This window comes from Rosa chinensis, chromosome 2 (genome assembly GCF_002994745.2).
Source record: "Rosa chinensis cultivar Old Blush chromosome 2, RchiOBHm-V2, whole genome shotgun sequence".
NCBI lineage: Eukaryota > Viridiplantae > Streptophyta > Magnoliopsida > Rosales > Rosaceae > Rosa > Rosa chinensis.
In genome coordinates, this window is record NC_037089.1 from 48,321,485 (window position 1) to 48,393,573 (window position 72,089).

The 72,089-nt window shown below is 36.2% G+C and overlaps 2 protein-coding genes and 1 pseudogene across 2 annotated transcripts; 2 read left to right on the top strand and 1 right to left on the bottom strand.

The window, feature by feature from the left end:
• The first annotated feature begins 1,740 nt into the window (after positions 1–1,740).
• On the top strand, positions 1,741–4,950 carry LOC112190472. Its single transcript, XM_024329901.2, has 2 exons — positions 1,741–1,964; positions 4,438–4,950. The coding sequence occupies exon 2, from the start codon at positions 4,467–4,469 to the stop codon at positions 4,749–4,751; it is 285 nt and encodes a 94-aa protein (XP_024185669.1). The 5' UTR covers positions 1,741–1,964; positions 4,438–4,466; the 3' UTR covers positions 4,752–4,950.
• Positions 4,951–13,051: 8,101 nt separating this feature from the next.
• Positions 13,052–45,843, bottom strand: LOC112184423 (annotated as a pseudogene).
• A 2,010-nt stretch (positions 45,844–47,853) lies between these two features.
• Positions 47,854–48,297, top strand: LOC112184424 (auxin-responsive protein SAUR68). Its single transcript, XM_024322682.1, has one exon. It carries the CDS (start codon positions 47,854–47,856, stop codon positions 48,295–48,297), a length of 444 nt encoding a protein of 147 aa, XP_024178450.1.
• The last annotated feature ends 23,792 nt before the right edge of the window (positions 48,298–72,089 follow it).

The window sequence follows — 72,089 nt, forward strand, 5'->3', positions numbered from 1 at the left end:
ACTTGACACGCCTGTCTTTTCTCTGATTCATGAGCTGAATATAATTAATGAATTTATTAAGAGTTAAATTTAATTTTACTTTAACAACTTCATTAGAGTCGAATTTTGTTTCGAAAACTTTTACAGTTAAAAGTTAAATTTAGTTGCTTTATTAGAGATGCTCAACGGACAAAAATATAATATTTTTTTTTTATGAAGAAAAAAAACATTCCAAATAAGATCCACGTGGAATCTTTAATAGCATCTCATCGAAAAGAAGAACGTGAGAAATAAAAGCTAGAAAATTATTGAACTAAAGACCAATGGAAGATAGTTTATCAGTTACCATATTTGTTTCTTGATAAAAATGAGCAAAAGTTACGCTGTTGAAACTAGAATTGAGAAGTTTTATGCCATTGATAATAATAGAAATTCTCAATAGAATTGATACTTGCCATTCACCATCTTGATGAGAAGATTTGAGTCATCCTCAATTTGAAGCCTTTACAATATGAGTGTCTTTGCTCATCTTCCATTACACATTTCTAATTCATTGGAGCCTCCCCTACACAATTGAAAGATCTTCATCTACACAAAATCAATTCAAAGATGTTGCAAACAGCTTCCACCAAGAATTTGAAAGAGCTTCCACTACATATCTGAAATCAAGAGGGTATCACTACGGCTTGCACTACACATTCTCATTTGGAATAGGTTTCCCCCAAACAATTGAAAAAGCTTCCACTGCAAAATGTCAATTCAAAGAAGCTGCAAATAGCTTCCACTACAAAACTGAAAAAGCTTCCACTACATATCTCAATTCAAAGAGACAACCACTACATATCTCAATTTGTTCCATGTCTTTGACCTTGGAGCACTAGCCAACTGATTGTCTAGTTTCAGCGAGTTTAGCTTGTTTTAGATGGCAACAACGTTTGACAGTACGTGTTTAATATCGACTGGGATTTCGTCTTTATCTAGACAATAAGCCTAGCAGGTTAGGATTGTGGATGACGATGGCTAGGGTTTCTACTTTGCCACCACAACCCTTTTCTTCTTGTCCAGCGTCGTCATTTGATGTTGCTTAGTTTAGGGTTGAGGTCCTGCGAACAATTTTGGGTTAACTCTCCCAAGCTAATCGGTATTTGGAATTCAGATTCTAAACATATTATGTACAATTTGTTCAGGAACCTTAGGTTATCATTTATCAATGGCAAATTTTTCAGTTATTTGGAGAGGTATAGCCTGCACTTGTCTATGGTGTGCACCGTGCGCCACCAACCTCATTCTAACCCTAAGTACGAAGCAAATTGGCCAAGTGAGACGTAGATTGGGGTCAGGCCCAAAAAAGTTAATCTGTTTCTACGAGCACTTTGAACACTTTCCTTTCAGTTAAATCTAAATGTTGATTATGGTTTCAAGTTACTCTCTCCAGGACAAAGTCATGGAAGGTCCCCTAGAGTAAAAAGAACAATCGCAAAATGGAAAAGGGATAGAATACATTTATTGTCCTTGCGATTAGCTCAAGTGATGAGGGAGTCAGAAATTGGGTTAGGACTAAATTACGCCACTGATTCCTCTCCCGTCTAGTGTAACAAAAACAAATCACTTAAATTATGCCTCTTTTTGTCAAGCTCAAAATAATGACTCACAAATTGACATTTCCTCCCAAAAAAACAAAGAGAAAAGCCAAAACGCAGCGTTGCAAGGCCTACGCCCCAACATAACGCATCCTGAGAGCATCAACGGCCTTTGAGCGCGTAGAAAAGTCACCGACGAGAAACTCCCTCTTAATCAAATCCGTCTATGCGTGTTTATTTTATTAGTGGTCAAAACACCGTGGACGGCCACTCCCGCAATTCCTCAGCTCCAAAGTCCAACCCAACCCAACCCAGCCCAAACACACAACACAACACGTAAAAAAGAAACGCAATAGATCGGCGTCAAATTCCATTCTCTCTTTCAATCCCGATCTTGCCTCATCCGTAAGTCTCCCCTACTTCTTTTCCTTTTCAATTTCCTTCAGATCTGAGCTAACCACGCCTTCTTCTTTTCCTTTTCATTTCATTTTTACACATTTATCGTTTTTTATTTTTATTTTTATTTTTTATGAGAATGACCTGATTTGGATTTGTGGAGATTGTTTATTGTGTCTGTGAGATTGGGATGAGTTTTCTTGAAGAAATTATTATTAGTGCATTGTTAGGAAAATGAAAGAAGAGAGATCTGGATTAGTTCGTATCGGAAAACCTTAGCTAGAAGTTGAATTGAAGCTGTGTGAGAAAGACAGCTAAATTGTTAATGATCTACAGAAAACTGAGGTAGAAAGAGAGATTTTGCTGTTTGATTTTTTTTTTCTAATGCCTTCAGAGTACTGATGATGCTGCCATTTCGTTTGTTTTCGGAATGATCTGTCTGAGGATCTCACGGTATAATAAATTGCTAGATATTTACCTGCATTAATGCAAGCGAAGACTTTTGCGTGTTGTTTTGATTGTGCCCTTGCATTGAAGCGTGTTTCATTTTCAGTTTGATTGAGATGATGTGCTTTTAGTGGATGGTAATGCTCTACAAATGTTGATCTTTTTTCTTTCTTTCTTCGTTTCTCTCGTGCCTCTGTGTGTGTCTGTAGGTCATTTATGTGTGACGAAGTTGAGCTCCAAGTAATTGAAAGCTTTGACATTTTTACTGGTGTCACTTTGGTATTTCTCATTGTAGTGCGTTTTTTTTTCCTTCGGAACAAAAATATTAGAAGATTGTAATATGTAATAACTGCTACATGCGGTAAAACTATGACATTACAATTGATAGGATTCAAAATTGAATCTAATTCGCATAAATTGTTATTATGAATGAAGATAATAGATTTTTGGTTGAACATCCTAAATTGGATTAACCCCTTCCTCCTTTTCAAATATCAAATTAGAGATTGTACGTTTTTATCCTGGTTATTTCCTGGGGAGGCTGTTTTAGTCCAGTAGACAGGTGAATGTCTCATTGTGAATATGGGCTTCGGATGAAAGTTAAGGGAGCACTTTTAAAACTCCGGTTCCTATTTTATAGAAAATAAGGACTGATTGAGGACAAACTTTCCAAGAACAAACTCACACATGAAGTGTTGAACTTGAAAGGCCTCTATTAATGCTTCAAGCCTTTCATGAGGTGGTTCAATTATTCAAGGGCAAATTGAGGTTATCTTGGTTCTATTTTAGTATTGCAAGTCTCTTTTCAGTCTTTGGGTTCTGTAAGACTGTTAACTGTGTTTACCCTAAACTCTATTGGGAAGTAGCAATAGTTTCTGAATTATTTTATTCAAGATGAGATATTTACAGTAAGAGTAGCGTCTTTGAAGTTATGCACTTGGGTAGTGCAGGTTGTAATTATTTCATGGTATGCACCTAAAGAAATATATGCTGGCAACGGGAATGTAACTCGTTTCAATTTGATTTTTACATTTCCTATAATGGCAATTTCTCAAGTATTGTACTGATGCTATCCTCAGTATCTCTTTCATAAATATGATTTTCTGTTGGCCGTCACCCAAAAGTTCTTATTGTACCAGGACTGGCTTATTGAGCTTGTTTAGCCAGAACACCAATGTGTTTGACCCAAAGTTTCTGGTTCAACCTTTATTTGTGTACAGACTAAGCTGATTTTGGTTGGATTGTTTAGCACAAATTGCAGTTCCAAATAATCTCGGGACAAATAATCTCGGGTTATGTCTGGATCAACCCAATATTAGTTTTATCTAGTAGTGTTGGATATGTGTTCACATAAAGATACCTAGATATATTTCTTTTTCCCAAATATTCTAAGAAAGATTTGTCTTTGGACTGATGATTGAACTTATTTGCTCTTGCTTAGAGGTTGTAAATCTAAGTTAGAGGATGTGCATATTTTGTAATTAAAAATTGTCGAACCTTCAAAACTGACTTCACCGCCACTTGGCCGGAAGCCTGATGATCTAAGCGCTACTGTCATTTTCAATTTGAGCTGAGCATCTTTACACCCTTGGTTATATATGTTACTTGTTGGTAGTCAGGTACTATGCCATCTGCTTGATTCTCTATCCTTTTGTCGAGTAGGTCTTTGTTTTAACAAATTCAGTTAGTTTGTCTTTAGAATTTGTTTGATATTTTTTGTTGGTGTGTCTGACGACCTTTGAATGGATGATAGTTTTACTTACAATGACAGTTTATTCGCCACACCCTTTTCCAGCCTGAACATGACTGTGTTGTTGATCATGACTGAAGCAAAGTTGGTATAATCATTATACCAGCAGTCATGTTTTTCTTAATTCTCTACTTTCTATCTCTGTGTTTATCTGTATACACAATCTCTGTGCATTATCTTTGTATTCCATTATCAATAGCAATTAATCTAGCAACATTTTCTCCTTGTGATAAAAAATAGCTTTGTCACCTGCCATTTTGACCAAAAGTTTGTGCTTTACTTCAGGTTGTCTGAGGAAGGTCAGTACATACACCATGGTTATTGACAGCATTTTGTCTTCTCCTGTCCGAAGGACAGCATCATTCAGAAAACAATTTTCACAGAATGAGTTAGGTAGCTGGTCAACGCTCCTTCAAAGGCACCGATTCCTATTAACAGCCCTTGTTCTCCTGACATTCCTCTGCACTGTGTATCTTTACTTTGCTGTCACTTTAGGAGCCAATGGGTCATGTTCTGGGATGAGTGGAACTGAAAAGGCATTGTGTCATTTGGAGCATGCTAAGACTTCAGTTTCCCATGGAAAATTGAAATTTTTTTAGTATGTAGATGATAAAAACTTTCGGGAGTTTAATTTTTTCTTGATTCCTCCTATCAATTAGTGGGAATCAAATATTCAAACCATACTTCTAAATTTGTAGTGGCATTTGTGATGTTGCTTAATTGATTGATCGAGTTAAATATACGTAATATTTGTGTCATGGAAACTCTGGCTAACGTTGGTGATCATTTTGATCCAAAGATGTTAAGCATATTGTCAGTGTACCCATAATTCCAGTATTTAGTCAAAAAACTGGTAACATAACATTCTGGATCCCTGATCCTTCTACAGACTCGGCAAACTTACTGCCTGAAAGATCATTGATAACTGATAAATAATAAGTCGAACTCAAATCTCTCAATTATAAAAAATAACCTATATCACTGATCGTGTTGTAAATATTATTATCTATGTGGCTGTCTATGTAAATATTCATTAGTTATGTATTTTGATATAAACCCGACCTCTATATAAAGAAGGCTAATGAGACTGAATGAGAACATTTCTATTTCCTCCCAACTATTCTCTCTTTATCTTCTTCCTACTTTATAACATGTTATCAGCACACTATGATGATTTAATGTAAATACTGCCCTAACATCTACACATGTGAGGAAATTATAAATTAGGCATGTGTCGCCTATGGTACACAATATGGTGGATGATTATCAAGCCACTTTCAAAAGGGCACTGGTCAAATTTAATTGCATTGACTAATATGAACATCGAGATTCATCTCACATGCCTGACGTCTTTTGCTTCTAATAAGCAAAGTTGAAAACATTGTTGTGTTATTCCTCAGATTTATTGTAACCTCTTGAGTTCCCATTGAAACTAAATGTTTCTTATTCTAATTATGTAGGAATCTGATGTTCCTTAAGAGGTTGTTATAAATTGAAAAAAATTGAAACCTCAAGTTTCTTGGATCTCCAATTATATGAGGGCCTAAAGTCCCTCATCTTTATGACTACACATTTATATGTGACATAGAACTTGAGGTTCTCCACGTGATAAAGTTACTCTATTATTATAGATTATAGTTTTCAACTTGAAAATTTTCGAGTATATCATTTTGGCCAGCAGTTCAAAATGAATTTGGTCCAATCCAATTATCAGTATTTCACAATTAATGTTTACTGAAGCTAAGGTAACACCCATATCAAGAGTTGTAGATCTTGATCTATGGCTCTGAATGAGCTACTATCATGTTACCAAATTTGAAATATTGACGCACTAAGTACCTTCAATATGGTTGGAGAAGATTTTTTTGCTATCTGATATATACTGAGTCGATCAACTTTTTACAGTAAATTGAGGCATATATATAATGTCATGAACCAGAAGTTCATTGAACCAAATACACTATTTGGCATGATCGATTATGTCATCTTTTGTCTACCACGTTGCGTGGAATCACTTACAAGTTTGATGAATGCTAATCTTACTCACAAGCAAATTGTTTGTTTACGTACAATATATTTGCTAGTTGTCACTTTAATGAGATAATCCTCCTGCCATGAGGGGGAGAAAGATTGTTCCTGAATAATGATATGAATTGGTGTGAGATATTTATCCACCGTCTCAGTTTGACTTCGAGAAATATCTAAACTAGGGATTTGATAAAAGATAGTGACAAAATCATATGCTAAATGCAAAGGCATATGCGTCGGTTAAAGTCAATAAATCCAACCATACTATCAAAAACAATCTAGACCCCATTTGATTTGTGGTATACATGTATCCAAATGACATGGTTCTCCTGAAGAGAGTGTCATAAAACCATGTAAGAGCACCGACGGCTACACATACAAAGGTTGTAAGTACGCCATTAGGGAATGATGTATTGGTGATACAATAATACATCAATATGGTTAATGCTCATGAATTAAATGTTTTTGACCTAAAAGTTGGTTTAGGTCCGCCACCAACCAATGAAGATCTTCACTCCAAAGAAAGTGATAGATATTTGAGTGCATCTTTTGCGCATGATCATAATAAGATAGTCTTCCCGCCGTTAGGTGGAGGAAAGACTACTGTCATTTGAATAACAGCGTGAATTTGTGTGGAATGTATACACCAAGTCTAAAGTTATAAGCTTCCAAAGAGGGAAGTTCATACAAGCCCTATAACGCTCTACAGGAGATTATAAGTAAAAACATCCACATTCTCTACATAATTCATCTATGACAGATGATTATCCTAGAAGTAACAATATATGCCCAAGAAGTGGCACGGGTACCCAATATCAATAATCTTATTACAGCTAATACATGCATATAAGAATGTGTGGGATCTATGATCATCGATGATAATTTACATATGGTAGCTACCAAAATCATTAAGGGTTGTATTGATGTTATACCACATTTCATTATGAATGTCGACAAAGTATATTATTGGCCAAATTGGAAAGAGGCAATTCCAATGAAATTGAATATTTGAAACATGATGAAATAATTGGACCTTTAACCTTACATGGTACAAAAGGGTATTTATCAAAAATGAAGATAAATCACTATGACGCAATGTCTATTTATAGACACATGAGATTATGAAAATCTTTCCTTATACGAATGACAAATTTTATATAAATATAGTGTTACATGTAGCTGTTATATTGACGAGAGATTTATGACATGTTGTCATTGTATATTATGAAGATCTTAAAGACACATTGCTAAAAGCAAAATCTCAAAAGCAAAGTGTCATAATAAGCGTATTGCTTATCAAATCCTCAAGGGATTCAAATACATGAATGATTCAAGTCCATGAAAGGTTGAAAGAGCCTGAAGCTCACTCATGGAATCAAAGAGTCTAAATCTAGCTCAAATGTACTCATTTTGTTCTAGTCAATGAGATCTAAATTGCCTTAATGAGTATTATGACGAGACTACTATCGAATTCAAATTATGATTATAATGTTGCAACATATTCTAACTTTCACAAAGTTATGAATTACTTAGAGCTCTTGAAGAGCTTATATGAGACATATCAATACACAAACATATTGATGTGTATAGCTAGATAGTTATGCCATGATGATTTTTCAATGTTTTAAAGTAGCTTTAAAGTATACAAAGTTAAATGTATCAATTTCTTTATATTGTTTAGCTATTACTTTGTGTATGAATTTGAGCATATGAGATTGTTTCTAACCTTATCATATGAGGTAAGACTTATTGAAAATCGTCTAGCTTTGTTGGTATTGCTTTAACTTTGCAGGTATGAACATTTGTGATGAGCCCCTTTATGCAAAGCACACATGGACTCACTTCAGTGATAGACACATCAAACTACTATACAAGGTACAAGTAACTTATTACATACATAAATGAGGCTTGCAACTATCAGGGGGAGATTCTCATCAGGGGGAGCATCCAGAAACATGCTATTTAGGACATATGAGCGTTGTGCTCTTTTTGTCCTTCGACCAGGGTTATTTTTGTCCCACTGGGTTTTTGTTACCTGGCAAGGTTTTTAACGAGGCAACAATAAGCGCGTCCAATACCATCATTCATCACTATGCCAAAAAGGCCTTTAGACGACATAACTGTTCTGTCGTCTGAACGAACCAAAATATGTCATCTAGTACGGTGTCTTGTCTTGGGGGTATCAGACGACAGAACACTTGTGTCATCTAAAAAATTAGACGACAGAAACAAATAAAAATCTTGTGTTGTCTGATGAGTTTTGCATTTCGGGACCAATGTGATATGTATCTTTAAAAGCGGTAACACAACAGTTTTGTGTTGTCTGAGAAACAAAACAACTACATTGTAATGTAAATTCTATTGTGTGAAGCATATATGCAAGACAGATATCTATTGTTTGAGGTTATTAACACGACAAATATTTGTGGTCTAAATATAAAAGAGACCACAAATTGTAGGTCATTTATATTTTCTTTGGTTAAGTCCAACCACACTTATTTGTTGTTGTTATACGCTTTAGCCAACATTTTCATCTAACTTCTGTTGTTCTTTTGCCATTTAGACTACAATTTTCTGTTGTACCAATGCCAAAAGGACAATACACTAATAATTGGTTTTTGTGTTGTTTTTGTGCAGCTGCAACCACACATTTTGGTGTGGTTTTGTTGTAGCTTGCAATTTGAGATAACACATATTAATAGTCCCCTGTTACAATTGGTATGCATTGCATTCTGGAAATTAAAGTTGCCTATTCATGAAAGTATGAAATCCACATCCAAAATCATTCATTGCAATTTCTATTAATCCACCATTGTCTTATGTACACAACCTAATCATGAGCATCAGTTCAAAATGGCCCATATCTACTAATTTGAATCTATAGACAAGTCCAAATGCTTAATGAAGGAAGAATTTCTACTAGACACAAGTTAATAAAGGAACAAGCTAGCTGCACTGCTGTACCAGTTTTACAATATGACCATGAATGGAATCACCCGAATCATAGAAGTGGTCATAGAAAACGGAAGGTATTATATATGCATAACCCTGCAGATAATATGCACATAGAATGAAGTTATATTTGCTAGTGCTTTTAGTACATTTATGTCTAGATAACTATCACATTCTCTGAGCTATTGATGTTATTGAAGAGCTTCTTTACCTCCATCTTCGATAGATTCTAGGGCATCAAACTATGAGTTAGTATAGCCAAACTAAATATAATTAGATAAACTTTCACACGTGTAGTTTCAGTAAAAGGAAATAACTGAGGTGATGCTATAGACAAAACACTACCCAAGCAAAACAAAAAAAAACCCAGCAGGTTCTGACAAAAAGGACTCTTTAACCTCAAGAGTCAGTACTAACCAAAACCAAAACTAAATAGCAGACTCCAACGAACATAACCAAAACCAAAAATAGTTTCAGCAAACTACACCTAACAACCAAAACCAAGGACAAAAATCTACTAATTGCAGCAAACTTCAACAAACATAACCAAAACCAAAAACAAAAACAATTTCAAACAAGTATAGCCAAATGGTACGTAAAAAGAAATTCAGACAAGTTACAGACATATAAAAGGCTTAAAGTTGGGGAAGAATTAGTATTTTCAGAAGACAAAACCACATCTCTATAAGCTCCACTAACACCTCATGAGAGACTAAAATCTAAGATACCTGTATTCAAAATCATGTGCCTCTAGGGTAGAACCATAGGTATGTAGTGAAAATTAAGGCCAGCATGGTATAACTAAGGTAGAAATGTATAGTTTTACTGATCAGTTAATAAAGTGGGTGGAAAATAAATTACCATTTGAATGGAAAAGAAGTTGGAGATCATCCTGCTCATTCTAGGATGTTCCTCAAATGCCGTCAGTTAACCATGAGATGGCTGAACCCTCACAGTTGCTAGAACTCGGTCCTGATCTGTAAAGAGAACAATACAAGTAAAAGAAAAGCTTAATTACCTAAATTGTCTTTGATTTCTGAAGACAATTCCATTTTCCTTAAAGCCTAAATAAGCTGCAGTTGCTACACAAGTCAAAACTAACATAGCCTAACATGCCTTTTGCAATTACAAGTGCTTATATCTGAAGGTTTTGAGGTACTGTAGGAATTACTAAGATAACTGGAGGAAGATGGATGATAGAAAGACCAAAAAGAATGCTGAAAGCTAGCTCATTTTCGAGGTTATCTAAAACCAAAAAGCTAAGCTACCATCATCAATACAGGTTTATGAATTTGCTTCCTGTCACAACCCTTTTCAATGAAAATTTCATATTGCAAAACTAAACCCATAAACATTTGCATTTGTGGAGCTAAAACAGTAATACCCGAATTAGTACTTTAAGGCTGGTAATTGACTTGAAGAATTAGACAAAAAATCCCAACTTCTGATCAACTATGTAAATCTAGTTCATCATATAATGACACTATACACCAAATCTTTTTTATATTACTTGCAACCGTATCATTGTTTGTCTTCCTCTTCCAGTTAACTAATCATAAACTCTAACAATATTAAATCGACAAGCCTCAGTGATAGGAGCATTTTAATGAGACGTTCTAATTATTATTTCCTCATATTTACTTAGTTATTTCCTTAAATGAATCTTTCTTGTTTAGGAAAGTTACTTTTTTAGAAAGTTTCCATTTTTAGTAATAGTTTATATTTTCAGGTCCTTGGATCAAACAAGCTGGAATAAGCTCAAAAAGGGCAAGAAAAGCTGGAGAACGTTGGAGGGAGCTCACGGACTGCATAAATGAGCTAAAACGAAGAAATGAAGTTTTCCTGGTCCAACCAGGAAATCTTGTTTCAACTAGGAAACCCTGTTCAGAAAAGGAAACTTTGTCAAAGCAAGACTCCTGAGAAGCATGAGCGGAAAAATAAAGGAAATTGACGTTGTAGGAAGATTCCTGGAGGCACTAGGAGACATCATGGCTTGAAGATGACATGGAGGCCCAAGAATCTTCTAGATTAATGTGGATTTTCGGCAAATGAAGAAAGCCCATTGGATTTTGGGTTTGTGACGCATGAGAAATATTCTTGGAGGAGTTAATTGTGTTGTTGCCATAAAATACCAAGAGGAAAAAAAGGAAGTAACGTGAAAAATCAAGGAGATTGGCGCTACACAAGGAATGATATGCCTTGGAGGAAATCAAGGGAGAGTTTTAAGGAAAGGAGGAGTGTGTGCAACAAATAAAAGATATTCTTGGAGAATTAAAACTGATTTTGCCGTGGAAATAAGGAAGTTAACGTGAAATTCTCAAGAGGAAATCAAGGGTGACGTTGGAGATAAGGTTTGGAGAGTTTTAAGGAAGGGTGAATGCTCAAAACAAGTCTAGGTTCATCCCTACATTCCTTAAAGGAATTTTGGCCAAAAATAAGGAAATAAATCAGATTTAGTTCATAGATATTTCGGCAAATATATATTAAGGGATTAAAAACTTATTTTGGAGAGTTTTGATTGGATGGATGACACACCAAATGTGACATGGCACTCTATGATTGGTCGAAGCTATGTGGAATTTTCTGAATGCCTGGAGAGCCTTGGCCGTCCCTATATATACTCCCCTATTCTTGACGTTAAGAGTTTCACACTCCACACACCCCATAATTCAGAAAATTCTCTCCATAACGTCAAACTCTCTCTCCACCCTCTAGTGCAATCCACGGTTTCAAGCAAGGAAGAAGAAGAAGAAGAAGGAGCCATGAGCATCATCATCCATCCTCCACCTTGAAGACTTGCTTCCAAGATTCAAGCATCCAAACGTCAACCCTCCATCCTCATCTCCATTTCATGGTGTAATTCAACCTCTTTCTTTGTAACCTTGTTTGATTTCGTTAGAATTGTTTCTAGTTGACAATAATATTTGAACAGAGTTTAATTATGAATTTCTTATGATTGAATGAATTTTCGATTCCTATAATTGTGATTCTAAGTTGCTTTTGTGAGATTGTTCAATTAAATTTGCTTTACAAAAAACTTTTATATGTTTATGTTCTTTGGTGGCCAACTTAGGATATATGCAGGTAATTGATGCTAGATTTAAGTTTGTGATTCACCTAATAGTTTTGTAAACTTAAATCAAAAGTAGTAAAGGTTTTGGACAAAAATCGAGTTTAATTGAAAAGGATTGCAATTAGATGAACTTTTTCATACTAAGTTGTTCACTTAAGTTGATAGCCTTTCTCTATGTGTATTGCGTTGAACATGTTATGATTAGTTAGCTTTCTAGACATTGATTGCATGTTTGATAGAATTGATCTAGGTGCTTTCACTTAGATTAATTAGCAAGGAAGGTAAAAAATGGAAAATCATTTGCTTCAAATGTTTTATATAATCAACTTCTTTCTCATGACTTGGAAGAACAATTGTAGGGTTGAATCGAATTTGATTATGGAATTGGTTTTGATCTTTGTTTCTTATGTTTCATTCTTATACTTGAATTTGTATAGTTTTATTTGTTTTAATTCTTTTAATTTTCGGAAACCAAATCTTAAAAACCCCCCTTATTTCGTAAATTTGTATATACTTTATTTTATTTTTGTAAATAATATACTTTGTTTTATTTTAATTCTTTATTTGTCTTACAATGACGGGTGTACCCTCAATCCCCGGAATAGAACGATTCCTATTTACTATATACTAACGATGACATCTTATAGGGTTAAATTATATGCTTGCTTTGAGCGTATCACTCAGACAGTCAATAAAATTGTTTAGAGCCATAACTTGGACGGGAAAAAAAAGAAGCAACAAAGGTAACTCACCTTCAAGTAAAGATCTGCTAGAACTTGAAGAAACTTGACAGTCCTGAACGCAACTGTGTCCTGAAACATCTTGGAAACATGGTGCTTGCTCAAATCAATGGAGGCATCCACTTGATAACTCACCCATCAGTAAAGAGAACACAACTAGCATGGAGCAGAAAGAAGCAAAAGCAATTCTCTCATACATACTATGTGAATATGGATCATCTACAAACTCCAAGCATATAGGACACTCTCTGTTTTCACCTTTACGGATACCCTCAACAACCTCTGCGACATATGCTCGGCTGGGGACAATCTGCTTTGAAGTGGAAACATCTTGGTTAGCTTCAAGAAATATTCGTGCAAGCTTGTCCAAGTATGCATACATTTGTGAATCACCCTGACTGCTTTTCTTTTGTGAATCGCTCCAACTGCAGTACTCCAAACCAACGAGTATTAGAAGTAGTTACAGCTAATGAAACAAGGACAAAACCTAGTGGTTAAGTCAAAATAAATGCAAATTCATTCCCACCTCATGATAAGATATGGATGGTTGCAGCACTGCCTCAATTGAAGTAGTAGTTCAAGGATATTTGCATAGTTGTGAAGAACCTTGCCTTCGGCTACAAACCGGTCAAAGTGGACCTGTATATTTTTGCATAAAAAATATCAGCTATGAATAGCTATGAAAACAAGACTACTGAAAGTGCCAAGTGATTACAAATCTGTAAGCAAATAATACTGCATTTGCAAGTACATTCTCAATTCAGTTGAAAGTTGGCCACAATTAGTGTTGACATAACTTACTTTTGATCTCCTAAAAAGGGCATGTAAAAGTAGTGTTCAGCATCTGTCTATTCACACTCAATGGTTTGAATGTCAATTGGAGGGAGAACAAGTATGGGCCTGAAATCACATACACCAAACATTAAAATCCTACGAAGAGTTCAGTACCTTATAATGCATGTTGTGAGAGAGAGAGAGAGAGAGAGAGAGAGAGAGAGAGAGAGAGAGAGAGAGAGAGAGAGATTCAAAATAGCTCTCAAGAGTACTCACCTTCCACTTTATCCTTTGTTTCTTTTGTTCTTCTTAACATCAGTGGTCTCAAAATGGCCTTTATCAATCTCAGTCCTCTTGGATCACCAATCTCATAAGGCTTTTGAATTAAGTTGTATATCTAATTTTCTCTTAACAAAATTATATTAGTAACCTATAAATCTGGCATCCCCACTAGTAATAGTTGAACTTGCAGTACGTTTTTATTGATACTATAGAAAAGCATCATCTTAAAATTAAACAACATTTGGCATACCATGCCCAGTTGCACCATGGTTCAACATGGAAGAAGCATAGGAGGCTGTAGAGATCTTCCAAATTATTCTACAACAATTGATGACCCAAGGATTTTATAAATAATGTAAATACTAATATATTAACCACCTCTACTATACTAGAGACAGCTTATTAGAGTTATCAAAAATGCACAATGGGAAAAAACTACTGTCTAGAATGCACAGTATCATATATTCTTCACTAACCACACTCAACATTTATCAAGCATGACAACAGCTAGCAGACCTGAATAGGAGTTCCAGTCAATCACCATCTGCAATGTGATGACAAGGTGAAAACAGCCTGATCGAGCACCTTGGGTCCTTGAAGATTTAATGGTATGAGCTCCATCAAGCACCACCCTATACCAGTCAACCTGGAGGAAAAGGCTGTCCTCCCCATCCTGTATCACATTGTAACAAATGAAAAGCGTGAAATGAGAAGACTAATATATTAGATTTTCATTTAACAAATTACAAATAATAAGACTTGGCTAAAAAAGAAGGCAAGGTTCCTTACACTTTTTTAAGCTACAGCCAAGACACCATATGTTATCATGAGTTCATGACCACATCATGTACCGAGATTGCCTTGGGGTTAGCAGTTCTGTGTCCACCATAGTGAACAAAAATGGAACTACTTTCGGGCTCTGAATGAGTATCAAGCTCATCCTGACATTAATAAAAGAACTGATAAGATATGCTGGAAACTAAAGGAAAACATCAATATATTCATCTTATTATTGAAAGTATCTGTATATATATTGAGGATATATATGAGAAAGTTCTTACTACATTATTCTGACATTGCATCATAACAAAATTTAAATATAATATGCAACTTTAATTATCGCAATTATTCAATGCGAACAAAAAAAGGAAGCTATTTACCTTCCACTGGCTTAATAAAGACAGGGAACAAACAACAAGAGTGCCTCCCTTTGGTTTCAATGGGGCAGTTGTATCTGAATCTATCTTCCTCTTCTTTGTAATTTCGATATCACTAGAGCCTCTTTTACCTGGTCTTGCAAGTATTAGAGCAATTGTCATCACAGTCTTCCGAAGTCCCATTGCATCTGCTAGGATCTAGAATTTATAAAGAAACTCTTGATGTTAGAGACAAGATTTGCATGATAATAGTCACTCCAATTCCCAAAGCACTAAAATGTTTCCTCACAATCTAAATATGTTTTTAAATATGGATTAGAGGGAAGATTGAAATACTCACTCTTCCTCTTGCCATCAGCATTGCAGTTGGAATAATTTTGTGGTTGGCTCCCCTGTGAAAATGCTTACATAGATTGAAGAAGCCCTCCTGACAAATCATATATTCAGTTAAGTTGCAGGCTTGAAGCTATTTGAATTGACAATGTGGATTGTAGTTTGTGCGTAAGAGACTAGAAGAAGAAAAAAAATTAATAAAGTTTTTCCTTCTTCCACCTAGATTTTTAGCAAATTTAAGACACCGAGGAGAGGAGGAACTGTATAATTAGTGAAAGAGGAAGCATGTAGCGTCCATGAAGACTTATCTCCATCCGTAAAAATAGAATGGTGGATAAAAAAACTGCAAAAAGATAAAGCACATTTACTCTACTAAAAGGCAAAACCAGTTATTTTATACAATCTAAATAGGACCATAACCCAATCTTCTTTTTTCTCAAAAGTAAACTATCACTACAGTACTGAGATGCACAAATACCATTCCACTGCTGCACTAATTCAATTCATTGGGCAACAAAATAGACCATAAAATTATTTGAATCACCAAACTCAATTCAGTTTTTGCTTCTTGAAAAAATCAACCACGCTTATCAGGACGGTGTCCTCCCCATTCTTAATCTGCTATTAACAAAATCAGTTCAAAAGTCTACAAGGGACTAACCTTGCTACGATCATGCCAACCAAGCCCCAATGGTCAAGATAGCAAACTAATCTTTCTTGCAGAAAATTTTTTGTGTTGGCTCTTGATTGCTTCTGGTTGAAGAATCTGAAGGTGTAGATTTGCAAAACATTCGTGTTTCAATTAAACTTACCAATTTCATCTATTGAGAAACAAAACACATGCATTAAAAACCCAATAAAAACCAAATTGAATGAAACCCAGATCATATAAATCTCAGAAACATTCACTAAAGCCAACACCTTTCTCAAAAACAAAGCTTAAACGATCAAATCGAACTAGCACATGATCTAATTCGAGGAGAGAGGGTCGGTGCAGTTGAGCTTCGAGGACAGTGGGATAGGGCTAGTGCCAGTGACCATCCAGAGGAAATTGAGAGAAAGACGACGATGAGTCACTGAGTGATTGACTTCGGATTCAAGGAGACACCAAGCAAAGTCACTGAATGCCGTCGTTTCGCCGCCGTCGACTATCAAGGAGGCTGAGAGAGAGAGAGAGAGAGAGAGAGAGAGAGAGAGAGAGAGAGAGAGAGAGAGAGAGAGAGAGAGAGAGGTATGGGTTTTCAGTAACCGGAACACCGAACGGTGTGCGTTATTTTGACGAGGATAAAAGGCACCCCATCCCCAAGTTGAAAAGAACCGAATCGAAATCAGCTGAGAGAGAACCAAGATCTCAGACAGCTGAGAGAGCTAAGTGAAAAGGAGAGAGCGAGGCTGGTGTTTAAGTTTTCGCGGGTTCTAGGTCGAGATGAGAGAGCTGATTGATCAAGTGAGAATGACAGAAAATGACCTAATTGTGAGGGGATAGTACTTGGCTGACCAGGTGTGGTTAGCACCTCCTGACCAGGTTTTGGGTACTCCTCTAAGTGTCTAACACGTGTCCCTTTTTTTTCTTTTCTTTTTCAACCTTTTTCTACCTTTATCTGTTTTCACAATTATCATGCCTGCAATGTAAAATTCAAAAGCATAGATCTAGCCTTCAACATGCAATATTTCACCTAACGACATCCTGTCTAAACAGTTACTTTCGGGGCGGAATCACTGCTGTTCTAGGCTTTTTGAATAGTCAACCTTAGCATATAACTAATAAACAGATAAATTGCAGTATTCAAAACTTAAACAGATATTTTCAGACTACATATTGGGCTTCATATAGAATTTATTTATTTAACATGATTACAGAAATTCAGAGCCTCATTCTCAGGTAAACAGCTAAGAACCTATTTAGCTATCCATAAGAATGATTACAGTTACTTACTTGTAAAGAAAGCAAGCTTCACACTTAAACCGGAAGGGAAGAGCACACTGCTGCTATATCTTTACTACTTCTTGAGAGAATCTGATTCTTCTCAATTTTTATGATCTAATTGGGCAATTTGTTTCGAATGCCTTCCTAGAGAAGCTGAAGCACCTTTTATAGGGAGCGGAACTCAAATTACAATTCAAGACAACAAAATGTATAGAATGACTCCGTGAATTCCTGCATTCCTGAGTACTCCTGCTGGTGGGGTTAGATGGGGAAAAGCAGATTCCTTTAGGTGAGACCTGTCTTTTTGAAAAGCAAAAGCAACTTTTGGGAAAAGTCCAAAAGTACTTTCGGCGCTTTCTACACCTGCTGCTTCACATGTTTTCGTCTGTTTCTGAATTGTGACCAAGGACAAACGAGTCGTTATCTGCCTAGGGCATACGAGCAGTTGTTACATTGTCTTCGACATCTGTATCAATATACATTTTGTAGTGGTTGTCCTTTTCAAGTCGTTCCACCCACTGTAAGCATGCCAGTATCGAGTCTATCTCTTTTCTAGTAAGAGATAGGAATAGGTCACTGCTGACTATGTCAGGATGATCATATGCAGTGATAATTGTCTTTTCTCCTGCTGCCAGAAAGGTATTGTTGATATCTTCAGAGATGATCTTTTTGATATATTCTAGAGCCATGTCTTTCATCCATGGGATGCTTGAGTTTGGCTGGCCATTGTATCCCACACAGGCAGGTTGAAGATATTGCCTTTGAATAATCCTCACATAATGATATGGAGAAATATACTCAACCTCACCGTTTGCCTTCTGGATCCATTCTGGGGGATTGGATCTGAACTTTAGACGAAGAGTATAGTCATTTTTCTAATATTTTTGACTGTGTTGACAATGATAGGGGGCAAGCCTTTGAGATCATCATTTGTTTTAGTCCACAGATTATGGACAAAACCATTTTCAACAAGCCAAAGCTTGTGTTCTTGAGGATGTTCACTCTGAACATTGACTAAGTATCTTCCAACATATGGTCCTGCAATTATGAAGAGAGTTGGAGGAATACGGTCCTCAGAATTATGACTTCCTATCAGACTATGGAATTTATGCCAGTCTGATTCTTTGAGTGTTATGATAAGGACTCTAGCACTTTCTGGATCTTCGAGGAAGTGAATTTTTTCCTTTCTAACAGCACTCTGCTGTGTATGAAGTTCTTCTAAATGTGGTCTAGCATTTTCATATAGTTCTTCAGATAGTGCAAAGAAAGCTGGGAACATCAGACCATTGCTTTTTTCTTGAAAAGCAAAGAGGAGATTATCCAGAATTGCTTTCTGGTTGGAGTAGGTCTGCTTTTTGGCAAAGCAGCAGCCGTCAACGGTCTTGATGTGCTTTTACCCTCTGCCGTTTGAGACGGGCTAGTCAATCCTTTACCCTGGGATTGATCAGTTGTGGCTAGTCCTTTTGGACCTAGCAAGAATCTTTTGAGGATTTTTTCTTTAGACTCCTCAGCAGGTTCATGTTCTTTCCCAGGTATTCTGCTTATGGGATTACGACCTTCGTCGTCATCTTTTCGACTGAACATTGCCATTTCTCTGGTTAAGGCGTAGGGATCATAGTTCTTGTTTCCTGCAATTAATTCAACATTATAATCATATTGGTTAAGAAATAATTGATAGTTGGTAAATCTTCCTCTGTCAGCAGCTTTATCAAGTTTAAATTTTTTGAAATTCTTTACTCTAGCACAATCGGTGTTGACAGTAAAGGGTTTTCCAAGAAAAGCTGGAGAATTTAAAATTGTTTTCTTGACAGCCAAAATTTCTTTTTCCTCTGTGGGATAATTCAGTTCTGCAGGGCTGAACTTGCCACTACAAAATTTACAGATCTTTTCAATGTTAGTTCCAGGCGTTTTTGCCAAAACAACACTGGACCAGTAATTATCACTCGCATCTGTTTGGAGGATAATTTCATCATTTTCCTCTGGTTGTTGTAGAGGAGGGAGGTTTTTGCAGAGATTTTTTATCTGCTTTACAAGGTTTTCATCATCTGTGGTGAAGTTCCATTTTCTCTTGGAACTCGTCTTAGGAGATAACATTGTTGTTAGTCCTGGGATTTTAGGAATGAAATCTCTCCCATAATTTTTTACTACTAAGAATCTCTCTAGACTCTTGGCATCAGGAATTTTATCTGGGAATTTCCAGATCTTCTCAAGGATGTGAGGTTGGAGTTTTATTGCTCCATTCTTGATGTTTATTCCTAGAAAATCAACTTCATCGAGGATAAATAAGATTTTCTTTTCACCTAGGATAATTCCATGCTGAACAATCAGGTTTACAACCTCATGGAGGTGTTTCATATGTTCTTCTCTATTTTTGGAAAAGACTAGGATGTCATCTATGTAGACGACGCAGAACTCCGCAACATGTTTGAAAATGTTGTCCATCTTTCTCTGAAAGATTGAGGGAGCTTGTTTTAGACCAAAAGGCATTACTAACCATTCGTAATGGCCTTGTGGTGTTCCAAATGCAGTGAGAGGAACACTCTCAGGATGCATCTTGACTTGCCAGAAACCCGACTTTGCATCGAATTTCGAAAAGACTTTAGCTCCTCTGAGCTGGTTGATCAGTACTCTTACTTGAGCAATTTGATAACCGTCTTTGATAGTCTTCTTGTTGACATCTCTGTAGTCAATCACCATTCTAGATTTTCCTCTGATGTTTTCTGCATGATTTCTCACGTAGAATGCTGGAGCATGATGAGGGCTAGTGGAAGGTTGAATTAATCTCTTGTTCAGGAGATCTTCAACTTTGTACTGAGGAATAGCTTTGACCTGACAGATGGCATTCATGTCATGTAATCTCAATTCACAGACCACTGAGTCTTTTTCCCAAAACTTCTGAGGGTCTACATCGATGTTCTGCTCGAGTAGTTTCTTGATTTTGTCAAGAGTGAGAATTTTCTGAGACTCAAGCTTATTCTGAAAGTGCTTGAGGTTATGCTCATGTATGAATCTAGCTTCTTCATCTGCGCTAGATATTTATTCTTCTTCTTCTTCTTCTTCTTCTTCTTCAGAAGATGATCTTTCAACAAGTAGTTCTTCTTGTTGTTTGATTTGAAGGATAGTTTCAAATTTGGGTTTGTAGGGGGTAGGATCACCACTATTCTGTTGCCATCTCTGATATTGTGTAGTAAAGTTTGGTCCTACTACACTTTTGGCTTGGGTAAGCGTGTCCGCTTAGAACACCCATTCTCCTTTTCTGAAGCCTATCGCTTCTTCATCTTGGATGAATCTCTGTTGGAGAATAAAATCATTTCCCAACAAGAAATCTAATCCTTGGCCTTCAGATTGCCAAACATTAGGGATGATAAATGTTCCTCCACCAATGGTGATATGAACATTTTTTGCTACTTTATTCATCGTAAGATGGCTTCCATCAAACGTAACACCAGTAGCTGTTCTTTTCTTATCTTCTTTCTAGAGTTGTTCTGGAATTGCAAATCTCTTTGCAACTGTAAATCCTGATCCATTATCTACAAATGCATGTAGATGATATTTTTTATGATCAGGGAATTTGAGTCCAATCTCTATGTAGTTGCTGTATCTACTAGTAGAGATGACTTTCGATTGTTGTAGCTCGTTTTCTTGAGCTTGTTCCTGAGGTATGAATGGTTTACATTCTTCTATAACATTTTCTGGTATTTCAACCAGTTCAATAGTTGCATCGAGTTTTTCTTCATCGATTTGTTCAATAACTGTATCGAGTTTTTCTTCCTCGATTTTTTCTTCCTTTTTTGAAGAGGAGGGTTCCATAGTTTTTTGGAACATAGTTTCTAATTCTTTCTCTTTTTTCCCAGAGAAATATTCTTCATATTCTTGTTCTACCAATTGGCTGACAAGGCCATTCATGGTTTTTCTTCTTGCTTCAGCTATGAAGCATTCTTTGTGGTAAGTCTTTTTGACTTTTCACAGAACATAGGAAGTCCATTCTTTTCGTAACATAGGCAGTAGTCACAAACGAATGTACTAGGGTTCACCTGATAAGAAGACGTTATTGCTTTCGTCTTACTTTCTTCCCAGTTTTTGACATGCAGAACATTCATCTATCTAGACTCGAAGTACTACTCTACTTCAGAATCTATTTCTGACTTAGATGATTCTTCTTCATCAGACCAGGCAGAGTAGACTGACCTGTCATCTTCTTCATCATCAGAATAGGCTATTTCGTAGCCCTTCATGTTTGCTATTTCTACTATAGGCTCATATTCTTCAAATAGAGCATTCATAGATCTTTTACCCTTTTTTGGGCATTCATTGGCATAGTGCCCTTTAGCTTTACATAACCAGCATCTGCAAGCTTTCTTGCTTGGTTGAGTATTCTGAGAGTTGACTCAGTGATTCTTCTTTTTCTTGAAGAATTTCTTTTTAGGATCTTCATCCTGTTGTTTCTTGTAGTTGGAACTTTTCTTAAATTTCCAATCTCTTTTCTTATTACTTCTTCTGAATTTTTTAGAGTAATATTTTTCTTTTCTTTTTCTGTGGAACTTGGATTCATGACATCCCCAGTTGGTTGGCATGTCCAGTATCCCATAATAGAAATTTTCAACTCCTTTGAGTTGTTTCTTACCCATCTTAGCTCTAAGATTGGTTTTGCATTGTTCTTTCAGTAATTGCCTGATTCTGTCGGCAATTCCTCCAACTGAAAATCTTTCAATTGATTTTTCAGCTATGCTTTCTCTCATAGCTGTTCTCCATGGTTCAGGGAGTTTCCTGTGCAACAGGTTGACTAGATCAGTATTTTCTAGTTCACCAATTGTACAGTAATATTCTTGAAATTCATTCAAGTATTCTTCAAAATATCTCATGTCACAGATTTTGAGAGCATAGATATTTGATTTTGCCGTTTCTTGGCTTTCTCACTCAAATTTGAGAGATCTCCACAGAACTGATCGTACATGGGTACTGCAAAATCATAAGGAGATTTTGAATTTTTGATTTCTTCAAGCCAGTCTTTTCCTCTTGCAGTCTCTTTGAAAGAGAAATAATATTTCTTTGCTACTCCAGTGAGAGTAGTTTCATAATACACCTGAAGATCTGGTGCTTCAAACTTTTCAAGGGTTAGAGCAGAAGCCATCATCAGGCTATCAACCCATTGGTTAAGAGTTTTCCTCTTGTCTAGAGCTTTGTCTAGATTTAACCAGATACCATGAGTGGAAATTGGTATTCTGGGTATATTGTCCTCTGGGACAAATCTTTGAGAATTTCTTTCTCCATTTTTTCCTGTAGGGGCTTTCTAAAAAGGAAGTTTTACTTTTCCTTTTTCTCTGGTTATGGAAGTTTTGGAGTTTTCTCCTTCTTCTATTTCAATATCCTGATAGGGAAGGAGTTTTCTTTCCTTTCCTGGTTTGAAAATTTTCATTTCTTCAATTAGCTTTTCTAATCGTTCAGGATCTTTGCAGGATTCTGCTTCATCATAGAGATCATAGAGCTTTTGTGCTCTAAGCATATTTACTGGTCTGTTCAGATCAGCTTCTAAATCTTCTTCAGTGATAGACTTTGATGGTTCTTCAGAGTATTTAGTACCACTAACACTAGCTTCTCTAGTGTTGTAGCTTCTTCTAAGAAGATTGTTTTTTATCCTGACATTTTCAGGACAGACGTCACTTTTTCTGTGATCGTCAAATTTTAGACTGATATCTCCAGTCTTTTTGCTTTCATAAATTGCGCTTTGGCATTTTCTGTTAGTTTTTTCAGACCAAACAATTTCCATTCAATAGGAAAAGTTACTTCATTTCAAGTAACCTTGTGAATCTGTTGTGAATGGTTCTTCTTACTGGTGAGGAATCCAGTAGTAAGACCAGGGATGTTTGATATCCTTGTCTTTGGTTCTACTGTGGTACTCATCAGTTTATAGTATATTCTGTATATTATAGCCAATTCTTGCATATCTTTTTTTCATGGATATGACATCTGTCTTGACTCTCAGTCTTAGACAGTAAGCTGCATCTTTAAAGCTGGTAGAGAAATTTGGAAAGCGGTTGAAATAAGCCACTTGATTGCATAAAGATGCTTCAAGGGTTCCCAACAGACTAGCTTGAAAATCTGTTAGCCTATTGTCTTGGAGGACACATAGAACTGAACAGTTTATGCCTTCTCGAGCCAGAAGTTTTATGCCTACTTGGACTGCTCCAATATGCATAAATTGATAATTTTTTGTTCTTGCTCGGGCAACTTCTTTAGGAGTGATCATCAGAAGATCTGTCTCTCCTATTGTTGAGGGGGTTGTGAATTCCAATAATTTGAAGTGGTGGTTGTCCAACACATCAAACTTTCCCCTTTTGTAGATTTGTTTAAAATCTAACTTTGGAATTGAGGCATTTTTACCTCTTGTTCGATTTCGTTGAATTCGAATTCTTCTGCATTGAGGAGTTGTACTCCTTTCTTTTTCCCGAAGATGCTCATCATCTTGACATCTCTTTTTTCTTTCGGGTTTTCATACTGAATACTAGTTTTGACTAGATTGTAAAAAAAAAATCATGCTGTGAACATGATTCTCTAATGATTTAAATCCATTAGTTTTCTTTGATTTTACTGTAGGCACTTTCTTGTCCTTCAGTATATTTTTCACAGAATCCAGCGTTTTTTGCTATTCATTGATTTTTCTACTAACACTTGTTAGCTCTTCTTCTTCCGTTTTTGGAAGTTCCTTGATATAATCCATTTTGCTTTCCAATTTTTCTAATCGGTAGATTATAGCAGGTAGTTTTTCTAGATGATCTTGACATCTAGATAATTTTTTAGGAGGATCTGATGTTTCTCATCAGAGGATTTCAGTAGAGAATTCAACTTCTCTAATATTAAATCAGACATTGTCCCCATTAGAAGGGATTCCCCTTTTGAGCTATTTTACAAGCACTGATACCAGTGATTTGCGGATCTAACCAATGCTCAAGTAATCAAGAGGTTTTTGTTCCTCTTGCAGAGTATATAAGAGATCTTCTATATCTTGTTCAACTTTATAGATTCTTGTTTGAAGTCTATAAATGATATCTCAATAATTGGGATTTCTCTGACAAGATTATCTCTAAAAATTTTCTATTTTTTCAACTTTTCTCTTTCTTTTTTCAATTCTTTGCTAGTACTAGTGCAAATAGTAATCAGCTCAAGTCTATTAGCGATAGGAATTATGAATAGTATAATTTAACTGCTTACCTTGAGCATTGAGAATGAATATAATTGCAATATATTAGAACAAACAAATTCAAATATGGGCCCACTATGTTTCCCTAATCATAATTGTAAATGAAGTAAACCTGCAGTAGATTTGAGAGAAGAGGCAAAGGAAGAGATAAAAGGGCGCAGGACCAAAAGGTAGCCTATGTGTAGACCTTTGATTGGTTATGGGCAGCCTTTGCTGACCAGGGCTGGTCAGCAAAGTTTTTTCCATTGCGAGGGACCTAGATATGTCAAAAAGCAAGTCAAAATAACTTAGAAAATTTAAAACAACCTTCACACTTAGACAACACTTAAATGTTGTCTGAATGTCACAACATTTTTCAGTCAACTAGGGCCTTGGCTATTTGAGAGGGAAAAGAATTGATCAACTTTTGGATATCCCTCCAAATTTGAGATAGGAAATCACCATCTTCTACAATGACAAAAATGTGTTGTCTGAATGCTGACCATTTTTCCAAATTAAACCAGTTTGATTTTAGCCTATATTCAGACAACAGAAAAAAAAATTTATGTCGTCTGAGATAAGAATTGTTTTCTGTCTTCTGAAGTATGTCATCTGAAGGACATTTTGGCATAGTGCATTGGTGGACATCCAAGGGGGACTATTGTAAATATTATTATCTATGTGGTTGTCCACGTAAATACTCATTAGTTATATACTTTAATATAAACTCTACCTCTATATAAAGAAGGCTAATGAGACTGAATGAGAACATTTCTACTTCCTCCCAACTATTCTCTCTTTATCTTCTTCCTACTTTATAATAGATCGAGGTTTATATAAGATGTTGAGATGGTTTAATTGTAATGCTATTAGGATGCATGTCATAAATTTTCCAACATAATCTGTAGTTGCTCATCAAGGTAATGGAACAAATATATAAAAAAATATGTTCTCTGTCCGTAAGTTCTCCCTAGGGTTCCTTCACAGCGGTTGGGATATTTTGATCCTAGATGTAGGTTATGCTTTCTCGGGTTCTCATGAGGTTGAAGGTCATGGTGTTTCGCAGGGGCTTCTTCTAGCACTGGGGGTTTTTGGCCTCCTTTTCTTTGTTTGCCCTACTTTTGGTGATGTATCTAGTGCGTTTTTGTCAGTCCCAAAAAAGTTTAAGGAATTAAGACGGGATTATTCGAGATTAAAATATGCGATCTCGATAAATGTTAGGGGCACTCGGGAAATTTATCCGAATAAATTCATTTTGAATAAAAGGAATTAATTGCCGTGTAATCTAAGCTGTTTGTTTCATAACCGCTTCATCTTGGCCATTGATGGAGTTCTATAAATACTCTAACATCAAATCAAATGCTCTAGGAGAATCCAGACCATTTGACCCGAAAATCAGAACTGACGAGCTGTCTAGCCGTGACGACAACCAAGATGGTTTTTTGTATTCCAGCAATCTCACGATGTTGAACGGGTACGTTTTATTTTGTCTTGTCGATGCGAATGTAGTTATGGTATCAATTTTTCCGACTGAGAAACCATAAAGGAGTATCGAAGCTTTAAAGGTTCTAGGTTTCCCAGCGGGTTCTTCACTGTCTGGGCACTTCATGGTGTCTCACGGCAGCAAAGGCTTCTTCTCGAGTTTGAAAGTGTCGATGCTTCTAGTAGCTTTCTTGAGTTCTCTAGCTACTCTGGCCACAATCGACGACGAATGAGGTAAGGAAATTAATCTACTCTTTGAGCTTTACAAGATTATGCGCTTAAACTCATATGGAAACCCCATCCTCTTATGTTCATTGTTCATGGTTACAGTTTTGGGTTTTGGTAATTTCTCTGGTTTTTATTAATATTAGGTGATCATGCTTGGTTCACAGAGTTGAAGAATTTGGTGGATCATCCAAGTTGATCAAGAGCCGTAGAGGCTTGACCTAGATAGGATTTCGGCCACGAGTGGCGACATGTGGTGAGTGTTCTTCAACTTTGGTAGCAAATGAATCGGCACATGTGTTCGGTGTCTGTTGATTTTTCGCGAGCTTAATGAAGAACTTAGCAGAGGATTTGTTGTATTGACGGCTTGAAGACAACGATTGATCGGAGACTGTAGAGCCTTGATCTTGATCGAATTTGGGGCCACGAGTGGTGTCATGTGGTGAGCATTTTTGGGCTTTGGTAGGAGACTAGCCGACGTGTGTTTGGCGCTTGTTGATTCTCCAATATTGAAGAACTTGGCAGAGGATTTGTTTTTTTGATGACTTGATGTCTGCGCTTGATCAAGGGTTTGATCTTGATCTTACTTGAAGGTGATGGTTGATCAAGAGTGGTTGATGCTTGACCTTGATTGAATTTAGGCCACAAGTTTGACGACTTGTGAGCTTCTAGGTTATTTCCCTTATTTATTTGAAGTCAGTAAGGTGAATGAACCAGCTATTTGGCAGCTTGATGATTCTTCATGAGCCATAGAGACTTCTGAGCTTTTGAGAGATTTCTTCTGTGTGTTTGAAGTCCCCTTCACTTGATTTCAAATGAGGTATTTATAGTGTTGGCCACTTGGTGCCTCACTCAAGGAATGCATTGATGACACGACATTAATTGCTTTTACTAAATAAATCAGTTTTAATTACTTAATTTAATTATATTTGTTTAAGGAATATGACAATCAAATAAAATCATAATTGATGCTTGATATCAATCAAAACATTTCTTAATTGTGTAACTAGAGAGATTATTCAGAGCACCGCCGTGTACTTGCACCAACATAAATGAATGGTTAGATTGCATTAAATACACTTTTTGTTTATTAAAAATAAAGTTGATAATAAATATCAAGGGTTGAGATTATTTTATAAGCATTGGGTCACTTGCACCGTCGGTGCATAGAATAATTTCCAGTGTAACTAAATCAATCGGTTTTAATTGACTGATTTAATTATATTTGTTTAAGGAATATGTCAGTCGATTATGATTTTATTTAATGCTTGATATTAATCAAATTCTATCTGATTGAAATATGCATTTAATGCTTGATTTTAATTGAGATCAACTGATTCAATTTGATTCACCCATCAAGATAAGTATCAAGAGTAAATATCAATTAGCATTAATTTGACATCTCCACGTCATCTACTTAACGAACCTTCACATATCTTGACATGTGTCACTCTCTGAGCGTATTTAAATTTTATAATGCATGAGCTACTTATATCGTTTGTGGGGCTCACGTGCCAGTTAAGCTTGGTTGGCTACAATTTGAAGGATTGACCACTTTATTTAATGAATTTTTTTTGTTTTGAAATAGGGCCAAGACGGCTGCCCTTAAGCCTTGATCATTAATGAAACCGCATAATACATGGGGGGAGGGGGACATTATGCCTAAACCCCAAAAAATAATAAGCATGGAGAGAACATCCCGAGATAATAACAGGAGTTTCAGCTAAACATATGTATTCTAATAAGCACCAATTAGCGAAGAGGGCAATACTCGCTACTCTATTCGCTTTACATTATGGTGACACACAGGAAAGATATTGCTCACACGGAGCCATAATTTGCTATTACTTTCAGCTTTCCCACTATATTGCCACGGGAACAACAATCCTGTAGCACTTAGTTTCATCTTGCTACTGGGAGGTCGCGACCATTTGATGAAGGAAAGAACTTGCCGCCTAGCCAGAGTAGACAAGGCACACAAGGTGCGCAGTCCGGGATAAAGCCCACGTCGTCCAACCACAATAGGGTAGCGACTTATTGTCGGCATAAAGCCACATCCTACAAACAAATAACAATAAACTAAAACATGAAAATTAAAACCAGACCTAAGGCCCAATCGCTCCGAATGAATTGTCCAGCCCAGCATCCAACCCAAATCTCAGTGAGAGAGCCTGCACCCAGGCCCACCGTAGCATCAACACCATCGCCCCCTGTACAACTCCGCCGCCGCCTCCGCTGCACCACCTACATCAGCATACCACCATCGAGTCGAGGCCTTGATCGCCATCCTACCATCCTAGCAACCAAACCATACCAAATCAGGGTTGAAAATCCTAGACTACAACTCGCCGAGATCGCAGCCAAAGCAAAAGGATCGATCGATCCCATCGCTGCCACCCAGTTTTCCAGTCCGCATCCAGTCCTACGACCCAATCATGACCTTCCCCTGATGCACCGACGCTTTGAGGTGCAACGGCGCCCCTAGTTACCCACCATCGATGCAGCACCGTCCAGGTATGGTATCTCACTAAATTTGCCATCTTCAGCCAATAGCCAGATCAAATCCATCGACACACCATCATCACAACAACAGATAACCTATCCGGCTGCACTCATCATCCTCTGACGAGGCCAGAAGCCTGCCTCGGCGTGGTGAGCCGCCTGACGAGCACAAAGGAAAATAGGAGAACCCTAGTTATCTTAGAGACGCACGTGGGTGATGCGCTCGAAGCAAGCGCATAATTTAACCCTGAAATATCGTTAGTAGTATAAGCAAATAGGGATCGTTCTATCCGGGGATTGAGGGTACACTTGTAATTGTGAAACAAATAAAGAAAAGTATTATTTACAAAAATAAAATAAAGAATATAAATATATACAATTGTATAAACAAATAAAGAATTAAAATAATAAAGTATTATTTACAAAAATAAAATAAAGAATAAATATATACAAGTAAACACAAATAAGGGGAGGATTAGGATTCATAAAATTAAAATTAAAATAAATAAAATAAAGAAAACGTAAAAACTTATATACAAGGGTGGATCGCAAGGAACAAAGATCAAAACCACATCCATATGCAAGAAATCCAATTACAATTCCTATAGTTGATTTTAAATGTCATGAGAGAGGAGTTGATCATGTGAAACATTCGAAAGCAAATGATTTCCCATATTTTACTTTTCAATGCTAATTAACCTAAGCGAAAGCACCTAGATTAATCCTATCAAACATGCAATCAAGCCCTAGAAAGCTAGTCAATCATGACATGTTCAACGCATTAGACATAGAGAAAGGCTATCAACTCAAGTGTACAACTTAGTATGGAAAAGTCCACCTAATTGCAATCCTCTTTAATTAAATTCGGTCTTTGCACAAAACCTTTACTACTTTGATTCAAGTTTACACAAAACGAAAAGTCGATTTCATGTTCTTAAACCTAGCACCAATTATATCAAAACCCTAAGTGTTTGCAACCACATAAGATTAAAATACAAAAGTTTTCTATCATGCAAATTTAATTAAACAAACCCACATAAGCAACATAAAAATCAACATATAGAAATCACAACTTTATCTCAAAACATATAAACGGGCTTTAAACTTTGCCCTTAACATTATTTGTTAACTAGAATTCATAGTTTTACAAAATCAAACAAAGAAAACAAGAGAAAGGATATAATACACCTTGAAAGATGAATGATAAAGCCTTGAAATGAAGAACTTGAAGATCCTTGAAAGCAAGCAATCTTCTAGGGAAGACACAAGGGTGGATGGCGGTTAGGAAATTGATGTATTGCATGGCTTCTCTTTCTCTTGGCTTGAAAATGAAGAACAAGAAAACTAGAGAATGAAAAAGAAATATGGAGAGGAAATGGAGAGACAAAGAAGATGAGATGGATGAAGGAATTGGTAGAGGAAAATGGAAAGAAAATGGAGAGACAAAGAAGATGGAATGGATGAAGGAATGTGTAGGAAAATGGAAAGGAAATGGAGAGACAAAGAAGATGGAATGGATGAAGGAATTTGTAGAGGAAAATGGAAAGAAAATGGAGAGACAAAGAAGATGGAATGGATGAAGGAATATGTTTTAGAGTGAGAGGAGAAGGTGTTTATATAGGAAAGAGAAAGAAGAGTGAAATTGGAAAAGATGGAGTAAATTAGTGTGAGTAATGATGGAGAAAACATGATGATTACACCCTAAAATATGGAATGTTTTTGGGTGATGATGATGGTGGATTAGTGTGAGAAATGATGGAGAAAACATGATGATTACACCCTAAAACATGGAATGTTTTTGGGTGATGATGATGATGGATTTCCTACTCATTTACTTCAATTTTATCTCCACCGAAAGTTTAGATTCTGCCCAAGACTTCTTCATAACAAATATTCCCCCATGAATGCAGATTACTGTGGTAAAATTTCAGAATGTATTGCCATGTGGTTGGGCCGGAAATGCTGCTGGACCTCTTACAGGTCTAGTTTTCCAGTTTTGCTTCTGTAGAAAATTGGGCTGATTGTTTGAAGGCCTTCCACTCATAGTTTGCTCTGGCACTCTTCATAAGAAATGATCCTTGGGCTTTCTAGAAGGAATCTGGAAAGTTTCAACTCATTTGAAGTTCGGATGGTTAGTCTGCCACTCCTCATTTCTTGTCTAGCTTGCTTTCTCATTGGCTCAATTTCTCCAAGACACGCTTTCTCAGGGCAAAATGCTCATTTTAGGGCCAAACAGCTCATTTCATCATCATCTACTCCAATGTACCTAAAAAATAGAAATTGAGTTAAAAATCGATTCGTTAAGGAATTAACTAAGCAAAATGTGAGGAATTAACTATTAAAATACCGCATTAAAATGCTCCTATCAAATTACCCCACACTTAGCTTTTGCTAGTCCCTTAGCAAAACAAAACAAAACAAAAAAAATCCAAAACAGAACAAAGACTTGACAAAAAGCAAGTAAATGACTCTATTGCTCCTAACTGTTGTCTCAGAGACTCCAAACTCATGGCTTTCACGTTAAACACTTAATCAAAATCACAAAGATAATTGCATGGTTAATAAACCTGTGACATTCATATGACTAAGCAAGATATGGAGAACTTAAGTTATACAGTGAATGATAGCATGTTTCGAACAAGTCCAATCCAAACTCACAGGGCATACTCTCGATTTTTCTCTCAGAAATGGCTATGTTTAAAAGCTTCACACTCAAGTATATGCAAGAGAACAAATTGTAAGGCAACAAACAGCTTGCATATTTCATCAATAAACACATTTTGTGAAGAATTTTTAAAGACCTCATGAAATGACTAAGTGCACAAATGGACCTAAACCATAAGCTCGACTGCGTAACTGACTCCACTAATCAAAGACTGCCCATCTCAAGGATCAAGTCAGCACTTAAAACAGGTTGTAATGGGGCTAAGCTAGGGTTTTTGAAATGAAGATTAAGGATACAAAAAAATCCTAAGGACCTAGCAGAGCATATAAGGACCACCTTATGTCATTATTTTTGTAGACCAAATATCATTGTTTTGGGCCAAACCTTCACTCTAACCAACATGGGAATGGACAAAGGCATAATTTTCAACTTTGAGCCTTCTACAAATTTGCAAGTCCAAAACCACACTTCAACATTTTCCCAAGAGTTTTCTTTTCAATTTTTCTTCTCTTTTGCCGCTTTTGTTTCTTTCTTTCTTTTTTTTTTTCAAGGCAAAATTTTTTTTTTTCTTGGATTTTCCCCACCCCATACTTGTCTTTCATCGTCACCCCTACATACTATGTCATGCTCTACTAAGTCCTTAAGACAAGGGTAGAGATATCCTGTACTAAGCTCATGGTAGGGTAGTGAGGGTGATGAAACAAAGGTTTTCAACGTAGGCTCAAAGGGGTTCATTCTAAGGAGTCCCACGACGGGCACAATTGGGGACACATGCTTGTTTGGCTTTGGTGGTTACCCTAATGCCTTCTATCCTATCCAGGATCAGTGCATATTATGGCATACAAGTTTTGACAGTCACAACAGCCGAGTTCTAGTACTCTCTAGTCCATTAAAATCTATGGCACATGATCATTGGATTTTCAAAGAAAGATGAGGTTTTGCAAATACAGCCATGAAATTCTGAAATTATCAGTAAGCACTCAAAAAGAAAGTATTTTAGCTCAACAGCTCACTTGGGTCAAATGAATCAGACTTAATCCTAGCATGCTTAATGAACCAAGTTACAATCCTATCTCAAATCTTCATACAAGTATCACAACGTCGATTAACCACAGAATTCAATTAAGTCCTATTTTGATTGTGAAAACCTTCAGCCATAAATTCGGAGACATGTTCATCCTAGACGTTAGGAGCATCCTACGACTCAAAAACAAAAACAAAAGTAACCAAAAATTTTTTAAAATTTTTGACATTTTTCGATTTTTTATTTTATTTTTCAATATATATGACTCAAGATAAAAGTGTAAATCCCTTCCCCCACACTTAAATATTGCATTGTCCTCAATGTAATCAATTATTAGCATGCAATGAGACACTTAAGCATATAGGGATGAAATTTACGAAAATGACTACTAAAACAAAGGAAAATTGGAGAAGTAAAAGGGAAAGAGAAAGCAAATCTGCGTTGACGACTCCTCCACAGCTACGTTGGAATTGGGTTGCCTCCCAAGCAGCGCTTAATGTTTATAGTCTTTCAGCCTAGACTTGTACCTCCATTTACTCCTTTGGAGGAGCGGTATGCGGGCGAGTGGCTTTCGCATTTCCCTTGAGCTCAGCCTCAACTCCTATGGAGATGCAGACATGGCTTAGTATAGAGTATTATTATTATTATTATTATTTTTTTAATTTTTAATTTTTTGTAAATAGCTGAATTTAATAAGACTGAATGAATGCATTTTTTTTTTTTTTAATATATAGGACTCAAAAATAAAAGACAAAAATATATATAGGACTCAAAATGAAAGACAAAAATATAAATCTCTTCCCCCATACTTAAATATTGCATTATCTTCAATGTAATCAATTAAAAGCATGCAATGAAATAAGTAAGCATAGATAGAAGACATTTACGAAAACAAATCCTAAAATAAAAACAATAGAGAAAAAATGAAAAATAAAAAGAAATAGGGAAAGAGAAAGCAAATCTGATTATATTCTGTATTGGGTTGCCTCCCAAGTAGCGCTTGTATTTTACGTCTTGCAGCCAGACGGTACCTACATTAAATAAAGTTAGTAACTATAATTAACAAAGAAATACAAAATAAAAACAAGTATAACTATTAATTACAAACTACAAGTATAATTAACAAGTATATTGTACATAAGACACAAGTTAAGTACTCAAGTGAGTATAAAACGTGAAAAGTATTTTTACAAGTTTAAAGTGTGAAACAACAAAATAATTTACACGTATAGAGTATTCACAAGTATTTCTTTTATTATAAACATTATTGATATCGAATCAAATTCCAAGCGGTAAATCAAGTGGACGTGCGGCCCAAGTATAGTCGCCTAGACACAAACTCCCTTTCAAATCGTTTGGGCAACCTTACTGAAATGGCCAGGTGGGGGAGGACGAACACGAGAGGAAAAATCCATTTTGGCATGAGCTACTCCCACATAGTGGTTTAGGCCCATTTGCAAGCACTTCTGGATTCAAAAACCCGTCATGAACGTTGTCCCCTTCCTAGACACCATTCCACATAGGCTATACTTACTAAGATGAAAAAGTTCATAAGTGTGAAGACAGTTCAACAAGTGTTAATAAAGGCCGCCCTCAACCTTAAGGGACCTGAGCTAGGTACCAATAAGGGGTTTAGGCCAATATTAACAAAAGAGACTTCACCTATTCCTCTCAATTTACAACCTACAATTAAAATTCGTGTTCAATAATATAAATAAAAATTTAAACTAAGTTTTAAACAATTTATATACAACAATTATAAACAAAAACAAGTGATTTTTCAATCCCCGGCAACGGCGCCAAAAATTGATGCGCTCGAAGCAAGCGCATAATTTAACCCTGAAATATCGTTAGTAGTATAAGCAAATAGGGATCGTTCTATCCGGGGATTGAGGGTACACTTGTAATTGTGAAACAAATAAAGAAAAGTATTATTTACAAAAATAAAATAAAGAATATAAATATATACAATTGTATAAACAAATAAAGAATTAAAATAATAAAGTATTATTTACAAAAATAAAATAAAGAATAAATATATACAAGTAAACACAAATAAGGGGAGGATTAGGATTCATAAAATTAAAATTAAAATAAATAAAATAAAGAAAACGTAAAAACTTATATACAAGGGTGGATCGCAAGGAACAAAGATCAAAACCACATCCATATGCAAGAAATCCAATTACAATTCCTATAGTTGATTTTAAATGTCATGAGAGAGGAGTTGATCATGTGAAACATTCGAAAGCAAATGATTTCCCATATTTTACTTTTCAATGCTAATTAACCTAAGCGAAAGCACCTAGATTAATCCTATCAAACATGCAATCAAGCCCTAGAAAGCTAGTCAATCATGACATGTTCAACGCATTAGACATAGAGAAAGGCTATCAACTCAAGTGTACAACTTAGTATGGAAAAGTCCACCTAATTGCAATCCTCTTTAATTAAATTCGGTCTTTGCACAAAACCTTTACTACTTTGATTCAAGTTTACACAAAACGAAAAGTCGATTTCATGTTCTTAAACCTAGCACCAATTATATCAAAACCCTAAGTGTTTGCAACCACATAAGATTAAAATACAAAAGTTTTCTATCATGCAAATTTAATTAAACAAACCCACATAAGCAACATAAAAATCAACATATAGAAATCACAACTTTATCTCAAAACATATAAACGGGCTTTAAACTTTGCCCTTAACATTATTTGTTAACTAGAATTCATAGTTTTACAAAATCAAACAAAGAAAACAAGAGAAAGGATATAATACACCTTGAAAGATGAATGATAAAGCCTTGAAATGAAGAACTTGAAGATCCTTGAAAGCAAGCAATCTTCTAGGGAAGACACAAGGGTGGATGGCGGTTAGGAAATTGATGTATTGCATGGCTTCTCTTTCTCTTGGCTTGAAAATGAAGAACAAGAAAACTAGAGAATGAAAAAGAAATATGGAGAGGAAATGGAGAGACAAAGAAGATGAGATGGATGAAGGAATTGGTAGAGGAAAATGGAAAGAAAATGGAGAGACAAAGAAGATGGAATGGATGAAGGAATGTGTAGGAAAATGGAAAGGAAATGGAGAGACAAAGAAGATGGAATGGATGAAGGAATTTGTAGAGGAAAATGGAAAGAAAATGGAGAGACAAAGAAGATGGAATGGATGAAGGAATATGTTTTAGAGTGAGAGGAGAAGGTGTTTATATAGGAAAGAGAAAGAAGAGTGAAATTGGAAAAGATGGAGTAAATTAGTGTGAGTAATGATGGAGAAAACATGATGATTACACCCTAAAATATGGAATGTTTTTGGGTGATGATGATGGTGGATTAGTGTGAGAAATGATGGAGAAAACATGATGATTACACCCTAAAACATGGAATGTTTTTGGGTGATGATGATGATGGATTTCCTACTCATTTACTTCAATTTTATCTCCACCGAAAGTTTAGATTCTGCCCAAGACTTCTTCATAACAAATATTCCCCCATGAATGCAGATTACTGTGGTAAAATTTCAGAATGTATTGCCATGTGGTTGGGCCGGAAATGCTGCTGGACCTCTTACAGGTCTAGTTTTCCAGTTTTGCTTCTGTAGAAAATTGGGCTGATTGTTTGAAGGCCTTCCACTCATAGTTTGCTCTGGCACTCTTCATAAGAAATGATCCTTGGGCTTTCTAGAAGGAATCTGGAAAGTTTCAACTCATTTGAAGTTCGGATGGTTAGTCTGCCACTCCTCATTTCTTGTCTAGCTTGCTTTCTCATTGGCTCAATTTCTCCAAGACACGCTTTCTCAGGGCAAAATGCTCATTTTAGGGCCAAACAGCTCATTTCATCATCATCTACTCCAATGTACCTAAAAAATAGAAATTGAGTTAAAAATCGATTCGTTAAGGAATTAACTAAGCAAAATGTGAGGAATTAACTATTAAAATACCGCATTAAAATGCTCCTATCAGTGGGGCTCGTTCTAGTGGATTTTCAGTTTGTCTACAATTTCTTTTAATGAATTTTATTTTCATTAAATTTATTGTGTCTACAATCATTATATGACAAAGGTAATGTTGTGAAACTCAAACTCAAATTTGATATGATTGTGTTTGTCGTGAAATCATTAGAGATGTATTTAAGCGTTGGGGATTGAATGGTGAATCGTAAATGATTAAGTTTTGGGACTCAATTTGATTGAATTGTGAACTTGATTTTGTACCGTAGAAGAATGATTAGAGAAGCATGTTGATGGATTTAGAGAAGCATGTTAATGGATGTCCATAGTAGTTCAATTGAATTATATGATTACTGTTGGTATTCGTGGGTGCTGTTTGTGAAGGGATCAATTGGCAAAAGCCTATAATGGATTTTGTTATGCTTTGTGGTTTAATTGGATAATTTTGTGATATACATTTAAAATCAGAACTTGTAACAACTTCTAATATTAATTCGTATCTCACTTGCATCAACGTGGAGTGGGGATAAAAATTCAAAAAGTTCAAATAAAAAAATTCTGCTCTGAAATGAAAACAGTTTATGAAATGGAGAAGAAGTATTCTTTCTTGCAAGTCGAGAACATATTGTGTTTTACGGAGGATGTCCTAAAATGTCTTTGGCCACCAAAAGTTAGAATTCTTTAGGGCTGGCAGTGGTACGGTTGCCGGAGTTTTTGACGTCAGCAGAATACCGACCGAAACTCTTCGGTTTCGCCAAATGTGTTGCCGTAGCCTTGCCGGAGCTTTCGGTTACCGGAGCTTGCGGTTACCTCTTTCAACGGTCGGTTTTGGCCAGTATTTGAAAATTCCGATCGTCGGAATTTAGAGGACTGCAGAGATAAAATCCGGCGAAGGAGATGAGGATTGCAATATGAGGAGGAAGAAGGAAGAGTACAAAGGCGAAAGAATAGAGAAAAGAAGAAAAATGATGAGAAAATGGAGGAAGAAGAACAAAAGTCATAAATGAAGAGAGAGAGAGAGAGAGAGAGAGAGAGAGAGAGAGCAGAGAGAGAGAAAACAGAGGAGGAAGAGATTGAGAAAGAACAAAGAAAGAGAAATGTCTCGAAGTAGAAGACAAGAAAGAGTTTTTAGTTTTTATGATTTCTGATTCAAGTATATTTGTTTAGTTATGCGCAACTAATAACAAGCAAGCTTGTGGCCTAGTGGTAAGTGGCTCGAGTTTGTAGCTAGAATGGCAAGGGTTCGATCCTTGGCAGACGCAAGGGGGGAGTATTTTTTGGAATTAAATCCAGAAACATCTATCTCGGCTGGTTCGGTATCACCGAACCTCTGAGATTGGCTGTACCACTACCGAGCCAAAAAAGTTGCTCCTGTACGGTAATACCTTGCTGACTCTTCAGTTACCGACTTTGTCGGCGCCGACACAGCCGGTTTTCGGTCTGTTCTGGCAGGGATGGTAATTAGAGCCAGCCCTACAAAAATTCTTAGCTAAATTCACCCCTAGGGTGAATGAGCATATTCACCCTATTGTCGATTAACATATTTTTACTTATAATCTAACGGTCCATATATTAAATTAGCCTTTAAAGATCATGTAAAAAATCAATCGACTCGAAAATCGTTTAATTATCTAATTGAATAAAACAAATGGATTATTCTAACAACACTTGCTACTATTATGATGAATCATCCATGTATTTTATAGAAATGAATAACTAAAAGGTGTTCAATTTGATTAATTTTTTTACAAAGCTAAATCTGTGTATTACGTTTTATAACATAAATAGTTGGATTAGAAAATTATAAAGTTATTATGCGTTAATCATAAGAGATGGTGAATATGCTCATTCACCTAAAGGGTGAACCGAAGAATTGTCCATTCTTTATTGTAACCACAAGACGTATGGAAGATCAAGCAAAGATGTAGTTTTTGTTTGAAAGGGCAAAGATGTAGTTAATTACTAGGGTTGTCTCACACTAAGATAAATCTAGTACTTAACATTGGAAATTCCCTCCAATGTTTTTTTTTTTATTGATAAAAAAAAAAACATTGGAAATTCCCTCCACTTTGGACTTTCTTGTAACGAAATAATAGCATCTTAACAATTCTCAAATGAGCATCTTACCAGAATTGTACTTTAACAAAAAAAGTACAAAATAATAGAATGAGAAAAACTAATTAACTAAAGGGAAAATTTCGCAAACAGTACACCAAGTAAAGGCCACTAATAATTCTTATACACAAAGTTTCAAACCAAACATTTCGATACACGAAATCTGAAACTCGACCCACTATCAGTACACGACGTCAATTTTTGAGACCAAAATGTCCATTATGACCTCAATTCTTTTTTTTTAATAATTTTTTTTTTCTGTTATTTTGTTTCCCTTCGTTTTTATGTCTTTCTTCTTCCTTCTTCCGGGCTCACTCCCTTGCTTCCAACGCCGCCTTCCTCACCTCCACGCTCAGTCCCTTGCTTCCAATGCCGCCCTTGTGAGGTGAGCTTCTCCCGCCGCTGCCGCTCTGCCTCCACGTGGTTGAGCGGCGTGTCTCGGCCCAGCCCGGGTTTCCTGCCCCATTTCTTCAGCGCTCTTTTCATCTAGCAGTCGGAATCTGCGAAGTCCGGGTTTCTTCAGCGCTCAGTTCTTCTTGCTAGAACCAAAAACACGTTTCTTGTCGTCATTGTACGAGCTGTGATCCTCTTCCTGCACATCGTCAATGATGCCGATGTCAAAAATGGAGAAGTTCCGGTTGATGAACTTGAGCGGTCTATTTTTGGGTCAGGCTGATCCAACCGGAACAACGACTTGGCTTGTTGGATCAATCCCCAGTCGTCTCTGATCAAACCGGAGGAACCCATTTCAAGAACACCGTCGAAAGTTGGGATGCAGATCAAGTTCTTGATCCGTGGATTTGGGCCTCTTTGGCTCTCTCGCAGTTGTTGAACTGAAGCTCATGGGCCCCGCTCAGCGAGATTGAGGTCCCGGAGCAGAAGGCCTTGCCTGGAACAGAGCCATCCCCGATAGCGAAAGATCAAGTGAAGGAGTGAGCCCGGAAGAAGGAAGAAGAAAGAGATAAAAACAAAGGAAAAAAAATTATTTTAAAAAAAAAAAAGAACTAAGGGCATAATGGACATTTTGGTGTCAAAAATTGACGTCATGTACTAATAGTGGGTCGAGTTTCAGATTTCGTGTACCGAAATGTTTGGTTTGAAACTTTGTATATAAGAATTATTAGTGACATTTACTTGGTGTACTGTTTGAAAAATTTTCCCTTAACTAAATTCTAATATGATATCTGACCTAGTTATCAACTCTAAGAAGAAAGCATCTTTACCAATAATAAGGAAAAAAAAATTGAGCATATTAATTACCAGAATTTGTTATTTGAGAAAAAGTACATATCCTACCGACTGAATAAATGAAATCGATCATAACAGAATGAGAGAAACTCACCTATGCACCAAAAATGAGTCTTGAATAAAACATTTATATGGTACTATTTGGAAGGTTGACCAGTACTGATCGAAGAGTTAAGCTTGGGACTTATATATTGTTTGTGTCAATGAGTGATATAGAGGTTTCCAGTATATTTAACTAACCAATATGATATCTGCCCTAATAATCAACTCATAAGAAGCATCTCTTACTCCAAAGCATATCCCAGCATTTGCCAAACATAGGGATTTTCTCCACCAACGAGATTGAGTAACAAAATCTATTCCAATTAATTAATGTAATAATTCTTAGTATACGTCTAAAGTGGCTGGATAATCTCCTCATATATATATATGAAGGCCATACACATATACTCCATATACGAGCATTGCAATAACAAAATTTCAGCATTCAACATATTAACTCACCTTTTCTGTAGCTCTTCCTTTTGCTAAGCTGATCACATATAATATCACCATGGACGTGATGCTCAGCCCGAAGAAGCTCATCAAAATGACCAAGAAGTTGCAGAAGGTACCTGTTATTGGGAGGAAGAGAACTTCACCCCCAACAGTCATTGGCAGTAACAAGATGAATAGTACTACAGCAGATAAGGGCACTTTTGTCATCTACACCCTTGACAAGAGACGTTTTATGCTTCCTTTATCCTATCTCTGCAACCACATTTTCCAAGAGCTCTTTAAGATGTCTGAAGAAGAGTTAGGAATATCGAGAAGCGGTCCTATCGTACTCCCGTGCGATTCACTCCTAGTGAATTATATAGTCTCACTTGTTCAGCTTGGAATGAGTATAGAAGTGGAGAAAGCTATACTCAATTCTATTATTAGGCTTAGGAGTAGCTACTTCTTGTCTACTCCAGACAAACCAACAATTACTCCTTTGTGGTTTCTGAATAGATCAGGTCTATGTTGTACGTATATAGTTAGATTTCACTAGATATATATGTGTCAGTGTTATGTGGGACGTGATGTGAATGCAAATTTTGTAGAAACGTTATGGAGAAAAAATAAATATATATTTTCGTTGAGAACATGATGTATTTAATTTTGAATGACTTTTACTGTTTTTCTGTGGGAGAAACAGATCGAGTATTAGAATTCAAATCAATGTGTAGAACCCTAGCAATCTTTTGTTACACTCTTATATCAGCAATAAAGATGAGAACTTGAGAACGCTCACTACTACAAAAAGTTCATCAGACGACGGTGGATTTGTGTTGTGTGATGACCAAGCTCACCGTGGTCTAAGTGAGTGTTGTGTGATTGAAACATCAGACAACGGTGATTTCACCGTTGTGCATGTGATAATACTTTGCTCAACAGAATACTAGTTTCCGTTGTGTGAATTCTGTGCAGGCATGTGCCTGGCATGGCATGGGAGGGGATGCCGCGGCACAGTCAGACAACAGAAAAGGAAATTTGTCGTTGTCTGAGATTCATAACACACAACAGATATAACTCATTCTTTGTTGTCTGAAATTCATAATACACAACGGATATAACTCATTCTTTGTTGTCTGAGACTAATAACAGACAACGGATATAACTCATTCTTTGTTGTCTGAGACTAATAACAGACAATGGATCTAACATAATATTTGTTGTCTGAGATAAGTAACACACAACTGAAGTAAAATTATCGCCCTTGTTTGTTGATTACTCAGACAACAGTGATCATTTTATTTCTGTTGTGTGTTATGAATCTCACACAACAAAATTTTATTTTCTTTTGTTGTTGGTTGTTAGTTCACACAACAACTATATTTGGTTATCCGTTGTGTGAATATTGTAATCAAATTGGGTATCAACCAGTGACTGTTGTAGGAGAAGGCTCAATTTTGAACTCTTTTATCATCATACAACACATGGTTTTGTATTGTGTTATATGACTTAACCTTGGACAACTTGGATTGCCTTAACAAATTGTGTGAGAATAACTCAGACAACATATTATTTTTATTAACCATTGTGTGAGCATTATAAACCATTCAGAAAACATAGAAAATTGAGTCTGTACTTGTAAAATGTTCTAGCTAGGAAGACCTAAAATACATAGATTACTGGCGCTTTCCTTTAATGCACCTTCATTTGTTCTTGCCGAAGCTCTCTTGTAGGAAAAGATGATAAGTATGCTCTCGATCTCTTACGTCATCGATCATACACATGATGGACAAGGACCTTGCAGAAGCTCTAGTATTGACTCCAGTTCTGCTCGCCCAAAGACCTTACCCTTTGAACACATTGAAGACTCTCTAGCTGATTGAAACATTCTTCAACAAGTCCTAAATGCTTTGCCCACAGTGCCACTCTACCCATATATCTGTACGTCTGCAACCATGCAAGTTATAATATTTTTTTTACATTAGTTTCTTGTGGCCATGCATTTAAAATGCCATTAATTGCTTGCTGTTATTGAACACAAGTTCTGAGTGAGTACCTAGCAGGTTACCAAAGAAATTAACAACTGAAATATGTTGGAAAACATAGCTACTAAAAAAGAGACCTACTAAATATGCTCAAAAGAAATGTAAGGGAACTTACTTCAGGAGTGTTTGCTGTATTTGATAATACACAAACACATATTCTGAGTAGATTGACGAGTTTACTGAAGAAAAATAAATTTAAAGCCTAACATAATTAACAAACATGAGAAAGAAAGTAAAGCATTGAGTGGGAGTTCAGAAAACACCCCTGAGCAATTTTCAATTAGCTCACCTGCACAGTGGTTCTCCCAAATGTGTGTCTTCAGAAAAATCATCAACTCACAATCACAGAATTATTCACCCGCACCAGTTCACTGCATGAAAGGAAACACACAAGAAAATGTCTTAGCCTTAGGAGTCTGTCAGATGTGCATTGTGTTTGCATTTCATAGATTTTAAGCACAAAACAATAAAATAAAGGCTCCCAATTATCAGATCACTTCACTGCATTGTTTCTTTACCGTCACTTTAGACCACATACAATCCGAAGGCAACTAAATGATTCAATTGGAGAGGTAATGTTGTCATTTCACTGCATAAATTCAGTAACTATTTCACTGCCTTAACTACACTACTTCAATCAAATTTTTAGTTCCATTCTGTGCAAGAAGAAAGAGAACTATATAAAGCACTTGCAGAGTAAACAATCAAATGAAGAGGAGTGGCAACTGCATCCATTGGGAAAAAAAAATTAAAAATAAAGGGTCGATATTCAAATTAAGTTAGAATTACCTCACATGCCACACAATAATAGGCCATAAACATCCGATTGACTGATTCCCACAATATGCTTTAAAAAGCCAATTAATACGTACTGTCTTTCACATCTTTGTAACTAGACTTGCCGGCCTAATACGAAAGTACTACAAAGAAACATATTGAAGCAACATAATATAATTTGTTGAGAATTCAATAATGCAAAATCATCCACTCAATTAAAGGAAGAGAATAATGGAAATTAACTTGTACATTTGCATCCAGTGGCTGCCAATATCTAATGCAAGCATTAATGAGAGGAAAATCAAGCCAAGTTTGCAGTGAAAGTTCACCAAAAACTAAGATAAAGATGCATATACAGTCATAGCAGCTTATAAATAAAATGTCTTACCGAGAGAGAGAGAGAGAGAGAGAGAGAGAGAGAGAGAGAGAGAGAGAGAGAGAGAGAGAGAGAGAGAGAGAGAGAGAGAGAGAGAGAGAGAGAGAGAGATCACCTCTGTTACCATATCCTAGACCGCTCCAAAGGTTGAAACTGCACAAGGAAGGGGGAAACATGTCAATAAAATGATAACTTTTAAGTGGGAAAAGAGAAATCCTACCAATCAAAGAGGAAACTAGCTTTAGAAATCTTAAACTTTCCATCATCAACAAGCAGACACAGTAAGTGGGAACATGGAACTCACCATCCTTTTAATGACGTAAGGCTATATCATGATTGACATCTCAGATTGACTTTCAACCTTAACTAAATTATGTTTCTCCAACTCAAATTCTTTTCTAGTCTCTTTCTCACTAATTTTGGGTTTAATTTATTGGACTTCCCTGACTTGTTTGACAGTGGAAGGGTACTAGAAACTGGTTGTAGTGGAATACTAAGCTGACTTTCTTCATCTGCTGCAAACCGAGGAGGAAGTGCTCTAGTATGCACATTTTCACTAGTCTCTTTCACACCCTTGGATGGAATTTGAGTGAGATTCTGAACACTCGGAAAGGGAAAAAAAAAAAACTTAAATGAGCATGCTTTACCTATATCAGATCAAATACAACTCTACCTATATCAGACAATTGGAGTTAGTTCATTGTTCAAAGATGTACAGAATTGGGCGTTAACTTACTTGGAGTTCTATGGATACAAGTTATTCAATATTACTAGCGGCATTGATATTCAAGATGGGGCTATCTGATATCCTGTTTTTACTATGAAACTACTATAAATAAAGTTCATGGATTGAAACTATATATAGTAAAGGGAGAAGAAGGAAAAGAAAGTTACCTTTCATAAGCATAAAACGCCCAAGAGTTTAGCAATTTTTACAATCCAGCAATCCTAGCAGCTTTGTATCGCAACTTCCTATTGTGATCTTCCTACAGAGCATTCAAAACAAAAAAAAGAATTGACACATTCAAACCCAGCACTGCATAAATTCAATAACTATTTCACTACCTTAACTAAACCCCATCCAATTTTACACACTATCTTCCAAAAAATAACTACACTCTCATGATCATCATCTTCTTTTAGTAATGCTTATATGCGCAAATCCAATAATTGTGGCATACAAACCCTACATTGAACAAATTCAGTAACTATTTGACTGGCTCAACTAAACCCCATATTCATTTTACACACTATCCTATCCTCCAAAAAAAAGTTGCTAAATTCTCAATCATGATCATTCAAGTATAAGCTTTACCTCCTCTCGAATCTTCGCAGAGCTGTTCTCAACTTAGCTAGCCATTGGCCAAGCTCTCAATCTTCACAAGCATCTTCTCATACAACTCCTCCACTCTACACAAGTGTAATTCACAGCCTCCGAACCCATCAGCCTACTCAGGCTATTCACCTCTAACCCCTTGGCGCACATATCCAACTCATGATCACTCTGGGCCTTCAACCCTTGCTTTTTTCATTGATTTGTTAATTAGGAAACATGTTGTAGATTATATGTATCCATAGAATGAAGTGCATAACCAAACTTACCCTTTCATTATTGAAATTTCTGTCAGCTGAGCCTTTTCTACCATTAGAAATAACAGAACCCTGGCTACTAACTGAGTTCACAAAAGTAAGCATACAGCAGATAACAAAACATAAGCATAGTTCATTGTACGAGAGGAACCTCTAAGACATTAGAAATAACAGAACCCTGGCTACTAACTGAGTTCACAAAAGTAAGCATACAGCAGATAACAAAACATAAGCATAGTTCATTGTACGAGAGGAACCTCTAAGACAATTGCTTCAATTCAGATCACATACAAACATAACAAAATGGAAGAAATTAAGGGAAAACATCAAAACAGCACCCAAACTCATTTCATCAAAATCTTGGTACTAAACCCAAACCTAAATTTCTCATTAGCATTTCAAACTAGAATCAGAAACAACCAACCCAAAACCCCAATTCATACCAATTACCCTAATTTCCCAAAAACCCAAGTCACCAACGGAACCAAAATCATCAGAAAGAAAAGCAACTCAGTGGAGGACAAAATGGGAAACTGACGAGATGTTCATTTGGCAGAAGAGAAGGCCGAGGATGACGAGAGAGCGGAGGAGGACTACGAAGACATCGGAGATGAGAGAAGAAGTCGTCGAGAGCTTGGTCATCTCTGATCTTGACTCAGACGGAACGATGGCCATGGAGATGGTTTCAACTGCAGGAGATATTGGGGATTTCTTGCTTGACCGCTGAAACGATGAAGGCCATGATTTTATGCGATGGATTGAGATGAAGGACATGGTTGTAGACTTGCAGATCGAGATTGAGAGAGGTTTCACGAGAGATAGGGGTTTCACGCAGAGATAGAGAGAGAGGATGGTGAGAGAGATCCAAATAGGCCGCTTTAGGGTTTGTGAGAGAGGATTGAGAGAGGACTGAGATTTAGGGTGTGTCTGAGAGGACTGACTGGGAGTTTCATTTCGTTTTGTCGAGAGAGTTTCAAGAGTGTGGGAGGAATAATTAAACTTCAAATGAATTCTAAAGTGACTCATACAACACAAACCTAACAAACTGTTGTACGAGTGCACTACAAAAATCAAAATGCCAAAACATGGAGGGAAATATACCGAGCCCATAGCATTTTGGCTCAAAATGTTGCCGCCTATATTCCAATTTCACACAACAGAAAAGTATAACTTCTGTTGTCTAATTTCTACAGCTTGCACTAGGTTTACCTTGTGGAAGACATTCAAGCAAGCTTCCTCAAAATTTGGCATCCAGTTTTCAATCACACAACGGAAACCTCAAGCATTGTTGTATCAAGTAGCCCAAATTTCAGATTTCAAGAGGCAACCAAGACTCGAGAGTGGAGGGAAATCTGCCGCTCAATTTTTAAGGCTCAGAAGACGGACTATGCTTAATTCTGTTGTACAATGTAGTTCCGATAAAAAAGTTATCACTTTGTTGGCATTCACACAACATAATATAACCAGAACCATTGTATAATAAAACTGACTTCAAAACACAACAAATTATTTGTGTTCCATTGTGTGATTAACTTTTTGTACTAGTGCCTAATGCTAGCTTAAAATTAAGCATCTTTGTTTTCTTTTTTCTGTTTTTTTTTTTTTTTTGTGTTCCTCGAATGAACCCTAATTTATGCATGTTTCATAACTGATTCATGTCAGACAGCTTTAATTAGAAGGCGACCACGAACATGAAGAAACAAAGATGAATTTATGAAAGATTGCTCTATGAGCTTTTCACGAAGAGATGTTGACTAGTGTTCTAGCAAAAATAAACAGTTGCTTAACAGCTATGCAACCTAGCTAACCTCCACACAACTGGACATAATTGGGAGCTGAGTTTGTTTTCGGTTATAATGCTAATTAACAGAAAGACACTGAGTTTGTAGTCATTGTTGATAACAGCCGGGAGGAATTTACTATGCAAAATGATACCCTTTATGGCACGTTTACTTACTTGGAATGGAAAATAATCATGAATCGGAGACAAGTGGAATGAGAGAAGAAATGAATCGGTATTGATTCCGGAGGAATGATTCCTAAACTCATCTCCCCCCTTCGTAATCGAATTCCTGAGTATTCAGGAATCCATTCCTGATAAGGAGGTGAGACCTACATCCATTCTGATTCCTTCATGTGTTAGTAAACACAAGAATTCTTTTACCCGGAATCATTCTGATTCCTTTATGTGTTAGTAAACGTAGGAATGTTTTTACCCCGTAATCATACACTTTCCTTCAAAGTAAGTAAACATGCCCTTAATTGTTTGTCAATAGGAAAAACCGTACAACCAACACAAATAATAAAGTCATTTCGAATCTAAACCAACAAGCATAACCTAGTAATTAACAACTCACCAATATTATCTTGTTTATATATGACCATATACAATGACCTTGTAACCAACTGACGCTATTGGAAACTGAATCCTCCCCCCGAGTTCTTTTAGTTCTGTCCTCAAAGCACAAAACAAAATTAATTCATCAACAAATTTATTCAAGCATCTATTTCGATATGTTCTTGCTAAACAAACATTGAAATTTTCTCCACCAAGTATGTACTAAGCAAGTACTTAATCATCTATTCCAATGTATAACTGATCGAAATATGTACTTCTACATAGAAAGCTACACCAACGGTATATTGTCTGGAATGCCAGGGGAATTTATATATATAGGAAACCCACCTTCATTGATCTCCATCTACCAGCATAGCAACATTTTGGCATTCTAAAGAAAATTCAAACTTTTCTAGCTCTCTTATTTTCCAAAAACTCCCCTGGCCATGGATATGATGCTCAGCCCCAAGAAACTCATCAAACTGACTAGGAAGATACCAGTCATCAGAAGGAAAAAGAACTCATACCCAAGAGCAGGAGTAAGTACTAGTTTCAAGATGGATAGCCCTAAGTCTACAGATAAAGGTGCTTTTGTTATCTACACCCTTGACCAAAGGCGTTTTGTTCTTCCCTTATCCTTTCTATGCAACTACATTTTTCAAGAGCTTTTCAAGATTGCCGAAGAAGAGTTTGGAATACCGAGTGACGGGCCTATTGTTGTTCCATGCGATTCACTTCTCATGAATTACATTGTCTCACTTGTCCAACTTGGAATGAGTTCAGATTTGGAGAAAGCTATACTCAACTCCATCATCAGAAGTAACTGCTCCATATCTACTTTTGATGGTCAAGCACAGACGAGCAAACAATTACTCCTCTTTGGTTACTAATTAACATATCCATACATGCAATGCATACTTAGGTGCGACCACATATGTATAGTGTTATGAGTGATGTAAATTATGAACGCATATATTGAAGACCTTTTCGTGAGAGAATGAACTATTTATAATTCAAATGAATATTCTGGTTTTGTATATATTATCTATGAACCGCGCGTAGCAACCTTTTCTATTGTCTTCTATATATCAAACTTCTTTCTCAATTCTAACCTAGATAAAAGGTGCTCGGTCAAGTCGCATAACAAATATTCTCATTACTGAAATGCAATGAGCTACAACCTAAATTTGTTACCAACAATTAATAGTACTTTTTTTTTTATAAAAAAAAATTAATAGTAGTTGATTCTTAATTTTTAGAAAAGGTGGAATCAATTATCAAATTTTTTATTTTTAGAAATTTTTTTATTTTTATTTTTCTTTTGTCAAAGTAGCCGGTGCATAGCATTCCAATTTCCAATATCCAGTGCGGAATGCTAAATTCAGAATAATATCCAAAACAAAACTTACTTCTGAAAAAAGGGTGATGATTCACACTTTTGCCATGGGTAGGTGAAATGCCAAGTGTGGTACAATATCCTATATATACATTTTTAGATTTCATCACTTAATATTTTAGTCATTGGCTGTAGTGACTTAATATATATAGAAGACATAAATATAACTGTAAAAATGTGTTCAATATATTGTTGATGGAAACCCAAATTATGTGTACCTGATCTAAACATGATTATTTCTTCTAGTTGTAATAAGGTAGAAAATTGTAGATCTCCTAAGAGCAACTCCAACAGTTTCCCTATAATTTTTGTATAATAAGGAAGCAAAAGTCAAAGCTTTAGCATATTTTTCTTCTCCAACTCCAACAGATTCCACATTTTATAGCAATCTCTAAAATCTCCATATTCTTCCTTAATTTTTTAGAGATTGCTGTAAATATAGGGAATTTGGTTTTCTCTTTCCTCACTTTCCATAAAATAGGGATAGTTATAGGGAATCTGTTGGAGTAAAAGAGGCTTATTTTTCCCTAAAGTAAAGAAAAATCAAAATATGGGGAAGCTGTTGGAGTTGCTCTAATCCGTATTTGATTAGGATATCTTGTATGCCAAAATATTGTACACGTAATTCTCTATATAAAGAGACCTCTCAGATTTTCCCAAAGTTCTCTCTTTCTACAACACTGAGCATCTCCAACAGCTTCCCTATAATTTCTCTATTATAGAGAAGCAAAAATTAAAATCTCTAAAAAAATTCCTGCTCCAACTCCAACAGATTCCCTATTTTACGGATTCCATAATTCTTCCCTAAATCCTTCTCTAAAATTTTACAGATTGTTGTAAATATAGGAAATTTTATTTTCTCTCTCATCACTATCTCTATTTTAGGGATAATTATAGGGAATTTTTTGGAGTAAAACAGCAAAAAAATTTCCTCAAATGGAGAAAAATCAAGATATGGGGAATCTGTTGGAGTTGCTCTCACTTTAATAATGAATTTCAAGTTCTCGTTCGGATAGTTTAAAGTCGACACATTATTATCCCTAAAAATAAGAAACTAGACAATATATATACAAGATATAAATATAATAGTAAAAGAAAATCTCGTCTGGATAGTTTAAACACATTATTATCCCTAAAAATAAGAAACTAGACAATATATATACAAGATATAAATATAATACTAAAAGAAAATCTCGTCTGGATAGTTTAAAGTCGACACATTATTATCCCTAAAAATAAGAAACTAGACAATATATATATATATATATATATATATATATATACAAGATATAAATATAATAGTAAAAGAAAATTATGAATAAATAGTAATAAATGATTTTTTACTCTATTTATAAAATGAGCATTGATGGGACAAAAAAATAATAATAATAACTAGTCTTTATTGACACATGTGATGCATGTGTTAAACAATTTTATTTTTATTTTTATTTTTATTCTTAATTTTACTTTTTGGAGGAAAAAAAAGTAGGAAGTTACAACTGTAAGATGTTGAAAGTTATATCTGTAGAAAGTGGAATGAATTTCCCTTTTTCTTCTTCTGAATTTTTATTTATATTTATAACTAGTCCTCTCTTTGTTCTATACCTTGAAGACGCCTTACGGGATCCTCGATGGTGACTTCCAACTTTCACTTGCGTTTCTCATGGGTACAACTTAACAATTCATATTGTTGCTTCAACCCATATTACGTACAATGGGTTGCTCTTCTCCTTTCTTTGTGGTTACTTCATCAATCTAACGATCGATTACTGTCGTGAAAGTTGGAGTTGATTGCGATCTGGTGCAGTGTTTGTATACTCGAATCTACGCTATCATCATCAGTCTTTGCTGCTCTTGTTTCATGGCAGTGAGAAGTGTTTTCGCGGAGAATCGGAGATCAGTCTTGGTTTCATGATGGCTCGTCTTGACATCTTGGATTTGTGCTGCAAAAGGAGTAATCATTGACATTATTTATGTCCTCTTGGTGCCCGAGGCTATTTGAATTTGAACTTTGGATTCAGTCGATTTCACATATAAGAGGATTTCATGCTCCAGCTCTTAACACTTGGATTTGAAATTTACTTTCAAGCGGCCATAACTTCATCCCTCTGCCTTCTGTAGTGATAATATGGAGACATGGATGTTTGGCTTGGCCGTTGATTTTCTAGTGTTTTGGGTCTTTCCCTCGAGAAACCCTAGGGTTTTACTTGGGATGGCAGAGAGAGTATTGGTGACTACTGTACTTAATTTGCCTAAACATAATTTGCTATATATATTGGGTCAGTCCCACATCACCACCAAAGTCACTAGGGCTGTTAAGCGTGTAACCTCTGGGAACACCGTCACACGGACTATCACACGGACTATCACCTAACCTCAGGCTCAGGCTCAGGCCGAGATCATCTCTGGTGCGCAGCCACGCGCCGCGTCAAGATCACCTCACTGAGATATTAGAAGTTGCTAACTGATGCCCATCAGTCCCACATAGGGAATCAGAAACAAATCAGTCTCCTCTTCACCTATAAAAGATTCATTTCTCTCTCCTCATTGATTATGCATGAAATACTTGTCTAACGTTACTCTGTCAAAATAAATACATTGACTAACTTAGACATTAGAGTAGAGAAGGCCACCAACAGCGGTCTCCCCTCTAACACCCTTTGTATTTTACTTGACAAGTGACGGTAGCACTATGTAACCCTCAGTAGCGGTCCGAACTCAGATAAGCGTTAACAAGGTTCTAGCTACCACTAGAGCGTGAGCATTAACAACTACATCATACATTCTTTAATCAGTTTCTCATGAGCTTGCTCCACTTGGAGACATGTGTTGGGTAGTGTAATATTGCTTTGGAAGACTTATATTTTCGGACCACTATGTGGCAGATTTTTTTGTATTATTACCAATTTATGAAATTTTTTTATGATTTCTTCTAAAAAAAAATTTTAAAAAACGAAACACATTTGTAAAAGAAGCTTATTGTCTCTTACAGCCACATGATCTCCAACTGTTTTCCAAAACTACAACATCGTCTCTTGTTTTTGTTTTCAAAACTGGCAATGTAGAATCATCCACTATTAATTAGTAAAGTGGATATTGATGGAAAATAAGTAAAACAATAATTATGTTTGTCTAAATTGTGTATGGCTTGGCGTAAAATGAATTTGATATTTTATTTTAAAGAAATAAATTGAGTAGGCCGAAGTCTGTGTGTGAAAGCGGTTTATTGTTTCTCAAACCACGAGATCTCCTTCCGTCTTCCAAAACTACGTACGGCATAGTCCATTGTTTTGTTTTGAAAATCGTCAATCTTAAATCATCCACCGATCTATAAAAAGGGACCTCACATACGTGGACTGTGCACTCAAGCTATTCATTTCTCCATAGCAAAAATGATGATAGTCAATGGTTATAAGAAATATGGAAGTGAAAGTGCAGAGGAAGATGATGTAGTTCAAAGGAATGACTGCCAAGTCAATTATCGAATCAATAATTTACCAGACCGAGGAGATGCTCTAATTTTCCTGCCATTGTTATCTTAGCCTTGCAAGCACTCACCACCTTCATTGTTTTTGGTGATATCTCTTTAGCTCCTCCAGTGATGTCATCTAGCTCTTTCGAATAACAACCGTATCAAAACCACCCTTCCTGCTTTTCCCAAACAAATTTAAAACCCTTGTATTTCTGGGTCTAATGATGCTCATAAACCAGTTGATAACTAAATAATGTCTCTTTAAATGCTGATTCAGGAACAACTACAAAGTCTGTACCCCCGTTATAGTGAATCTAGATTGATTTCTTCTTCCAATTATAAAAGGGACGACTAATGAGAATAAAATAGACACCTCTACATCCCTCATGTTTTTTCTCTGTGTTCTCTACAATTTATATGTTTAGTTTATACACATTATCACTGTCCTTCGTGTATAGGAAAGTATCATATTTTAATTGAATTTAGAGATTACATAGGATTACTTATCTTATATTAATTCCTAGATTGTATTAGATATCTTGACGATCAAGATATCTCTTGTATAAATATCCTCTGTATGAATCAATGAAAATCATCTTCAACCAATATTCTCTTTTTTTTCATGATACCAAAGCAGGTATCAAAGTCCAATCCCATCTTTTAAGCCTCCGCACTCAACTTCTTGTGCATAACGTCCATCCCAATGTTTTTCATCATGAACAACGAAATTATTTCTGCAACAGGTAGAAAGCCTGACATCTCCAATCCCTATTTCATTCACCACTATGATCATCCAGGGTTGGTAGTGGTCACAAAACCACTCAATGGCAACAACTATGCGACTTGGCAGAGAGCGCCTTGAATGTGAAGAATAAACTTGGAGCAATCAGAAAACAATCCCGATGATTATGCAGCATGATCTCGTTGCAATGATATGGTTCACTCTTGATTTGTGAACTCGATTACTCCAGATATCGATATCTCTAACAGCAAGATCATTTACTACACCACTGCTCGTGAAGTTTGAAGGATCTTTATGAACCTTTTTCTCAGAGCAATACTCAACGCATCTTCCAAACTTAGTGTGAAATTTCTAACCTCAAACAAGAATAACTTTCAGTTACAGTTTACTATACCAAGTTGAAAGGTTTGTGGGATGAATTGGCCTTATATAGATTCAATATGCACTTGTGGAGTACAGCAAGAGCGCCAAAAACTGTTGTAATCTGTTATTAAACTCAATGAATCTTATACTGCTGCTCGTGTACAAATTCTTTTGATAAACCCTCTTCCCTTTAGACTTGTGACACGCTAAAAGTAAGCGCGTAATTTAACTCTGTAAAATGTCATCGTTAGCATATGGTAAATAGGGATCGTTCAAACCGGGGATTGAGGGTACACCTGTAATTGTGTAAAAAAGAAAAAAGAATTAAAATAAAAACGTACTAATTATAAAGATAATAAAAAGAATAAAAATATATACAAGTAAAACCTAAAGTATGTTAGATGAATATGCAAATGTACAAGTCATAAACAAGGGCTCACAAGTGAATCAAAGTTCATGGTGAATATATGCAAGATGGAGTAGTGATTTGATTTTGATTTTTGAAGATAGTTTTGAATTGAAAACAACTAGATGCTCAAATGTAAACTAAATTACTCTAAATTAAACTAGTAAAATAATGGATGAAATTAGGGGTTGGATTGTCTACCACTAACCTCCATTGCAAATATTGATGTTCAAACTATAAGTAATGCAATCCCAAATATCCAATCACCCTCTTAGCATTCGGATAAGACTACTAAGGCCTAAACTCCTTTTATTTTATCAATTTCCACCGGATAGGTGCGAAACTAACTACCCAAGAACAAGTTATATTACCGGATAAGTATCAATTCCTTGATCCTAGATGAATAAAGATTTGAGTTTAGATAATCAAGCAAGGAAACCAATCCTAGATCTAGGCGATTTTAACTCACTACCCCCACATACACACCTAGTGTGCTATCATGCTTTCAATGTCCAAAGCTAGCTATTCTCTAAACATTGTTCATGTAATGACAAATGCAAATTATTCAAATTAGCTAGATTCAAATATAAACATTCACTTCTTGAATTAGTATGTGAAGATGATCATGGAAAATGCATCAAATAAGACTCAAACATCAATTCATTACAAGTTTGACTAGGCCATTCAACCCTAGCCCCAACAAAGTACTCATAATTACATATACCAACTTCATAATCAAATTAAACACCAAAATATAATCTAGAGTAAAAGGGATAGAGTTGGCTTATTAGTGTGTCGAATGGTCCCCAAGCTCACGTTTTGGTGGTGATGGTGGCGGTGGTGATTCCCTCTCCTTTTTGCTCTTGAAGATTTGATGATAAAAGATAGTGAAGCTTGTATTATGTATTATGTGAATAGGTGGAGTAGATTGAGAAAATGATGATAGAAAAGAGATTGGAGAAATGATGTAGTAGTGGTGGTGTTAATGGAGGTAGAAGATAAGAAATGGTGGTGGTGATGGAGGAGATAGAATAGTATGGATAGTATGAGTATTATGAGTTTGGATTTTGGGAGGTAGAGATGGAGGTTTTGTGAAGGAGATGAAGAGAGAAAGAAGATGTAATGGATGAAGGAATTTTTTTTGAGAGTGAGAGGAGAAGGTATTTATATAGGGAAGAAAAAGAGGGAAGTAATGATGAATAAAAACAAAGCATGAAGGGAGAGTATCAGAGTGGTTTGTAAAATATGTAAAAGATGGAGTAATGATGAAATGAAAGCAAAGCATGAAGGTGCAGAAACATGGAAGTGATGATGATCTATTAAAGAGATTGGAGTAGAAAAATATATCCAAGGAAAAAGAGAAAAGCATCTAGCTTTCTTCATATGGGTAGGAAACATGAACATGTGGTGTTGAGCTGTTTTTTAGGTCAGTTTCTGCCCCTTTATTCATTCAATTCTTTCTCCACCAATACTTCATATTGGGCCTCCGATTTCTTCATATCAAATGTTCCTCTGTGAGTTTAGATCATCATGGTCAAATTTTAGAGCTTCAATCCATGTGGTTGGGCCAGAAATGCTGCTGGTCTCCTTACAGGTCCAGTTTTCCAGTTTTGCTTCTGCAGAGAATTGGATTGATTGTTTGAAGGCTTTCCACTTCTATCTGTCTCTTGCACTCTTCAGCTCATTCGGATTTCGTTTGGTCAAACGGCTACCCCTCCTTTCTTGTCTAGCTCACTTTCTCCTAGCCGGTGTTGTGAAATTTTAATTAAAACTCGCAAGCGCACGAATCGCCGTTAGTATAGTGTGCAAGTACGAGGTCGTTCCAACTGAGGATTGATAATTAATTTAAATCCTAACCTAATTAATCCAAACACAAAAACACATAAGAAATCAAACTAAAGAAGATATGGTTTTGGATTTTTGAATAAAGAAATAATATGAAAATTAAAGAAAGAAAGAAAGAAACAAATAATGATAAAACTTAGGGTTTCATAATCAACCACTAACAATCCTATTCATGTTTCAATGCAATTAACAGATTCTTTTGTTTCTTTAGATGATAATTCCCGTATCTAAGTCCTTCTCAGGTACTCTAGACCATAGTTTTCCTTACATGTATTCTTGAATCCTCATCTGAATTAACTTTCTTAAAACATTAGGATTGACCATCTTGTACCACGAAACTTGAGTTCTCCATGAATGGTTGTAAATTCCCGAGCAGATTTCCTGTCCGACCTATCTTCACTTAAATAATCATAACTTTCTCCAAAAGTATCAAAATCGAGATCCGTAAAATTCTACAGAAAGTAGACATCCGTAGCTTTCCATTGATATAAGGCTCATTGTCTGATTCGGTCTAGATAACTCCCAGTAATTCGACGAAGTTGGTGGTTCTGCACAGGCAGATTCCCAGTCTCAGATTGCACATTGTCTTTCAATCCAACTTAGCTCATTTTGGCTTCTTTTCTTCTCTTTATTGGACAAACCTACAAAAACACTAAAATATGTAAATGAATCATAAATAAGGAGAACTAAACAAAAATATTAAGATTAAGAGGCATAGAAATATAGGAAAATATGAGCACATCAAATACCCCCACACTTAGACTTTGCTTGTCCTCGAGCAAAACAACAAAAACTAAGAACACACAAACACAAAACAACACAAACAAAAACGCACTAAGCCTTTCAACATCAGTCTAAAAAAATCTCATACTTTCATGGCATCAAGATTAGCACAACAACCAAGAATCAATCCAACATTTATTCGAGAGTTAACAAAAACATATAACTTAACATATAAACATGTAGGACATAGGGGCAACATTGGTGATATTAATCTCAGCATGCTTCAAACAAGTTATGACTCAAATTCTCACCGGTTTACCCTCTTTCTTCTCTCCGATTCATTGGCTCATGCGTAAGCATATATTCACTCAAGTTATATGTGAGAGAGATAATATATAAGACAAACAAATAGCTCACATATAATAGAAATAAAAAGCTTTTTCTGAAAATATTTTTCAAGTATGATCTCATGAAGGATATCAACTACTTGCACAAATGGACCCAAGCCATAAGTTCAACTCTTATAACTCATCTCCACAGATCAAAGGCTGCTCTTTTCAAGGATCAAAGAGGTCTTATAATTAAGGTTGTAATCGGGTCAAGGCTTAGGGTTTATAGAAACGAAGGGATAGGAAATCAGAAAGTATCCTAAAAACCTAGTAGAGCTCTTGTTGATGTAGAGAGACAATCTTGAAATTCCACCAAATAGAAACATCATAGACTCCTCTAAAGTCTTCATAAAGGGCTAAACTTCCTTTGAACACTTGTGAATTGGACAAAAACCAAATTTTTCTTGAATAGGTCTTCATTTCAAAGCAAACTCCAAATCCACAATGAGGGGACTAAAATCCATAAACACTTATCATATTTTTTCTTTTGCGGTCACATATAACTTTTTTTCACTTTTTTTTCTTTTCTTCACGGCACATACGTACATATTTTCTATGGACAAGTCTTACCCCCACACTTGAACTTTCTTCTCTTCTCCATCTCATTCTTGATGCCAAAAACCTCTTGTATGTCTCAAAAATTAGCTCCACTATGTCTTTAGAACATGGGTAAGGATAAAACTATACTAAGGTTTAGGGTTTAAGGATTATGAGGGTAATGAAAGAAAAGACTCAATGTAGGCTCAAAGGGGTTAAACTAGGGGGGTGTACATCTTGTATACACAAATAGGGACACATGGCAATTTGGCAATGGTGATAATTTCCTAAGGTGCCTTTATCCTTTCCAAGGTCCAAGCATATATTGATAAAAGTCTCAACAAGTATAAGAGTGAATTCTAGCATTCTATAGTCCATTAAACTTAATCTATGGCAAGCAATCAATCAAGATGAAAGAATAATGAGATCAACAAAATTATCGCCAAGAAAATAAGATGACATATTTTTTTTTCATTTAACACTCAACGAAGAAAAGGCAAATAGGCTCAAATATCTCACATAGGTTATGTATGAATCAAAAACTTGTCTTAACATGCTCTTTTCTGTACCATGTAAGCAAAACCACATCCACTACACATACATATGACAATCATACATCCTTATTAACCAAAGAATAAAGTCAAACATCATCTCAATTTATGATTCTCTTAAGCCATAATTTCTGAAATATATACTCATCATAGTTGTTGAAAGGCCTAAGACTCAAGAAAACAAAAATAAAAAATAATGACTCACAAATAACAGAGAAAACACAATTTTTTAATTTTTCGTTTTTCATTTTTTTTATAAACCCACAAAACTAACAACCTAATAGAAGCAAAAATCAAAATCTCTTCCCCCACACTTAAATCTAACATTGTCCTCAATGTTGAAAGAATTAAAGCATGCAATGCACATAAAAGCATGGAAAAGAGATAAGTGAAAAATAAAAAAAAACATAAAAGTAAAGAGAAGAGTTTAGAGCTCCCTGAGATTTTTCAAAGAATAGCACAAAGCCGATGTTGAAGTCAAAAAGATTGCCCGAGTTGTTGGAGCAAAATTTCCGCGCAGATTGAGCACTGTTTGGTATTTCTCAAATATCTCTAAGCTCACAGCTCCGAATGATGATCTGCTTTTTCCGTTGGAAACTAGACTCATGTAGCTTTCCGGTGATATGCAATAAGCCCATTAAAACTTCCAAAAAGATGTCCAGAATCTACGTCAAAAAGAAGGTACAGAACCTGAAAAGATAAAAAGAAATTTCACATCAGCAAATTCAAAATTGAAAATTATAGAAAATAGAGAAACAAAAGAACAAACAAAAAGAAAACAAAATTGGTAATCAAGTTAGAATCAAAATCAATTGTCAATCCCCGGCAACGGCGCCAAAAACTTGTTGTGAAATTTTAATTAAAACTCGCAAGCGCACGAATCGCCGTTAGTATAGTGTGCAAGTACGAGGTCGTTCCAACTGAGGATTGATAATTAATTTAAATCCTAACCTAATTAATCCAAACACAAAAACACATAAGAAATCAAACTAAAGAAGATATGGTTTTGGATTTTTGAATAAAGAAATAATATGAAAATTAAAGAAAGAAAGAAAGAAACAAATAATGATAAAACTTAGGGTTTCATAATCAACCACTAACAATCCTATTCATGTTTCAATGCAATTAACAGATTCTTTTGTTTCTTTAGATGATAATTCCCGTATCTAAGTCCTTCTCAGGTACTCTAGACCATAGTTTTCCTTAAGTGTATGATGCTCTCCCTCTCGGGTAAAGATCGTATATCCTAACCATGCAGTTTATCCTTCTCAGGTATAAATTTAACATGCAAGACTCATTACACTTTAGAAAACAAGGGAATCAAGCAAACCATTAGTCTTTCTCAAGTAATAATGTAATTTACCACACTTAATCACAAGAAGCTAATCAAATTATATTGCATCTCTGCTTCAAATTTGTCTTCCAATTACTATATGCAAAGCCCTAAGGTGATCAATCAAAGAACTTAAACATAAGGCATCAATTCAAATAGTGATTAAGCATTCATCATAAAGAAACTATAAATCCATCAATATAACATCAAAGTACATAAACAATCATGATAGGGCATCATCCTAACCCTAGAAAAAGGTTTAGCAAAATATAACTAAATAAAACATAGGAAAAAAACATAAAAAGAATGGAAGGGGAAAAGATGGGTGAGTCGTCTCCGCTCCTTAGGCGTCTACAATGTGCTCCCGAGACTCCCCCCTCATGTAAATTCGTGTTCCCTTATATAGGGAAGATTTCTGCTCATCTTTGGCTTCAAGTTTCCTTGTAAGACTTGGATTTGGATTCCTTTCTTCATTTGGAATGGGAAAACCTTGAAATATCTCTTGTAGAAGTAGGAATACATGTATTCTTGAATCCTCATCTGAATTAACTTTCTTAAAACATTAGGATTGACCATCTTGTGCCACGAAACTTGAGTTCTCCATGAATGGTTGTAAATTCCCGAGCAGATTTCATGTCCGACCTATCTTCACTTAAATAATCATAACTTTCTCCAAAAGTATCGAAATCGAGATCCGTAAAATTCTACAGAAAGTAGACATCCGTAGATTTCCATTGATATAAGGCTCATTGTCTGATTCGATCTAGATAACTCCCAGTAATTCGACGAAGTTGGTGGTTCTGCACAGGCAGATTCCCAGTCTCAGATTGCACATTGTCTTTCAATCCAACTTAGCTCATTTTGGCTTCTTTTCTTCTCTTTATTGGACAAACCTACAAAAACACTAAAATATGTAAATGAATCATAAATAAGGAGAACTAAACAAAAATATTAAGATTAAGAGGCATAGAAATATAGGAAAATATGAGCACATCAGCCGGAATAAGAAAATGTTCTAAGGTTGACTTTTTAGTGCATTTCCATTCTTCTCCATCATTTCCTAGCATGATAAGGAAAACATAATAAATATATATAAATAAACACAAAAGGTTAAGCAAAAGTACAAGATTAGGGAAATAATGAAATTAGATTAGTCAACATTAAATTTGGACTTTAGAACAAGTAATTTCCATGTTTTAGGGCACAATTATGTATATGAATTATGATCCAACAACTTGTAACAAAATAATAGCATCTTACCATCTTAATTAGCAGAATTTGTACTTTGAGAAGAAGTAAAAACAATAGAACGGGAGAAACTTTAAATAAAATCTAATATGATATCTGACTCAATATTAAGGTACTAGTTAAAAGGAAAGCATCTTTACCAATAAATAAATAAATAAATAAAAAAATTGAGCATCTTACCAGAATTTGTACTTTGAGAAAATGTAAGTGTCCCACAGACTAAATGAATGAAATCGATCTAGTTGAAAGATGATGATTTTGTAATTGGATTGCATACCTCAAACTTGAGATTGCTTTTCTATTTATATTACAGTTGGGTCCATATACAATGAATGTGTGATTCAATGATAGTAACAGTTACAAAATCAGAGAGCTAGAATCAAGCTAATTAAGACAAAAGGAAATAAAAACATTAATAGGGTCTTTAAGAGAATGATTCACTCTTTAAGAGCTGATTCTCCATTATTAATTTCCTTTGATTTATCACCTCCCCGCAAGCTGACGGGGCATGCACGAACAAGAAGCTTGAGAACTAGAGAAGAGAATCTAGCGGATGGCAAACCTTTGGTAAATAGATTTACAATCATATCAGTTGTGCAAAGATAGCGAATTGTAAGCTCACGACGAACCACCTTTTCACAGACATAGTGATAATCTACCTCCACATGGCGAGTGCGGCTGTGAAATACTGGATTAGATGCTAGAGAAAGAGCACTGATATTGTCACACCATAAAGTTGGACAGGAGAGAGGCAATTTGAGGTCTTTGAAGAGATGTCTAAACCATGAAATGGTTGTTGCCGTATAAGCTAGCTGACGATATTCAGCTTCTGTGCTTGATCGAGAGACACCTCCTTGTTTCTTAGAAGACCAAGAGATTAGATTAGGGCCCAAATAGATGCAAGAGCCACCCGTAGATATTCGGTCATCGGATAGCCAGCATAGTCCGCATCAGAGAAAGCATTTATATTGAAAGAACCAGGCCTATAAAGGAGACCATGATTGTGAGTTTTCTTAATGTACCTGAGAATATTCTTCACTGCAACCCAATGTGTGGTAGTAGGTTTATGTAAATATTGACATACTTGATTAACAGCAAAGGCAATATCTGGACGTGTGATTGTAAGGTATTGAAGGGCTCCGACAACACTTCGAAAAACAGTAGGATCAGATAAGGCATCACCATCATGAATACTCAAACGTTTACCACTAACAGCTGGAGTGGCAAAGGGTTTGGCATCAATCATATTTGTGTGGCGTAAGAGATCAAGAGCATATTTAGATTGAGTGAGAGAGAGACCAGCAGCAAAACGTTGAACTTCAATACCCAAAAAATAATGAAGATTGCCCAGATCCTTCATAGAGAGTAGTTTGCCCAAATGAGTAATAAGTGTAGCAATAGAAGATGGATTATTTCCCGTGATCAGAATATCATCAACATAGATTAACAAATAAATTATCACATACAGTTCCAGAATGGTAGATAAATAGGGAAGAGTCAGCCATGGAAGACACAAAACCAAGTTCTTCAAGGTATGAGGAGAAGCAAGAAAACCATGCCCGCGGTGCCTGTTTTAGGCCATATAATGACCGGTTTAATTTGCAAACAAAATGAGGGAACTGAGCGTCAACAAATCCAGTAGGTTGTTTCATGTATACATCCTCAGTGAGAAATCCATATAGAAAGGCATTTTGAACATCTAACTGTTTAACAGACCACCCGAAATTGACAGCAATGGCAAGAATAAGGAGTATGGTGGAATGTTTTACAATGGGACTGAAAGTGTCACCATAATCAACACCTTCATGTTGATGGAAACCATTTGCCACTAAGGTGCTTTATACTACTCTATAGAACCATCAGAATGCCGCTTGATCCGAAAAACCCATTTATTGGCTAAGATATTCATGGAAGAGGAGGGTGGAACAAGAGTCCATGTACCTGCTTGCTGAAGGGCATTGAATTCATCACCCATGGCATGACGCCATTCAAGCTGCTTTACTGCTTGACTATAAGAAACATCTGAATGAACCAATTGAAATGGGAAAAGTGAAACAGACTCTGATATATGAAAAGGCAAGTATTTAGCTTTGCCTAGTTGACATGACTCACAAAAGGAAATATTATTTGACCCCGAGATTGGCAAATTGCCATTATTCAGAATTTGCTTCAAAACTAGTGAAGCTGGATGACCTAGGCGTGAATGCCATAACTGAGCATTGACCCGCGAACCGACAAATGCAAAAGCACGATTATTTGGAACATTGGGGGAAAACTTGACAGGATAGAGACCGTTACTACTCGCTCCGTGCAAAAGGGTCCTCCCCGTCGTTAAGTCCTTCACATAAAAGGCATGAGGATAAATAAGCATATAACAATTATTATCATTAAGGAAACGGTTAACAGAGATCAAATTTGTAGATGCTTGGGGACAATGGTAAACATTACGTAATTTAAAGGTAGTAGAGGGAGTAGAGAAGGAAGAGGAACCAGTGTGTTGTATGCCCAAACCGAAACCATGATTAATACCTCGAACATTGTCGGGTCCATGATTGACAGGACCCACCCCGGATTTCACCCCGAAGTCCGAAGTGGCCATGCGGGGCCCACTTTAGAAGAAATTCTACCAAAAATTTGGCGGAACTTCCCCTAAAAGTAGGCTACCCAAAACCTGTAGGAAAACATTTACACTTCTAAATCATCCATCCTTATTCTCCTGGAGCCACCTGCTCTCCAAATCACAACTCCAATTTCACATATAATTGTCTCTACCGCAATACAATATTGATCCCACAAATTATCAAAGCGATACTAACCCAGTAGGCTATGATGCACGGAAATGCGAAAATGCCCGCGTATCCCATATCGAAACGAGAAACGGGTACAAAAGCGTCAGAAACGGCCGGAAATGTGTATCCTGATTTGGATACGGATTGGATACGTGCGTATCCTACTCGGATAATTGAGAATGTAAATAAATCGGATACGTGGGGGTAATCCCGACTTTTTACCCCCAAAAATAGGGAAAAAAAAAAACTAAACTCAGATCGAGAGAGAGCTTCGGCACAAATCGCAGAAGAATCAGAGTAGCAGATAGACCCAGATCGAGAGAGAGAGAGAGAAGAAAAATCGAAGTCAGACCCACCCAGATCGCAGTCGCCGCTTCGATTGCTGGTCTTCTTCTGTTCCTTTGATTCTCGTCTGCTCTTCTTCGCAAGTCGGACCGACCCAGATCGAGAGAGAGAAGACAAATCGCAGAAGAAGCAGACAGACCCAGAGAGAGAGAGAGAGAGAGAGAGAGAGAGAGAAGAAAAATAGCAGAAGAAGCAGACCCAGATCGAGAGTGAGAGAAGAAAAATCTCAGAATCTCAGCCGCTTCGGTTGCTGGTCGGTCGCAGACTCAGACCCAGTCTTCTTCGGTTTCTGCTCGGAGTTCCTTTGCTGCTTCGTCTGGTCTTGATATTTGATATTGTGATAATGTGTGCGTGTGTATATATATATATATATTTTTTTTTTCTTTCTAATTATATATATATATATATATATTTAATTGGCGTTTCCTTCACGTACCCGTTTCCTATTATATTTAAGATTTGCCGTTTCCACATTTCCGATCGTATCGTATCCGGAAATTCATACCCGTTTCGGTGCTTCTTAGCCAGTAGGTAACAACGAAAACAGAAATAGAATGAGTACGCGGAAGCAATGCTGTTAGCTATGCCTCGACTCCATGTACGCCCGACCTCAATTAACCTAGCCTGCAAACTGGGCATTTGAAACCGAAGGGCCCAGGGGAAAAGTATTGAAAACACGTTAGTGTGAGTGGACAAAAAAATAAACAACTAGCTAAATAATTTAAAAGAAGTAAAGTTGTAATACTTTCCCACATTTATTTAAATTTATAAAACTTCGATGCATGCAACGTTTATAAAACATATTTCTTTAAACCAGGAAATTGGAAACTCTAACTAAAACCTGCTGAGTATCGTATCATCGAACTAGACCATGCTAGCCCATAAGTAATAGAAAAGTAGGGGAAGAAGATAGCCATACGAATGAGCCTCCCAGGCTCGGGTGATAGCCTCCCAGGCTAAAGTACTCCCATATACCGTTATATACCCACACGCCACTAAGTGTAGTGATTAGGATACTGGGCTTCAGCATTACTGTCACAAAGACAGTAACCAGCGCCACAAAGGCGGACGGGCTTCGGTGATCCCATCACCTCGCCATAAAGGTGGAAGATCAATGCTAGCAATGATAATAGTCACCCAAAGTATGGCAGAAGAAAATCCGAAAACCACATAAATCCATAAAGCTTCCCCAACTCTCGTAAATGAATTTCCAACGACGTGTCCCACACGGCAAGATAATCTCCATAAATCGAAACAAAACCTATTCCAAGATCATCATCAAGGCATTCCCAATGCCAAAACCGAAAGTCGATAAATAAATAAGAAATATAACTCCATCGAAATCCCATTTCGAAAATCCTTTAAAAATCTCAAATCGACGAATAGAAATATAATTAAATAGTATACTTTCGGAAATCACCTCGGAAGATAATTCATTGAAAATCACATAATCATAATTTCAAATAATAATCAATCTCTGAAATCAATTCATATTCTCAAAAATCATAAATCCAAATCCGAGCATAATAAATTCATATCCAAAACTCATGAAAAAAAAATCAATGTCAAATTAAAATCCAAGACAAAATATCATGCTCGATAAATAAAACGATAATTAAATAAATCAATAATTTCAAAATAAATGCATGCATCATTATTTAAATGACTAAATTCAGTTTACCCTCCTAAGGTTTGGGGGTAATTTCATGTTACTCTCTGTCCTTTCAATTTAATCAATTTACCCCCCAAGCTTTCCAATTTCAATCAGCCGTGTCCAATTTCTACTATTCCATCCAATTTAGACAGTTAAGTCTGACTTTTGAGGGCTAAAATGGTTATTTCAAGACAAAAAAAAATATAAAAAAAAGAATTTTTTTTTCTTTTTTTCTTTTTTTTATTTTTTATTTTTTTTCAGTCTTTTTTTTCATTTGAAACATTTTTTTTCCATCTTTTTTTCTTTTTATTTTTATATAAATTTTGTCTTCAACCTATACACCACAAGTTATAATAGGTTTATAAAAAAACAAAAAAAATACTCTAGGTGGTTGAAAGTCGCTCGCTGATCTACGATATTTATGATATATCTCCAATAAAGAGAAGAATTTTAGGATATATCCCCAATAAAGTGAAGAAATGTCTGTGTAAAATTATTTTTTATAGATATTTACAGATAAAGTGTAAAATAGTAAAGAAATGTCTGTGTAAAATTATTTTTATAGATATTTACAGATAAAGTGTAAAATAGTAAAGAAATATCAGTGTAAAATCATTTTTTACAGATATTTATAGATAAAGTGTAAAATCATTTTTTACAGATATTTCTTCACTTTAATGGGGCTATCTCCTAAAATTCTTCACTTTATCGGAGATATATCACAAATATCGTAGATCAGCGAGCGACTTTCAACCACCTAGAGTATCTTTTTGTTTTTATAAACCTATTATAACTTGTCGTGTATAGGTTGAAGACAAATTAAAAAAAAATAAAAAAACAGAAAAATTTAAAAAAAAAAAAACATAAGAAATTTTTTTAAAAAAAATTCATTTTTTTTTGTCTTGAAATGACAATTTTAGCCCTCAAAACTCAGACTTAACGTCCAAATTGGATGGAATGGACACGGTTGAGGAGAATTGACAAGCTTGGAGGGTAAATTAATTAAATTGAAAAGACAAGGACTAACATGAAATTAATCCTATACCTCAGGAGGATAAACTGAATTTAATCCTTATTTAAAACAAAAGTCCACTCACAGTACTATTTAGGCGTGTGAACGTACGAGTTCCTTCGTCGAGCAATAGCTCGGTACGACGCCCTGTACATAAATATAATCCGTGAACAACTATTCAACAATTAAATAGGATTCCCAAAATCAAATCCTTATAAATCATCTCTCCACTTCTTCTCGGATTCAACCCAAATTTTACCTCTAATACCAATTCGTTAACTTAAAGGTTCCAAGTCAGAACCGAGAGATATCCGACGGTCAGATTCTCGTAAATCGATAATGGAATACTAAATTCTGGAAATTCATAATTGATTAAAAACTTCTCCAATTCCAGCCAAATTCACATATTCAACCTCTACAAAAATTATAAGATTTAACTAGCTAATGACAAAGTCATAGGTTCGAGTCACCATGGGGGTAGGAGTGAAATCCTTTGATCCTCTTTAATAAAAAGAAAAAAAACCTAGCTAAAAAAATATAATTTAAATTACTGTTTAAACACCACCACTGTTCACGCACAGCACTGTTCACGAGCGACACTGTTCATGAGGCGGCCAACTCCTCCTCCGGCCACCAAATTTCAACTACAGAATCATCTCAACATTCTAAGCATTTTTCATAACTGTGACCAAGTGAGAAAATACCTTGAAGTGCTCCAATTTTGCAGATGAACACAAACCCGGAAATCTCCAAACCCACCAATTTGGAAATCCTTCAAATTCACCTTCCAAAAGTGGAAATTTTAGCTTGAAGTCTTGAGGGAAGATCATAAGTGACTCGAGGCGCTCCTAATAGAGTCAATTTCACCGCCAATGATAGCCGGAAACTGGAGAATTTCGCCGGAGAAGCAAATTGCTATAGTAACAATGCTTGCATAAATTCGGGGTTTTCCGGCCAAATCACCGATACCCACTGGTACCATCGTGTAGAGGAGGAAGAGACGGTCCAAGACAACCGGAATTTCGTCAATCAGACGCCGGACGGTGAAAAAATCGGAAAAAGAAGAAGGGAGGGCGATGCGGGGGAAGAGGGAAGTAGAGAGAAATCTCGGGGTAGGTTTCCCGAAATGGAAACTTACCCTGGTAACTTTCTATATATATAGAAAGTTACTGTGAACAGTAACTTTAGTATTTAGGCTATAACTTTCACATACAAACTCCAATTTTTACGTACCACATATACACGCGCTCGGTTTAACGTCCTCTACAACTTTAATGAAGAACATTTTCTCAAATTTTGACCCGAACAAAAAGTGAACTTTTAGGGCCACTAAAAGTATCGAAACAAAGTAAAACGTGAAAGTAATTGTCGTTTACCGTCCAAATGACTGGTAAACTGGTAAATTGAGGTACGGGATGTTACAATGATATTCCACAGGGTGGACCAGATTGCCCAGGTTGGAAGTGATGTGAGTGCTGGCACCAGTATCGAATAGCCAAGAATTATTGGAAGCAGATGGGGAAGCATGAGCCGCCATGGTAGAAAGACGCTGAGTAGGAACGCGGCCCTTATAGGCAAGATTTATTCAGTTATAGCAATCAATGGCGGAATGGCCAGCCCTTCCACAAATTTGACGAGGGTAGCGGGTGGTAGTAGTGGAGTGAGGTTGAGAAGGAGAGCCCATACGAGACATTGTAGGAAAATTTGAAGGTGGTGGTCCAAGGATAGAGGAACTGTACCCAAAGTTACGATCATTAGAGAAAGAGGATGATAGGAGGGATGCAAAGACACGACGAGTAAGGGCACCACGAGTAGAGTGTGGGCCACTACCAAAAGGAAAACCACGACTGCCACCACGGCCAGCACGGTGTGGAGTAGCAACTAGAGATGTAGACCCTGTGTCAATTCCCAACGCAGTTTGACCTTGCATCCTTCGTTAAGCATTGAGTAACAAAGCTTCCAAGGCATCATAAGTAATAGGTGTGTCTCGTGCTTGAGCAGAACTAACAGTGTTTTCATACATTGATCTGACATTTTTCATAATGATAGCTATCAAATCAGTTTCAGAAACAACATGTCCAGCAAGTGCCAAATTGTCAGCTATACCATTAATTTTGTCAAGGAAGTCAGAGATTGAAAGATCACCACGAGTAGCACGAAGAAGCTCACTGCAAAGCTGAAGAATGTGATTTTGAGACTGAGAGGCATATCGCTTTTCAAGAGAGATCTAGGTTGCATGAGAGGAAGTGGAGCGAGCCACAGTGGCAAGGATAGAGGGAGTAAGAGATCCATTGATCCAGCAGAGCACCATCTGATCTTATTGAATCCATGCATCATAGTCACGATTGACAGTATTAGTGAGGTTTCCATCGGTATCCTTAATAAAACAAGGAGGGCATTTGTTAGAACCATCAACAAAGGCCATCAGATTGCGACTACGCAAGGTGGGAATAAGTTGAGCTAGCCAGAGGGAATAATTGGTCCTATCGAGTTTGATATTCAAGAAGTTGGTAATGGATGGAGTAGTGTTGGAAGTGGTGCTGGAGGAAGCGATGGTAGTGGAAGTGGGACTGGAAACGGAAGAGGAAATAGGACTAGAAGTAGTACTGGAGGTAGTCATCGTAACAAGGGAATGGGAGGGGGGGGGAAAGTTTGTGTCTTTAGACTAGGGCTATGATACCATGAAAGACAATGATTTTGTAATTGGATTGCATACCTCAAACTTGAGATTGCTTTTCTATTTATATTACAGTTGGGTCCATATACAATGAATGTGTGATTCAATGATAGTAACAGTTACAAAATCAGAGAGCTAGAATCAAGCTAATTAAGACAAAAGAAAATAAAGACATTGATAGGGTCTTTAAGAGAATGATTCACTCTTTAAGAGCTGATTCTCCATTATTAATTTTCTTTGATTTATCACTAGTGACTCACCCAAATTTACTCTTAAATAAAACCACATTTGGTACATAGGTTTAAGACTAAATTCAGTTTGCCCCCTCCAACTTTGGGGCAAACATCAGTTTGGTCCCTGATTTTTTTTTTTTAATCGTGATGGTCCCTGCACTTTCAATTTCCATCAGCGAAGTCCAAATTTTAAATTTGACGCCAAAGATGACGTCACAAGCTGATTTAGCACGAACATGGTGGCCCACTTTTCAGATTTGATCCCCTAAGAAGGGCAAAATGGACATCTTCTATTTAATATAATTTCCTTTTTCTTTTATTAGAATTTAATCTAATTTTTAATTTTCTTTCTTTTTTCTCTCTTCTGCTTCAGTTTACCTCTGTCTCTCATATCTCCAAAGCCTAAAAGCCAAATCAATCCAACAGCTTCTCAGTCCTCCTCCGTCCTCTGTCAAGCCCGACATTCCGGCCACCACTTCCTCCATCGCATCCGAACTCCAATGTCGTCGATTGCCGCTCTACGAAGCTCAAATCAAATAGACCTCGATTTCCTCAACCCAAAAAGTCGTTCAGTCCTCTAAAAAATGAAGACGTCTTTCAAGCTTAATTGCTTTGCTTTTGAAGCTTGGCTTCTTCATCTTCTTCTTCTCTCTCTAATTTCCACAATCCGACGAAAATTTACAAAGAAAACAAACAACTTTTTCTTTTTTCCCTAAATTTTATGACAACTTCATCATCATCTTCTTATGGTTTTCGTCCTCGGTTTTCATCATGATCAGGTAACACTCTCAGCTTCTTTGATTATTCGTTTGCTTTTTGTGTGAATTCGAGTTGGGTTTTTGTAAAGAATTGAAATTGAACCTAAAGCAGAACCCAGAAACAGTTTGGATGAGAGACACGAAGAAGCCATAATGGTGGTCGAGGTCAAGCTAAGGCTCCTGTCCTTTCTTTTGCTGGGATTGCCCGAGTCAGTGTTTTGGCTTTGGATTGTGACAATCTTGTGGATGATTATGGGGTTTGGTTCGGTAGCAGAAGATTTGGGAATCTGTATCATGGCGGCAATCCGGTTGAATGGTTGTTGAGATTTGGTGGTCGGAGTTGGATCGATATGGCAGAAGTCAGAGCTGGATCGATTTCTATTCCCAGATTGCAAATTTCAATTTCCGATTTCGACACCACTGAAATGGAAGTGATGGCTCTATTTGCTTTGCAATTTTGATTATGTTTCCTTTGTTTTGCGATTTAATTCTTCTCCATGTATTATGGGATTTTGAATGTCGGGGTTAGATTTTTGGTGGTGTGCGTCTGGATTTGATTCGGAGCTTGTTTGGTTTGCTGAGAGATTTGGGAATGGTGCTCGATAATTTTTTTTGTCGGACCTTTTGTTCTTCTGGGTTCTGATGGAGAAGAGAGAAGGAGGTCGAGGGCGAGAGGGTTGTTGGGTTTCTCTGTCTTTCATGGCGGAGGAGGAGGAGGAGGAGGAGGAGGAGGAGAGAGAGAGAGAGAGAGAGAGAGAGAGAGAGAGAGAGAGAGAGAGAGAGAGAGAGAGAGAGAGAGAGAGAGAGGGAGTCAGTCATTGTTTTATTATTTTTGGGGTAACAAGGGTAGTTTGGACATTTCATCCAAATTAAGGGTCAATGTCTGAAAAGTGGGCCCCCATGTCGGTACCAAATCAGCTTGTGACGTCATCTTTGGTGTCAAATTTGAAATTTGGACTTCGTTGATGGAAATTAAAAGTGCAGGGACCATCATGATTAAAAAAAAAAAGTCAGGGACCAAATTGATGTTTGCCCTAAAGTTGAAGGGGGCAAACTAAATTTAGTCCTAGGTTTAATAAGAAGTATTTGGTATATTTAACTAATATGATATATAACCTGGTTATCAACGCATAAGAAGCATCTCTTACTCCAAAGTATATCACAGCCTTTGGCACAAGAATTTTGTCCATGAAGGAGAGTAAGTAACAAAACATGAATCGATTCCCAATTAACGTAATGATTATTGTATATAATATACGTCTAAAGCGACTGGGGATCATGTCCTCGTATATAATTAAAGAGTAATGCTAGGTACGTGAATTATCTTTTTGGATACCATATGCATCCCATCTTAGAGCATCTCCAACAGTAGAATTTATTTTTTAGTTAAATTTAGCTAAACTTGTGAATTATAGCTATTGATTTAACAATGTTGCTCCATCAATGATAGCTATTTGTAAGTGATATATTATGTTTCATCGAATCGTAAACTGACATGTGGACAAAAGATGAGAGAGAAATATAACTTTTGCTTTAGCTATGTAGGATTCTCTAGCTAAATATAGCTAGCCAATTTAGCTAAAGTTAAATATAGCTAAGCTATAGCTAGTCTGTTGGAGCTGAATTTTACTTCAAAAATAGTTAAATATAGCTAAAAATTAAATTTAGCTACTCTGTTGGAGATGCTCTTAAGTAGCAGCTTATATAGTACAAAGCTCAACCTATCGGGGAATTAAAATAATGTGGTTATAATACTTCAACTGCTAAATAAGGTGAGATGCATATTGTATCTAAAAAATGGTTTACCTAGCATTATTTTCCATCTACAAGATTGCAATAACAAAATTTTAGCATTTTAAAAGATTGACGAAGTGGTGTTAGCTCAGTGGTTAGAGCACCCACTACCTATGTACGCAGTCATAGGTTCGAGTCACAATGGGAGCAGGAGTGAAACCCTTTGATCCTCTTAAAAAAAAAATTAAATAAGATAAAATATAAAATATAAAATAAACTTCACATATAAAATCACCATGGACGTGACATTCATCCCAAAAAAGGTCATCACAATAATCAAGACCCAATAGTTATTGGCAGTAACAAGATCAATAGTAGCATTGTAGATAAGGGCACTTTTGGTATCTATACCCTTTACAAGAAACGTTTTGTGCTTCCTTTTTCCTATCTCTATAACTAAATTTTCCTAGAGCTT

Coding starts and splice junctions, on each gene's coding strand:
- LOC112190472 (XM_024329901.2), top strand. CDS start 4,467: ATGGTTATTGACAGCATTTTGTCTTCTCCTGTCCGAAGGACAGCATCA.
- LOC112184424 (XM_024322682.1), top strand. CDS start 47,854: ATGGATATGATGCTCAGCCCCAAGAAACTCATCAAACTGACTAGGAAG.